Source organism: Martes martes (genome assembly GCF_963455335.1).
Source record: "Martes martes genome assembly, chromosome: 14".
Classification (NCBI taxonomy): Eukaryota; Metazoa; Chordata; class Mammalia; order Carnivora; family Mustelidae; genus Martes; species Martes martes.
This window is the reverse complement of record NC_137902.1, coordinates 10,364,427-10,436,515: the sequence shown is the minus strand read 5'-3', so window position 1 is coordinate 10,436,515 and position 72,089 is coordinate 10,364,427. Positions and strand designations below refer to the sequence as shown.

Genomic DNA, 72,089 nt, shown 5'->3' with positions numbered 1-72,089 from the left:
GGCACTGACAAAAAGCATCGATCCCCTGAAGGGGTCCCTAGTCGCTTCTGCTGCTCAGGATGGCCTCACATAGAAGCATTGTCTGTGTGGCTTTTCCTGCCCACAGAAAACACTGTTCGTGTTCTGATGATCAGAGGGGCTAATTTTCACTTTCTTAAGGCTCACTGTATGCCAGGTGCTGTCAGAAACGCATTCAATCCCTACAACAACAGTGTTTAGTAGGTATTTTTCTCACATTATGAATTAATAAATTAAGGTTCAAAAAGATGATGTGATTTGGTCGAGCAAAGTGGTTAAGACTATGTCTGCCAGGCTCCAAAACCCACATTCTTAACCACTCCACCGTAATCCTGCTAACAGCAAAGTATAAAGCAGATTGCATTAAACTTTACACATTTCATATTCTCCCTCCCTCCCTACCTCGGCACCCCTCCCCCCCCCCGTCCACCCCTTTTCCACTCCTTCTCCTACCTGGCCTTGGAAGTGTTTAGATATGCCCTATGCCCAGACCTTGTTGGTCAACATTATGAGGGGCCAGAGTTTTTTACCAGCACAGTCTTTACCTAAAAGATAGTCAGAAGTTATCTCTAAGGGACGGAGAGTTGATGTAAATGCAGGTAGAGAGGGGGTTTAATCACATCGAATCTTCTGAAAGCTGACTTGGATTTTATGGGCTTTGCTTACTGTGCGCTGTAAAGGAACACCATGAAGTCAGCCGTCTCCCCAAACCAGACTGGTGGAAACAATTCTGTTTTAGATTCAGAGTGTGCTACATCATGCTTGGAAGACTTGAATCGAGAACAAACTTGGCAGACACGCTCCACCTCACCTCTGTTGAGGGTCTCATATTCTGGGTTATGTGAAGATTGGTAAAGAAATAACGGAATGCTAAATATTTGAGCAACTCTGTGTGTGTGCTGCTTGCAAGTTTTGGTTGAGTTTTAGGGTAGAGATCATTGGCATTTCTTTGAGAAGGGAGGCTCTCTTCCAGAACTAGGGATCATGCTTATAAAATCCTAGCACAGGGGTACCTGGGTGGCTCATTAGGTGAAATGTCTTCCTTCTCCTCAGGTCATGATCTCAGGGTCCTGGGATCAAGCCCCCAGTTGGTTTTCTCGCTCAGAGGGGAGTCTGCTTCTCCCTTTCCCTCTGCTCCTCCCCACCCTGCTCGTGTTTTTTCTCTCAAATAAATACATAAAAATCTTTAAAAAACAAAACAAAACAAAACCCTAGCATAGGGCCCCACCTGTGACTGCAATTCAACTAAAAATTCTGCATGCTTCCTCTTCTTCCCGAGCCCCGGGTTCTGCAATTTGCTTTTGTGTTTTGTTTTTAGGAAACTGCACCTGGGGACAACCCAACTCTCTTCCCTCTGGGAAGAAACTGTCCTTTCTTGGAGTCCGGCTACTCCTTAAACATCTGTTTAAAACTCCTTCTCAGCATCTGCTTTAGGAAAACCCAACCAGCAACCAACATCAGCAGAGGCTTCCTGGAGAAATGTCTTTTCAGGTAAACGGTGGCGTGGTGGGGGGGGGGGTGGTGGTGGATAGACTTCAGATCTGGTGTCACGTGGGGCTTCTCTTGCTCTGAGTCAAAAGCTGTCTTGCTAGCATTTGGGAGATGATGTAGTTCCTTCACCCAGATAATGACTATTGAGATGGTGTCACAGGAGGACTGGGGAGAGATATATGGGTACACCCTGTGATCGGACCCAGAATATGAGAGTATTTGTGTCTCGTGAGAGTTATCAAAATTACCCTCTATGATAGAGTCTCTCGATGGTAGGAGGAGATCGTGGGGAAAAGGCCCGAAGGATGTCAGCTGACTTCCTTCTTCAAGGAAGCCCAGAGCTGCTCGTGAAGCAGAGACTCTGATGGGCTCAACATGAACTTCCTCTCTCTGGAGGCGACCCTAACACTGCTATTTCAGCAACCAAATCTAAAGACCCAATAGGGTGAAGTAAGCTGGCAGTAAATTACACCAGACCCATGCCATCGTGGAAGAGCAGAGCTTGTCCCTCACTGGAAGAGGCCTCTTTCTGAATTTCAGTTTGCTTTTCCTGCCCACCAGCTGTCTGCTGGAGCCAACCTCCATCATGGTAGCCCACACCACATCACTCCTGTTCAAGGAACTTCCTTCTCCACGAGAGGAGTGTTCTTGGGAGATACGAGTCTTAGGGTCCATTGTCCCCTCTACAATCCAGAATTCTGCTAGCTTGGAGAAATGAGAGCCTAGCATAATGTCCGTTTGAACCCTATGAAAATGATCATATTTGACCATTTTTTGATGAAGAAAAGTGGCAATTTCACATGATTCAGTCCAGAAACTGGTGAACTGATTCGTTTGGATGAATCCTTCTTCTGAGTGTGCACTGTGGCATTTTGAGGTATAAGAGGGAGTGGACCTGCTTGCCGGGAGCCATTATTTGTAAGTGTACGTGGAGGAAGAAGTGCACATAGGCACCCAGAGGAACAAGGCCATGGTAGATGCTTAGTGTTTTTCACTGTCTAGCAACAGACACTTTTTTAAAATAAAAAATTATGAATCATAAACATAGTGGCACTAAGCCTTGAATCTGGAGATTCTAGAAAGACCTCCCAGAGTAGATACCAGATCTGATTTTTAAGAGCTAGTCAAAGAAAGACAACAGGGTGTCCCAGACAGAAGAAACAGCATAAGAGAATTCCCAGCAGTGGGGAAAAAAGGGGCCATTATCCTGGCGTACAGTGAGATCCACGAAGCCTGCCTCACTGCCGTATCCCCAGTGGTCACGGATGGGTGGATGGTCTCCAGCTGGACCCACAGTACCAGCTCTCACAAGTGCTCTGTGAACATGTGTGACCTTGAATGAGGATGGGTGAGGTAGGGTGGGAGGAGAAGTGCAGTAGGCAGGGGAGGGCACCATTGCCCAGGGGGACAGATTTGATCCAGGAGGGCATTGGGAATGCAGGTTTCAGAGCATAAAGGAAATTTTTACCGTACTTGAAACCCTGTTTTAGAAGAGTAAGTACTGTTCAGGGATGAAGAATTTCCCCAGTTTAAAAATTGATGTTGTGTTATTATCGCTTCCTCGAATCATTACAGTACCTATGAAGGGACCTACTATCTCCTATTGTAGATTAATGAGCCCTAAGGCAAATTCTGTAATACCAATATAACGCCGACATGAATATATTACCGTGTAAAGACTGTTCTTATGGGCTAAATAAAGCAGAGAAGCAGTGGATTCCTCAATCATAAACACCATAAATGTCTTGCATAATGGCCACTCCAACTACCCTTTCTGTTTGGGCTCTCAGCAGTAACTCACATCTCCCACTTCCAGGGCCCCCAGAGAGCGCTCAGCTAGGAAAGGCAAGACTTAAAACGAGAACATTTTAATATTGCTGCCATTTTCCAGATGGCAAGTTACGGTAGGAACTAAAACATTATCAACATTTTTTTATATCCATGATTTTATACATATGCACATACATATAACATATATAGAATCAGAAGCACAAATTTCCATTTACTATACTGCTTCTCAATAAATAGCAGTATGTAGCTCATCAAGTTTTATAAAATGCTCTTTCCACAATTATGCAAGAATCCTAGTGGCTCTCTCTTTTAAAATATCTTAAGTGAAATTTAAGCCTGATCCAACAGAGAATTAGCTTTTATAACAGCTACATTCTGCCACGAGAAGATTAATGGCCATTTTCCTTCTCCACTTTCTGTTGAAACCCTTGCAAATGAGACAAGATGTAGGGAACTTGACACATAGCAAAGTCAGGTGTGACTTTCCCAGTTAACCTGGCTGGAAACCCCCGGGTATTAACTTCACCTTCAAGAGAGCATCCTTCAGAGGTAGGAGCCCACTTGTCATTAATCAGCTTGTTTGGCAGCCATCCGGCTAGGTGGGTCTTGAGGCAGATGCATGGGTCTGGGGGCAGTCTCCCACTGTCTGAACCAGCCTCCCAGGTGTGGGGCTAAATGACTCACAGGCGAGGTGAGTTCCCTGCGGGGTCCACGTAGGCAGTGACTAAAGATTCTGGGATGCAGCTCTTGCTACACCAATGCTCCCATGGGAACTGGAGCAGGCCAGTGAGAGGAGCAGGCTGAGGGGCGGGAGAGGGCTGGTATCTGCTGTAGCTGCCACCTGGGTCATCACCTCAGGGCTTCCAGAATGGCTCCTTTTCATTAACTTCTGTGACTGACTCCTGGTCTAGAGTCAGATTCACTGTGACCGCTACAGAACGCTGTGTTGTCAAATGGCAGTGGGACACTCAAGCAATGACTGTTTTTTCCACTTAAAACATTAAATTCCTGTATTTCAAAAAATTTCACAAAAAAGGGCAGATTAAATTAGGAAAATACTTGCAAATGACAGTATCTTGTTCCCGAGTGGAGTATATTTACAAATAATTACATCGGATTATTGAGTGGGAAAGAGGGGAGTAAAAATAGTGCTTATGGTATGACTTCAATTTTACAAAAAGTAAAACATATATATGCATTTTAAAAGGAAGACACAGTCACTTAAAAGAAGCCCATCTGACCAGTGATCATATAATTAATTTTTTTGTATTTATGCTTTTCTAAAGCTTCCACATTTTCTATGTAAAGCATTCCTACATTTACTTATTTTGTGATTTAGAAAGTTTTAGTAAAACAGAGATCCTTATACTCCCTCCTATGAATTATTTTAGGGAAATAACCCAATAGAATGGAAACCAACTATAGGCATAAAGATATTTACAGCAGCTTTATCTTCATTATTTAAGAAATTGGAAATAACTTAAATATCAGGCAACAGCAGAGTAGGTAAGTAAGTCCACTCTACCAACTACTGTGGAGTCATTCAAATGATAATTATGATGACTACCTACATACTACAAAAATAATTTTGATAGACTGTTCAAAGAAAAAGATTGACAAGATGTGGAGTATTATGCAACTATGTAAAATACATCTTCATTTGAACAACTGGGAGTAAATGTGTCAAGGTGATAATGGAAACACCAGCAAGTGAAGATGACAGACACATTTCTAAAAATTATATTGTTCTTCATATTTCAAAAGAGTGAAACAAGCATTCTGAATAAATGCTTTCAGTATACGTCAGGGTGGTAGGAGCCCCCTTGGTTTTATGTTGGTATCCGAGTCTCCTGATTCAGTCCATCTGCACTCAAGCCTCATCAGAGGGCAGATCTGACTTACAAGTCAGTCAGTCACCTACCCTGGGCAGAAAGACAAGTGCAACACTTAGAGATTCAAAGTTAACAGAGACAAACCGGCATTTATTTTTAATTGCAACAATTAGTGGAGCCTGTGAAAGACCAGACAGCATTATAGAGTCTGTAAACCTGTTAGAGTGGCTCAAAATCTATTTCCATCCAAGTCCAAGCTTGTTAAGAGCAAGAAATCAATGGAATCATTTCCCCCCCCCCCCAGAAATCATGATCATGTACCATATACAATCCTGTTAGGTTAATCTAATTTATGAAATCCTATTCTGTGAATACATTGTTAAAGCACTGTTTACTTGGACTAATAAAATCTGATGAAGAAATCAAAAAAGAAAGTCCTCTAGTTTATTCTTCCTTTAAAAACAGCTAATAACTAGATAAGCGTACACTGACAGAACCCAAGTGGCCCCAAGAATGAGACAGGCTGGCAGGTCAATTTTGTAGACTGGCTGGAAAGAGATAAAGGGCCAGACTGGCATACTGAGAGGCAAAGGGTGACCTGGGTCCTCACCCTTAGTAGCCAGGACAGCCATTACACTGGAGAATCTCACATGCATTTTTATCCCCTAAAATCACCCGAAGTCACAGATCTCATGTCTGTCCGACTGCAAAGCCCTTCCCATTTCAAGCCACACCTTTCTTCCCCTCCTGTGCTAAGGGTCTAAGAGAAGCACATCCCACACGTGACCTACTTGGGAGAAATGCATTTTGCCATGACTGCTTTTCTCCAAAAACATCCTTTAGTCTAATAAACCTCTATTACCATGTCATAAAGTGCAGCGACTAATCCATTGCACTGTCATAAGTACTTGCAGTTTGTTGACATGAGAGGCCATCAGTAATGACAGTGGCCAAATAATAAGTCAGCCTGATGGTCATTCCCAAGGAAGGAAGGGGTGGGCAGAAGGTGTTCAAGGAAAAATCCGAGGAAAGACAAAAGGATGCCAAGTCGAGGCTGTCAGTCCAGTGCTCCCTTTCATGTGGTACCCATGTAACTGGGTGCATTTCCTTTAAAATGTTATGATTGTGCTAAGTATGCTCTCCTGGTACCCATATCATCCCCTGGGAGAATTTCACAGCTATTCCTGTATCTCGTGTGAAGTGGTTCTGTGTCCTGGACAGAACCTTGGCTTTGGAGTGAGAAAAGCTGGTGGACGGAGTTTCGCCACTGCCTCTGGCTAGAAGTGGGATCTTGGATCAGTCACTTAACCTGTCTGAGGTTAAGTTCCTTCATGAGAACATGGAGTTGGTGATACTTACCACTAAGAAAGCAGGTTGGGTTTGGAATTCACAGCTTTTGTTTAAATAATAGAGGACTGCCCGATTGAAAATACGAATGTGTTAAGAAAATAACAAATGCGGTAAATGTCTTGGCACATATTGATGCCATGGTTGGTGGGGAACTGAGCAACCAACGTCCAGAGGTTTTGAGGGAGGATGAAGCCTGAGAAGGGAGGCTCAGAGGACCCAGGTCTGGAAGAGAGATGTGGTAGCATCATCCTAAAGGCACTCAGGCTGTACCTCCTTCCTTTAGAAGCCAATCCCCGCAGCCACCCCAGGTGAGCCCCAAGCAGCGTCTACTATAATAGTAGAGTGTGGTTCTCAGGACAGCCATCCCTGCCCATGGCTCCTGGCAGAGCACCCCGCGGAGCTTGCCTGGCAGCTCTAACAGCCCATGTCTTTGGCTGTGGGAGGACAGCTTCACCTTTTAGAAAGTGCTGATTTGTAACCCCCACCCCAGGCCCACTTCAGCATGGTCTGTCCAGAACTGTGATTTCCAAACGCTACCTGTTGTGTCCACTGTTGGTGACCCCTTAAGCCTTTTTTTTTTTTTTTTAAAGCTGGTCGCCATGGTTTTGGTATCCTTATGACTGATAACAAATTCAATGCCACTTTTACCCAAACCCTTATTAGTACTTTTCTCTCTTTTTTTAAAAAAAGATTTTATTTATTTATTTGACAGACACAGATCACAAGTAGGCAGAGAGGCAGGCGGGGCCATGGCGGGGTGGGGAAGCAGGCTCCCTGCTGAGCAGAGACCCCCCCCCCCCAATGCGGGGCTCAATCCCAGGACCCTGAGATCATGACCTGAGCTGAAGGCAGACTCTTAACCCACTGAACCACCCAGGCACCCCTATTAGTACTTCTCTTGCAGGCTATCCTTTAAAGAGGGAAGATCTTTCTTCACATTCAAGGTGTTATAGCTTAGACAGGCCAGTGCTGTCCAGGAGGTCTAGATTTATTCCCAGCTCTGTCGGTAAACAGGAAGGTGCTTAGGAATCTAAGTGCTACGTTAGCCTTTTAAAATATATTGTCTATTGTAATGCTCTTAATCATCCAAGGATAATTATTCCCCTGCCTCTAAATAATAGAAGAAAAAGAAGAGGTTTATGGAGGTCAAGTAATCTGTCTGTCCAAGGTCACAACAAATGCTTTTCTTTTACTGATGATAACTGTCCATGACTCCCCCAGGAGAGGAGGGCCAGGAGAAGAAAATCCAGAGCAAGGATTAAAAAGCTTAGCTAACTTGGAAAGTCCTTATCTCACTGCCTAACACATGATTAAATCCTCAACAAATGAGACTTTGTATTAGTAATAGAAGGGCATTAAAAAGACCTGTAAAGGATTACATACCATGCTTGGTTTCCACGAACTCGTGCACACAAGAGAGCTAGGAGACATTTGGACAAGTGTGAAGGTCAGAAATTGAGCATGATTACCAACATGTGCCTGAAGGTGTTCATTAACCTGCCATTTCAAGTGAAATAAATTAAAAGAAAAAAAACAAATTAAAGCTGTACAAGTAGTAAAATAAAATTATAAAATAAAATGAAGGAAGTAATAAGTGATCCACAGATTTTTCTCTTCAATCAATTTCATTATTCCTGGGGCGGGGGACACCCTGTTCTCATACACAGTGTTTCAGCACCAGAATTATGTTCCCTTCCCTTTCCACAATTAGGCCAGAACCAGGTCACTGCTATCTTTCTTAGTTTGGGGAATAAGATCTTGACTGCACCACTTAAACTTATTGGCAATATTTGCTCAGCCAAGTGGCTCAAATCTATGTTGTCACTTACAGAATGGGAGAAAGTTTTTCAAGTCTAATTAGAGACTATGTATCTAGAGTATACAAAGAACTTTTACAACTCAGTAGTAAAAGGACAACCAAACTTGAAAATGAGCAAAGGATCTGAATAGACATTTCTTCAAAGAAGATATGTAAACGGGGATTGAGCACATAAAAAGATGCTCAGTATCATTAGCCATCCGGGAAATACAAATCAAATCCACTTCACACCCACTAGAATGACTATAATAATAATAAAAAAAAGAAGAGATAAGTAATGTTGGGATGTGGAGAAATTGGAATTTTTATACTGCTGATGAGAATGTTTCCTCTTTGGAAAACAGTCATGCAGTTCCTCAAGAAGTTAAACATAGAGTTACCATATGAATCAGCAATTCCACTCCTTAATATATACCCAAGAGAAATGAAAAGACATGTTCACACAAAAAAAGTGTACAGGAATGTTCCTGGCAGCGGCGTTTGTTATAACTGGAAAGTAGAAACAACACAAATGCTCATCAACGGGGGAGTGGATAAATAAAAGGTGGTATATCCAAACGGTGAAATGTTATGCAGTAATGAAAAGGAATAAGGTATGGATGCATGCTTCAACATGAACAAATCTTGAAAACATTACACTAAAAGAAAGAAGCCAGGCATAAAGAGCCGCATGGGATATGATTCCATTCATATGAAACGTCTAGAAGAGACATGTTTATGGAGATAGGAGAGCAGTGGCTGCCTAGGGATGGGGAAGGGGCCGGGGAGGTCGGGAAGAAATGGGGAGTGACTGTTAATGGGGACAAGGTTTCTTTATGAAGTGATTAAAAACATCCTAAAACTGATGGAGGTGATGGCTGCAAAACTGTGAACATCGCCAAATTGTGCATGTTTGGTAGATGAATTATAGGGTTTATGAATCCTATCTCTATAAATCTGTGTTGTTGATTAATCCCGTGCTTCCAGGCAGCTGGAATTCACTGCAGGTGGGCTGTGGAGTGGGTTGTGTCATGGAGGGCAGCATGGTGTGGCCGGTAGTTAACAGCATGAGTTTTGGAATCAGACTCACCCGAGTTCCAACGCTGGCTCTGCCTCCTGTTGGCCGCATAACTTCAGACAACTCTATGAATCTTTGTTTTTGTCATCTATAGGACACTTGTGATCATGGTCTTGTGAATCTGAGTCGATTAAGGGAGATGATACAGGTAAAGGGTAGATCATAGCGCCTGACACTTGAGGAGTCTTCAGCAGTATCGACTTCATCGTCTTCATCCTCAACATCTCCATCATGTTCAAATCTATTTACCATCGTTTCTTTCTGACATGACCTTGGAAAGTTAATGAAGTAAGTGCTTTGTTCCGTTATCTATTATTTCCATCTTTATTCCTAAGCAGACTAGCAATCAGAAATATCACCATTGGGGTAGCTCAGTTCCTGGGATCTAACCCCCCACATTGGGCTCCCCACTCAGCAGGGAGTCTGCTTATCCCTCTCCCTCTGCCTCTCCACCTCTCACCCCTGTTCATACTCTCTCTTGCTCATGCTCTCTCTCACTCTCTCTCTCTCTCTCAAATAAATAAATAAAATCTTTTTTTAAAGAAATATCACCATTATACACTCAACACTTGAACAATGAGGGGTTTTGGGGTGCCAACCCCCATGCAGTTGAACTTCTGCATATAAATTTTGGATCCCCCAAAACTTCACTACTAATAGCCCACTGTTGACTAGAAGCCTTACCGATAACATAAATAGATTTTTTGTTTTTTTTAAAGATTTTATTTATTTATTTGACAGGCAGAGATCACAACTAGGCAGAGAGGCAGGCAGAGAGAGAGGAGGAAGCAGGCTCCCTGTTGAGCAGAGAGCCCGATGCGGGGCTCGATCCCAGGACCCCGGGATCATGACCTGAGCCGAAGGCAGAGGCTTTAACCCACTGAGCCACCCAGGAGCCCCTAACACAAATAGCTGATTAACAAATATTTTGTATGTTATATGTTATATACTGTATTCTTACAATAAAGTAAGCTAGAGAAAAGAGAATGTTGTTAAGAAAACCATGAGGAAAAGAAAATACACTTACAGTCCTATATTTACTGAAAAACCTCCGCATATAAGTCGAGTCCAAACTCGTGTTGTTCAAGGGTCATTCATACTCTTTATCTCCACCAATTTTAAAAGAAAGAGAGGAGAAAAAAAAGTTACTCTAATTTATGGATGCAAGTGACATAGCACTGGACAGATGCTCTGGGTCCCCATTACCACGCTTTGGAGTTGATGTCTTCTGGCATGGGCATGAGGCAAAATAGTAGTTTTTCAAGCATGGAAGAGGAGTGTAGGTTCTGTCCTATTAAAGAGATCAGTAGTTCAGCCTGTTCAATAATCTGTCTCCACACCAGCCAAGACAGATGCTTCAGAGAAGGCCATAAATATCCATTAACATATTTAATTCACACTCTTGTACCATGGGAAACATATCCTTGTCCCAGTCCCAGCTGGTTATCCATCCTTGACCTGAGTACTCAACATTCATGTCCTCAAGGTAGCTTGCAGATTTAAACTAATTAATCCCTCTTCCTCCAAGAGGGTTACTTGCTGTTCTTATCCATCTGTGAGCACCATCACTGACTCCTCATTGTCACCTCAAGCCTTGACTGACCTTATGCTTGTGGCCATTTAAAACTCCCGCTCCTGGGGTGCCTGGGTGGCTCAGTGGGTTAAAGCTTCTGCCTTCGGCTCAGGTCGTGATCCCAGGGTCCTGAGATCGAGCCCAGCATCGGGCTTTCTGCTCAGTAGGGAGCCTGCTTCCCTTCCTCTCTCTCTGCCTGCCTCTCTGCCTACCTGTGATCTCTGTCTGTCAAATAAATAAATAAAATCTTTAAAAAAATAAAACTCCTGCTCCTTTAGTCATTTACTGAGGACCAACTGCATATCAGGATGAGTGGTTGGCACTGGGGACAAAGAAAGATTGGGATTTGGTTTCTTTCTGAAAGGAGTTCAAAGTCTAGTAGGGTGTATTTTTTCTCTGTTATTGCAGTTGCCTAAAAATATGTTAGTCTCCCTTTCTAGACATATATATATGCAGATAACAATCAAGTAGGGTATGTATATTGAAATAATACAGTATAGCACAGGAGAGTGATTTCTCAGAGGTCACTATACAATATTTCCACTGATATCACATTGGCCAGAATTTAGTCCTATGGCTTGATCTAGTTGTAAGGGAAGCTGGGATATGTGTTCATTTCATGGAATGACAATGTGCTTAGACACAAATGGTGCTTCTGTCGCTATGAAAGAAGGGACAGTTCATAAATTCTGTCACAGGAAGCATCAAAGAGTTTTAATAAGGGAATGATAATTTAGACCTATGGTTATTGGGATCTCTGGTTGCCACAAAAGCAGTAGGGAAGGATGTGGGGCAGGACGGGAAAGGGAAGCAGCAGCAGTTGCCAGAGAACAATTAAGAGACAAAACACGTTCACTGACTTTAACTACTAAGATGCTTTTGGAGATGATCTTTGAGAAAGCTGTTTTCTCAGAGTGAGAAGGTGCACAAAAAAACCCTGAAGTGACAACATCACCAATTATTTTGTCCCTTGGATCGAACACATTGGAGAAGAAACAGACATCTGCCAAAATTATCGCTGGAAAAAAATCATGGCAAGTGTTAACAGGAAAGGGTATTGTGAAAGATTCAAAACAAAGTATGGATTGTTAAGAGAGTCACTAAACAGAGTGGGATGGATGCTGATGCAGAAGTAGTACGACCTGAGCCCCTCTCCTGCTTCAATCCTCCCAACACCAGGAACTTCTGACTTTTGTCAGTTCCAACTCCATCACCTCCTGGAATGCATCATTCTATTTTGAACCAAAATAAGGAGAATATAACACCTGTTAGCTAGATAGCTAAACATATATCAGATGGTGACTGCAAACTCTGCCAGCACGAATCTTAAATCTTTCCCAACAAGTATGTAACCTTGCGGTTTTTGCCTTTTTCAGACTGAGCTCCCACTCCCTGGCAATTCAGAGAATACATTTGATTTCAGCGAACTCTGTGCTCCATGGATTACAACCCGTAAAACCCCAAATAAATGCTGTAGTTGCTTTACACACCCTTCTTATGGATCAACAGTATAGATGATGCGCTGAGCACAGAGGAGAGAGAGACAGAGGAGAGACTGCGAGCGACAGAGACAGAGGAGAACCTGCAAAATGAAAGTTGACCCCCCACCCCGCCCCCAGCGGCTGGCCTCAGGAGTCATGTATTTTTTCAAGTATTTTCAAGACCAGAAGTGGAGTGATCTCCATATTTAGAAATTGTTTATATTAAAGCCATTCATCTCATTCCTTCTATCCATCTCACCCCGTCATATTCCTCTATTTGTTCTATAAACTTCTTGAGAGCTGAGGTTCTCCGCTTCTCCTCTTCGCCTCACACCCGATGCCTACGACAGTGCCTGGCATTCGGTCGCTGTCCTGAGCTAACAGACCAAAGTCAGAAAGGCTAACTGGGGCTTTCAGCTCTTGCTTTTCACGATTTCCTGCAGGGTACAGAGGCCTCCGCAGTCGCAACGTGAAGAAAACAGTGGAAGGCAGCACAGCCCCTCCGTGCTCGGGCTGGCAGCCCCAGGTGGGCGGGCGGACTTTGAAGGAGGCTGAACCGCTGAGCCCGGAACCTGAAGAAGGCGGAATCCAAGGTGGGGGAAACTTGCACCCGACGGAACCAAACGGCGGGCGCTCACGGAGCCACCCGGACTCTGTTAGGAACGGAAGCGCAGTGGCCGCCGCTTCCTGGTTGCCGGTGGGCGCCGAGGGCCGGCTTGAGCAGAGGCGATGTTGCCCTTCACTGTGAACTTCAAGGTGTCGGCGCGCACCCTCACTGGGGCCCTCAATGCTCACAACAAGGCGGCGGTGGACTGGTGAGGGCGCCGGGCTTCGAGGCCGCCGGGCTGGGCCATGAGTGTGTAGGGGAAGGGGAACAAGAGGTTTCACCCCCGGTTCCTTTGGCCTCGCCAAGCCTGGGTGCTGCCCTCGCGCTAGAGGTTTTCTCTAAATGCGGGGTTTTTGTTGTTACTATGAAAACAGTAAATGCCCCAGGTGTGAACCTTCCCTGCGCGAATATAGTTGCCCGTTTTCTGCCAGATGTGTTTCTCTTTCCCCAAGCCTGCCTTCCCGTCCCATTCGCCCGTCTTCACCTGCCCTCCCAACTCCAGGCTCCTCTCCCTCCACCATCGGCTCCCCTGCTCCCTGTCTCCTCCCCAGTTTATCTTTCTCTTTTCTCTCTTCCATATCCCTGTTTCTTACCTTTAGTCATTCCACAGCTTGCCAGACCCTGTGCCAGGCGCCTGTACCCTCACCTGTCATCTCACCTTGACCTTTTCACTGTAAACTAGCACTGCAACTCTGAACGTTAATGCTTAGATATAAAGCGAAATTCTGCAGGTGGGGCTTCTGGGAATGTTGGCAAGAGGGAGGAAACCTTCTGTCCAGTGGTTGTCTTTTTATCTGGTTGGAAGGACCAGGACTAGTCACAGATGCTTATGGAACATGATCTCAGGGACTTTGTTGGTGAGTGCTCAGGATTCGAAGTTGAATAAGACAAGGTGCATGTCCTTAAAGACAAATAGACGACAGGAGTATGTTTATACATCTTCAGGGGTGTATGTGCATGTCACTTAGAATCTTTTTTTCTCCACGTGAAAAACGAATGTCAGCATTTCTAGGTTAGCTGGATGTTTTATTTAAATGGCATAAGGCAAAAAAACTGGCTTTTATGCATCAATAATGATTTTATTCATGGTAGTACGTATTAGATTTGTGATTGATTTTAGCATGCCTCTTGGCAAGAGAGAAATCTTTGTTTTGTACTTAAATTTTAATATCACTGTTTTGTTAGGGGCTGGCAAGGTTTAATTGCTTATGGATGTCACTCACTTGTGGTAGTGATCGATTCCAATACTGCCCAAACTCTTCAAGTTTTAGAAAAACATAAAGCTGATGTGGTCAAGGTAAGTCAAATCCCACTTTCACCCTATAACATATTGCCTGTTCTGAAGTTTGAAATAGCACTAGATTCTTATTAAGTGATATATGTAAATGTTAAATAGCTTTTAAACATAATAATTCATTTGGGGGTAGCCTCACTTTTCCATATATATGATTTAATGACAATCCAGGATGAACTATTAAATACTAGGTCTTAGGTGATTTTAAAGATGATGGATAACACCTGTTCCGCCATTTACCAGAACACTCATTCATTCATTAGTTTTGAGCACTTAGCATATGCTAAGGATATAGAGACGAAAGCCCTCAAGCAATTCGTTGTCTAGTGAGGAACAATGAAAACGCACACATACAGTATGCTAAGTGAATGCGTAGGGACAAAGGAGGCTACCTAACACCTAGTTGTAGGGATCAGGGCAGGATCACAGCAGTCTTTCCAGTTTAAGGACTGGTAAACAGTAGTTAACCAAGTGAAGAATGAGAGAAGGAGTACTGCAGGTAAAAAGAAGACTATACAAACGGTAAGTAGTGGGGTATAAAGATGGCTAAAAGTTGGGATATGGCTAAAGGGTGTTGGAAGAGGAGGCAGCCAGGGAAATTCATCTGTCCTAAAAGTGTGAGAAGGTTCTGAAGGAATTTGGATTTTTAACTAGGCAATTGATAAGGATGTATTTGTATTCTAGAAAAATTTACTCTGGCAGCAGTGGAGGATTTCTTGGAGAAAGGCAAGATGAGGCAGTGAGATCATTTAGGAGACTTTTGCAGAAATTTTGGCAGGAAATTCTTAGGGCCTAAAATAAAGCTGAGGCAGGAAGGAGTCATATTCAGGAGCTGCTGAAGAAATAAACTTGATAGCTTTTATAGTAATCAGCTTAGGGAGAGTCAGGGACTAGAATGATTCCAAGTTCTCTTTAAATAACTGGATGATAGTGTTGCTATGACAAGGGTTTTATTTTGATAACAGCTTTATTGAGATATAGCATAAAATTTACCACCTTATAGTGTACAATTCCATGGTTTTTAATATAGTCATAGAATTATGTAGCCAGCACTGCAGTTACATCACACTGAGAAGAAATCCTGCATCTTTTAGTAGCTGCTCCCCATCCCTTCATTCTCTTCATCCTTAGGTATCCAGTAAAATACTTTCTGTCTCTAGATTTGTCTATTCTAGACATTTCATATAAATGAAATGACACAATATGTGTCCTTTTGTGCCTAGCTTCTTTCCCCTTCTTTCATTCAAGGTTCATTTGCATTTTAGCATGTGTCAGTACTCTGTACCTTTTTATTGGTGAATAATATTCTACTCTACCAGTATACCACATTCATGTATTGATGGACATTTGGATACTTGTCACCTTTTAGGCATTATGAATAATGTTGATGTGAACTTTAATGTGAAAGCTTTTGTGTGAACATGTGTTTTCATTTCTCTTGGGTATATACAGAGGAGTGGAATTGCTGACTCCTGTGGTAACTTTGTGTTTAACCTTTTGAGGAACTTCCAGACTATTTCCAGACTATACCATTTTACATTCCTATTAGCTGTATATGAGGATTCTAGTTTCTCCGTATCCTCACCAACATTTGTTATTATCTGTCCTTTTGATTCTAGCCATCCTATGGGATGTGAACACTGTGGTTTTGGTTTGCATTTCCCTGGTGGCTAATGATGTTGGGCATCTTTTCATGTGTTAATTGGCCATTTGTATATCTTCTTTGAAAAGTGTCTATTCAGTCCTTGGCACATTTTAAATTGTCTTTTAATTATTGAGCTATTAGAATTCTTTATGTATTCTACATAGAAGTCCCATATGAGATACATGGTTGGTAAATTTTTTCTCTCATTCTGTAAGCTGTCTTATACTTTCTTGATGGTGTCCAGTGAAACCCTAAGGTTTTTAATTTTGATGTCCAATTTATCTATTTTTCTTCTTTTTCTTCCATTGTTAAGATTTACACCTTTGTTTTCTTCTAAGAATTTTATCATTTTAGCTCTTGCATTCAGGTTCTTGATCCATTTTGACTTAATTTTTATATGTAATGTGAAATAGGGAAAAATGCAGCTGTTTTTTGTATATTGACCTATGTCCTGTGGTCTTGCTAAACTGATTAGATCTAGTAACTTTTGAGGGGATTTTTTTACATAGACAATTATGTTATCTGCAGATAATGACAGTTTAGTTTTTTCATTGATAATCTGTGTGTCCTCTATTTTTTTTTCTTGTCATATTGCATTGGCTGGGGTTGATACTATAATGAATAGGAGTAGTAAGATGATACTCTTGTCTTGTTCCTGAGCCTGGGGGGGAAGGCATTCAGTCTCCTACCATTAAGTAGGCATAGGATTTTATTTTGAAAAAATAGGCTCTCCCTCCCCTCCATTTCCTTGATCTTTTTGGCATTTCTGGCATTTTAATTTCTTACTGTAGACCCAAGTTTCAGTCTGGTATTATATTCCCTTTGCCTGAAGAATTTCCTTAAAGTCCTTGAGGTGTTTATCTAATATAGGTTGATTCTCTAGGTTTTTATTTGCCCATGAAGACATCTCACCTGTTTTTGCTCTTGTGATACTTGAAAGATATTCCACTATCTTCCAGCTTGCATAATTTCTGAGAGAAATTCTTATCTTTATTTCTCTACCTGCAGTGTATGTTTTCTTGTCTGACTGCCTTCAGGATTTTCTCTTTATCCTTAGTTTTCAGCAGTTTGTGATATATCCGGATATCTAGGTGATTAAAAAAAAATACACACACACACACTGCTTGGGGTTTACTGAAATGGAATTCAAGCACTTATATACATAGATACAGTCAGTTCTTATCCATGATAGTTTTATTTGGTTAGGTTCCTGTGAGCCTCTTGTCACAACATTTTCATCAACTGAGCGATACATAACTTTGTTTTGTGTTTGTTTTGTTGATTCATTAACACTGAACTCACAGGCAGCAGCACTACAATTCCTGTCTGAACAGAGCTTATCCCCCATGTTTGTTTCACAGTGCACATCACAACTTCTTGTGCTTGGGACCACTAGGCAGCACTTCACCATGTGCTTAGGGACCATTTTGAATTTGAACAGTGAAATCATCAGTAAAGAGCACAGAAATGCTCCCCCCCCCCAAAAAAAAACGTGGTGCTGTATAGACCACAAAAAAGATACTCGTTTGCGTTATGAGAGCTGAAATAAGAACATTTTGTTTGACCTGGGAATACACATGTATGTTGGGTGACTCAAAGTTTTCACCATTCTGCATGTGTCTCATTGACTATGAAAGTGCTGCAAGTATTACTTTTTTAAATAAAATCACAAATTTCAGTGAGTGGGCAAACACATCTGCAAAGAATGCAGATTGAATATACATACACTAAATATAAATGCACACACAAACACACATTCAAACATGTGCATGTGTGCATGTACACACTTTTACACATTTTATTTTAAAAAATTCTGGCCTAAGGAAAAGATGTATTATAACAGAACCTTAAGGCTTATTAACACTGATGTTCAGAAAACTTTTTGTTTCCATCTTTTTAATGAATTCTTTAGGAATACTATAAGAAAGGCACACTTCTCTACCTTGGCATTAGGTAGGAGTGCGTTCACATATATGTACACACGTGTCTGTGTACATATGTTTATATGGCATATATTTGAAGATTCTATGGTGTTTGGGTTCATTTATTAAGCACATGCTCGTTGAGCACTAGCTTTGGTGGTGGATAGATCTGGGGATAGAAATGTGAACAAGGCCTGTGTGATCCTACCCAATGGAGCTTACAGTTCATGGGTTGGTGATGGGTCAAAACGGGGTAAACAAAGCCATTACAAATTGTTTGTTAAGTGCTTTGAAGAAGACAAACTGGATGCTGAGCTAGAACAAAGGGAAGGTTGTGGCCATGGAAGGCCATGGCTTAGGGTGAAATGAAGACGTGTGTTTTATTCATGACTCTGTCAGTATTTAATGCTCAGGATTAACCTGATTTGTGCTGGAATCTTGTGGTTTTTATTGTAAAAACTCCATTCTTAATGATATTGCTAGAGATATGAAGCACTTTTTTTTTTAAGGAAAAAAATTAACATCTTTTTTCCAGTTTCATGAGAAGGACAGCTAAAGGGCTTTTTGCTTGCTTTTGTTTTTTTTCCATTTTTTCCTCTGCAAGGCTTTGGTAGTTCTAAGTTGTGTCCTTTTAATTAGGAGAGCAGAGTACAGAAAACCATTCTACTTAATAATTAAGGTTTTTAGATGTTTTGTCATGATTAGATTTTATAATTGTATTGCAACTTAAAAAAAAATCACAAATAATAGAAGTCTGACTTTTGAGATGGAAAACAGTTTCCTGTTAATTCTTTCTAAATATTTTTGTGACATAAGTGTAGAATGTAGTTTGAGTTCTGGTTGATGTTTTATGAAAGTTGTGTGTAGTTTCATCGAATACAAGTATTTACTTGATATGATTTCTTCTTGATACTAGGTTAAATGGGCCAGGGAAAATTATCACCATAACATTGGCTCACCATATTCCTTGCGCTTAGCTTCTGCTGATGTCAATGGAAAGATCATCGTTTGGGATGTAGCAGCGGGAGTAGCTCAGTGTGAGATCCAAGAGCATGCCAAGCCTATTCAGGGTGAGGAAAGTCTGTGCTCTGCTAAGTGTTCATATTAACACACTTATTCTTGGAGTGGTTTTTTTTCCCTTTTAATTTCATCACTTCCCAGTTAACTCTTGATTGTGTTTAGCGTGTTTTATTGATCTGAATCTAGCTTTCTTCTCCTTATCAATATATTCTATGCATATTTCCTCAAATCTCAGCTGATTTTTGCTTTAATAAATTGCATTAATTTTAGCATTGGCCTCAATCAAGCACGATGAGAAAAATCAAGCTGCTATGAAAATCTTATAATCTAAGCTACGATAAAGTATACTTGGCTGAACTGCTATTTTAAATTAGCCCTCAATGCTTATTTTCCATTAGTAGAGATGATCCAGATTTTATTTACATTTTCATATAGATCATTTGCTTATGTTACTGACTTAAAACCAATAAGTATTCTTTCGACTCAGGGCTTTGACTAAGCGGTTGTCTTGACTGAGTGAATTTTTTAAATGACTATTTAAAAAATATTTGTTGAATACTTTGTACTAGGTACTGAACAAGATATTTATTGTCTTTATTATCATGTAAAAAACATGAAATTCTGCAAAGTTCCATTAAGTAATTTCACAAAGATGTTAGGAGAGTCTGACGTTGATCATGGCCAGCACAGTCTTTGATGCAAAGTTTTAAGTAATGATTAGTGAAAATTGTATTGTATTTTCTTTAAAGTAATTTGAAAATGTTTATCTTGAGATTCTAGTGTCCAGACAGCTCATCTTAATATAAAACTACACTTTTCCTGTGCGTTCTTGACATATATACACATATATGGAACATGGGGAGAGGAGAAGTTAGGGTTTTAAGGACTTTGGGGAAAAAACCAAAAACAAACCCTGAATGTTAAGGGTACATTAACCAAGTGTTCTGAAGTGATTTCTGAATTTTGCCTTCATCTGGTCTTTGCAGATGTTCAGTGGTTATGGAATCAAGACGCTTCCCGAGATTTACTGCTTGCCATCCACCCTCCGAATTATATTGTGCTCTGGAATGCGGATACTGGCACCAAACTGTGGAAGAAGAGCTATGCAGATAACATTCTTTCTTTTTCTTTTGACCCTTTCGATCCCTCCCATTTAACTTGTGAGTAATAGATTACTTGAGGGAAATGAGTTCTTTATAATACAGTTAATGCTCTGTGTGTAAGATACAACCCATGTCATATAGCTGATGTGTTCCAACAACCGAGCAAAGTGGAGAAGTCATATATCTGGAGCATCTAATACAGATACAAAATCATAATCCCATCTCATTTGCAAGTATTTTGATGGCTAGAACTTTAAATCCGCAAGCTGTACCTTCACTGTGTTGAATTTGTAAATAGACTTCAATTAGCTGGGGAGAGAGTTGCTGTGCTGTTCTAATTCGGGCTTAATTAAATTTGTTTTTCTAGGAACATGTAAAGAACTTGAGTCAAAGGTTTCGTTTAGTATGTGGCCAAATTCAGTTCTTCCTTCTAAAAAATCATTTATATTCATGCTTGTGTTTTGAGTGCCGTAAACAGATGCGTGTGTGGCACAGAATAAGCCCAAGGGAATTTTTTCTTGCAGAGGTTATTTTTGCCTGTGTGCTCTTAGTGTTTTTACTGAGCTGCTGATCTAAAAATGTGATTTGTTTTGAGACGCATGTTTTTGTGATTAAATGATTTGGGAAATATTCTTCATCCAATTATCCAACAGGTATTCCTTGAGCTGTTACTATATCCTAGGTATAAAAGGAATGAAGGGGAATGGGAGGGATGGGAATGGGCAGGTTGTTGTATTAGATAAAGCAGTCAGAGTAGGCTTGATTTTGATATTTGATCGAAAATTGGGAAGAGGTAAGGGAATTAGTTGCGGGAGAGAATGTTTCTCCGGAATTTGAATGACTCAGAATTCTAACTTTTATCTACCAGCATTTGTTATTACTGAGTGTATATTTGTGTGCTGAAGAAGGAAGAGAAATGTGTACCTGCAGAAACTAAAATGGGAAACCCGGCTGTGGAGTTACAATGGTGTGTGGTTAGGTGTTGTATCTATATACACATATACGGTCTGTGTATGTGCACGTGTGCATACATGTGCTCACTCCTTAGTGTGCTATGAAATGCAGTACTGTGGGAACACAGAGGAGGGCTGCTTTAGCTGATCCACTGACTGAGGGAGGGCATCACAAAAAAAGAGGAATGAATGAGACCTTGGAAGGGAGTTCTGTCATCTGAAAAGGAGACAAGGCCTCGGGCTAACTTACGGCATCTCTGTAATTTGGTTGATGAAAGCACAGTATATTTCAAAGCGTCAGTTCACCTAACATCTTTGATTTACTCATACCGAATGTGCTAGGGCTGTCATAACTCTTGAATAGTTCCTTGCTCCCTGTGCTTAAAGCAGCCTCAGGAGGCTGGCAGCAGGGAGCCAGGAGAGATGAGGTTTCTGTTATCCTTGTATTAGCCCCAGTTTTGAGGGAGATTATTTTTCAGTCATAAAAAGGCAAAATTTGTATTGCTAAATGTGGTGCTTCCTTCTTGAATACTTCTGTTTCCTGTACACGTAGTAAGCCATTGTTGGCTCTCTATTTTTACTCTGGATATAAAGAGAAAAAGAACACTCTTGTACTTCCTAAGGTTCAGTCTGAGGCTCCAAAAGAAAAAAGGAAATGTATATTTAGACTGAGTAGCTCATGATAATCATAAAAAAATAGTACCACATCAAATATTTGAACTCAGAACTAAGTGTGATATGCAAAGCCTCTTAGTATGGGATTTTTTTTTTTATCTTCTGTGAATTTTATATTCTGAAAAGTCTTGGATTTTGAAGTTACAGGATATAATGAGGAAAGGTTTTTAATGAAAGTCCGTGCACTGAATTTATTTGGAAGAACAAACATTTGTTCTTTCTGCTAGTGACCTTCTGATATCTTTTTAATATAAAACATTAATTTAGAAAGCTGAGCGTGGAGGCCTCTGATGAATTGTAATGGACCACCTGTTTCACTTCAACTTGGAGAACATTTCAGTTACGACTACATTATACTGACAGTTCTATATTATTAAAATTATCATTACCTTGCTCTCAAAATTGTATTGGAATAAAACTCTGTGCTAAACTTGATTAAACTTTAATCAGAGTTTTGCTTCTCTCAATACAGTACTCACCAGCGAGGGTATTGTATTCATCTCAGACTTCTCTCCATCCAAGCCTCCTTCGGGCCCTGGGAAAAAAGTTTATATATCCAGCCCACATTCTAGCCCAGCTCATAATAAGCTGGCTGCAGCCACAGGGGCCAAGAAGGCTCTTAATAAAGTAAAAATCTTAATCACACAGGAGAAACCTAGGTAAGTTACAAGTATAAAACTAACCATTTAGTTCATCTATTTATCATCCATTCAAGAAACGTCATTTTTGAAGATGTACTAATATTGATTTTATTCTTTACCTCACCCTTTCTCGTTTTCAGTTTTGAATTTATATGGAGGAGGAGAATATTCTCTCTGTCTCTTCCCCAAGGAGGAGGTTCCACTTTGATGTGGCTCCTTTGTTTCCAGTCATTGTGCTAACGTCCCCCCCACTGATTTTTAGAGATGACAGTTTCTGACTTCTGATTTTTAAATCTGAAAACGAAAAATGGAGATTCCACAGTTGGCAATTGAATACCTTAAAAAAACTGGGGACAAAAGCTGGATTTTTATTTTAAATACGTTTTCCTGACTTAAGTGCTCCGCAGTGTCATTAGCTAGTAAGATATGGGTGTTTTTCTTATGCATGTAAAGATGTTTCTCATACTGGTTAAGGGCCAGGATTCTAGGGGAAATTATAGCCCTGTGACTCAGAATTCTTTAATCTTGCTCAAATTTCACTCTCCCAATCTCTAAAACAGCATTTTATAGGATTTTATATGGTTGTTGTAAGGATTAACGTACAGTAGCTTAGGTACTTAATGTAGTGGCTAATAATTTTAGTAACCATTTATTTGGTAAATGCTACCTATTATTGTTTATTTCAGAAATGGCAACTGAATAAAATTTTATTTTAAGTAACTAATTTTATGCATTGGAAATAGACTTCAGTTTTCTTTCCTAGAGAGCTATGATTGTTCTTATATTTTTATGGCTTTGGCAGTTTTTTGACATTCATTTAAAAAAGACTCTTATTTTTAATATGCTAAGATTATTCTGTCTAGATTTTGTGGGTAATTACCTGAAAAATATATGGTCAAATACAGATTGTTCTGCAAGTATATTCTGAATTTATATATAAATATCATTTTTATGAATTAAACCATAGGCTCATTAATTTCACCAAATTATCCCCCACCCTGAGCCAAAATATTGGATTGCTCCTTACGTATTTTAAGAGGATTTTCTATTTTTCATTGGTTCTATGTTATAGATAAATCTTTTAGAGTCTGAATTGTTTGAATTGTTTTATATTATGATTTGTATGTATTATATTTTCTCATATGAGTCATGTGTTCATTTTGAGTTTTGGGGAAATGAATTATTAATCCCTTCAAATAGAACTGCTCCAGGTGCTTTTACATTCATTATTACATGGGATCCTGCTGTAGTTCTGGGCAGTAATACTGTGTCTATTTTATAAGTGAGGAAATTGAGCTGCGCATTGTTTTAAATATGTTCCTCAAGCTTACCCAACTAGGAAGTGGCAGAGCCAAGATTTTAATGCAATCCATGTTCCTCTTTTTAGTCCTCTAATCTAACTTTATTTTATTTTATCTTATTTTTGGCACAAAGAGGTGGTTTTATTAAAGCCTGGGGACAGGACGCATGGGCAGAAAAGAGCTGCCTAACTTTATTCCTATTGAAATAGGTTTAAGAAGGTTATGATTGAATAAATGCAAGTCACAAATGGCTGAAATGATTCTTGAGACCCTTGAACTATCTACAATCTTTATAAAGTTTTATCAATTTTATTTACATAGAAGAAAATGCTGTGATAAGTGAATAAAATACCCCATTTTGTTTCAAAAAAGATTTAAGGTGGCTTAGAAGTGAATGAAGGCAGAGGGGAGGAAGTGACATGCCCAAGGTCATACACATAATCCATTGACTCCTGGTCCAAGGGCCCTAATTGCCCAGATTGCTTTGTTTTGATGCTGAGTCTTGATTTCAGCAATCTGTTTGGTACTTCTAATTGCAAAATAAAAATAAAACTACTGGTTTTGTCACTTACCATCTTATAGACTTACTACTTAAATTTTTCCAAAATTTAGAAATGTATCTCTATCCGGTCTATGCATTACCGTTTATCATAATTTGGGTTTTGGCACATAGTAGAGATCTTAGTTTTAGATGCTAGTCCCTGTTGGTCATTTCAGGAAACAATTGTATCTTCTCATTGACAGTTACGTGGAAAGGACAAAATTCAGTCCTTTTTTAGCTTTTTCTGATATGAATAAAGTCTTTGACTTATTTCTTGATGCCTAAAGTATGTTTACTTTTTTCAGTGCTGAATTTATAACTCTAAATGATTGCCTTCAGTTGGCATATCTGCCTTCCAAGAGAAATCACATGTTGTTACTCTATCCTCGGGAGATTTTAATCCTTGACCTCGAGGTGAATCAAACAGTGGGTGTGATTGCAATAGAACGAACAGGAGTTCCATTTCTGCAGGTATGTATGATCTAAAAGTTATATCCCTCCAAGTTGGTTACGAATATTATAGAGAGTAAAAACATAATCTTGCAGAAGTCCTTAGTTCCACTTTCTCTTTTCTATTTATTTAAAAATTAACAATGTTGCCTGGGTGGCTCAGTTGGTTAAGTGCCTGCCTTTGGCTCAGGTCATGATTCCAGGGTCCTGGGATCAGGCCTGGCATTGAGCTCCCTGCTCAGCAGGGAGTCTGCTTCTCCCTCTCCCCTTTACCCCTGCTCATGCTCACTCTTTCTCTCAAATAAATAAAATCTTAAAAAAAAAAAATTAACCATGTTATTGTGTATTCCTGTTTTTCTGCACTTTTGATTCATTTGATTTACCTTAGAAATTCTTCTGACTGATCTGGAGATATTTATTGAACTATTTAAGTTACCTGGATAAAGTCAAATTTTTATGATTTTGAATGGATGGTTTTTCTTTGTTTTTTAGAGATTTATTTATTACAGAGAGAGAGAGCATGCACATGCACATGAGTGTGAATACCAGCAAGCCAGGGGTGGGGGTTGGAGGGTACAGAGGCAGAGAGAATCCTGAAGCAGACTCCCTGCTGAGTGTGGAGCCTGATGGCAGGGCTTGATCCCAGGACCCTGAGATCATGATCTGAGCTGAAATCAAGAGTTGGCTGCTCAAGGGACTGAACACTCCCCAGGTGTGCCATAAGTGGAGTTTTTGAATAATTCATTTAGTTTTCAAGCTTGGGGATTATGTGTATATTTTTGTTTTTCTTTTTTTTTTTTTCTGTCCATATTCTCTAAATATGAGTTTATGAGCTTCCCGGCATATACTCTTTAATCTATTGTGTTTTTTAAAATGAATACATTATCTGTTTAAAGGTAATACCCTGCTTTCAACGTGATGGTTTATTTTGCCTGCATGAAAATGGTTGTATAACTTTACGTGTTCGAAGATCTTATAATAGTAGTTTTACCACTTCAAATGAGGAACCGGGTGAGTTTATATCTTAGAATAATATTAGAATATTTTTCTCCAGAATTTCATGAGCCTTCATGTGGCGGATACCAGCCAAAGCATAGAGTTGATGGTAATCCTGGCCTTGGGGAAGTAGAATATGATTGTAAAATGGGGCATAAAAAAGCATAAAGCCATGGTTAATTTCATGGTTTTATAATAATGCCCCTCCTATATGCAGCAAAGAAAGTAGTATTTTGTAATTCCTTAATTGTATCCATGAGCCAAGTAGATATTATCTTTGTGCCTTTTTCTTCAGCACAAGTGGAGCCTTTTAAAATACCTTTATTATTACACCCTTGACTTCTCTACTTTAGGAACGTCCAATGTAAAATGACATAGGTTAGTAAGTCTCCAGGATATTGTCAGTTTCAGTCTTATCCTGGAGAATGAAAGCACTGTGTTGTAAAATGATGTACTTCTAAAAGCAAAAGTGACTTTCACGTCTTTTGTAGAGTACCATTATTTTCAGGCTTACTGAGGCCACTATAAATTATGATGCCCTCTAGTGTACTGTACATTATTTAGTCATATCACTGTTGATCCTTTTTCAAAGTTATTTTCTTTGTTTTAATAATATTAAAAAACAAACTATATTGATTGTAGTTTTTATTTTGGAAACTGAACTTGGTATAGACAGCCCTTAAATGAATCATATTTATATTCTGAAGAAATTAGTAATACTTGTAAAAGGAGAAGGCATTTTTGACAAACTGTGTGCTAGTGAAGGAATGATGTTCTTTTTAGTTGAGGTTTTATTTAAATTAAAGCAAATAGTAGTGATATTGCTGTGTTGCTTTCTGATATTTAAAAGAAAACAATAATACTATGTTAAGATCCAGATCCTGTCCAGGAGCTTACCTATGATTTACGAAGCCAGTGCGATGCAATCAGAGTGACAAAAACTGTCCGTCCCTTCAGTATGGTGTGTTGTCCTGTCAATGAGAATGCAGCTGCCCTCATTGTGAGTGATGGCAGGGTCATGATATGGGAACTCAAGTCTGCCGTTTGTAATCGGAATTCACGGAGCAGGTAAGTGAGTCAATAGGATTGTTTTCTGGTTTGCTTTGTTACCTCTTTTTAGAAAATTACTAGAATCAGGGGCGCCTGGGTGGCTCAGTCGCCTTCTGCTCAGGTCATGATCTCAGGGTCCTGGGATCAAGCCCCATGTCAGGCACCCTGCTCGGTGGGGAGCCTGCTTCCGCCTTTCCTTCTGCTCCTCTCCCCTGATGGTGCACGCTCGCTCGCTCGCTCGCTCGCTTTCTCAAATAAATAAATAAATAAATAAATCTTTTAAAAAATTGCCAGAATCATGAAAATAGCAGGGCGTTTAAAAAAATTTTTTTTAAGTGAGAATTTAGACTTTAGATTATTAGGGAATTATGTAAACCTGCTGGAAATATTTCACTGTGGGCAAGATTAATAAATACTATAAAATGGATAGAATGCTATGATCTGAAACTAGTAATTTGAGTTACTAAAATGCGACAGAGGTTTTAAATATGTAAAAACATCTCATTATTATGTCTTTGCAGTAGTTCTGGTGTATCACCTTTGTATTCACCCGTGTCTTTCTGTGGAATTCCTGTAGGAGTGCTACAGAATAAGCTCCCAGACCTCTCCTTAGATAACATGATTGGTAAGCTATTTTTTCCCTCTAACACTTACGTTAGGTATTTTTCTTGAAGGGCAAAATTAATAGTCACTGATTTGCAATTATTATAAAGTCAAAGTTAATATCAGAATACTGGAATGTGGGGTCATTTTTTTCCTCAATAAATCAGAGGATATGAAATATTTAAGCCGAAAAGCATATATTGGCATTACAGTTATTGGAATTAGAAAATGTTCATTCATGAGAGACTCTTGATTTAAATGAAGGAGATGACATTAGGCCTTTGAATACTAGATCTGTGCTGTGTCGAGCTACACCCCACTCCTCAGGGCCTTCATGCGGTCTGGTCCCCTGGCTCGGAACTGAATATGTACTCCTCTTTCTCCCTTTCTGCTACTCCTAATTTAAAATTCAACTCAAGTGTTGCTTTCTTTAGTCTTGTAGCCTGACTTAAATGTTCTTCATTTGCAGTCCCTGATAGTTATCTGTTGTTGGAATGGTGATTCTGTTTGTTTCCTCCAGTGTATTATAAACTGTGTTAAGTGTGGGACAGTGTTTGATTCCACTTTGTATCCCTAGCACCCAGCAAAGAGTCTTGTATAGTCAAGATGTGCAATGAACATTTATTGAAGGAATAAAGTGAGCAGCATTAGAAAAGTAATTTTAACGTCATGATGTACATTTTTAAACTTTCGTGTTGGGGATTCAGCAAATTTATTTACAGGTAAAATATTGTTTCAGAGAGGTACCTGAGTGGCTCAGTGGGTTAAAGCCTCTGCCTTCAGCTCGGGTCGTGATCGGGGTCCTGAGATTGAGCCCCGTATGGGGCTTTCTGCTCGGCAGGGAGCCTGCTTCCCTTCCTCTCTCTCTGCCTGCCTCTCTGCCTACTTGTGATCTCTGCCTGTCAAATAAATAAATAAAATCTTTAAAAAAAATTCATATATAAAAAATATATATGTATTAAAGGAAGAATGTAGATTTGTGATTTCAGATATTGTACAACTAGAAGTTGTAAATATGCCAAACAATTTTGAAGTCTTAATTCTTTTAAAATTGTGGCCATGGCTTATAAAGGATTTTCTTTGCCATTATTTGTTCTTTCATAATGTAATTGAAGATCAGTATTATTTTGTTTAAATGCTAGATACATGATAATACTAGGAAGGGCATTACCTTATTTAATCTTAATCATAAATGGCATTTATTGGGTACTTAGTACTGTGTTAAATACTGTGCTACATGCCCTATGTATTACCTTAATAACCCTGCGAAGTAGGTATATTATTATTTCTGTTTTATAAAGTGGAAACTGAGATCCAGAGAGATTTAAAAAAACTTGCCCCATACCACAGAGCCAAGGAAAGGTCGCCCTAATCTTGACCCTCCTTGGCCATGGCCTCTAGTCCTGGCTACTCCACTGTGATCTTAGGCAAGACCTGACCTCTCCCAGGCCTTGGTTTTCTTGTGGTTCTTGCCGTTTGTAAAATCCTTCTGTTCAGTGACACTAACTCGTTTATTTAAAATTCTTTCTCTTCACCTTCCAGACATAAATCTACATGAGGAAGTTTAGACACGTACTTGTTTTGCAAAATTCATTTTATCAGTAATACAGTTTTCTGAGTTAATTGACCTTGTCTCCACTTAATATAAAATATGAAAGTGAAAAGAGTTATAAACACTCATGCACAGAACTAATCAGTAATACAGAGCCCCTGGGAGTTTGAAATTTCATGCGGTCTAGGTGTCTAAATGATATAAATTACATTTTTTAAAAGACAAAAGGATACAGATTGTATACAGTTCCTGACAATGTAGTTGATTGGAAAGCATTAAATAAGTAAAGCTCTGTTACTCAAAAACATTTTAATTAAAACTTTTAATTAAACTTTTAATTTGATATTCACGATGTCCTTAGTGATAGTTGAAAGCGAGTCAGCTAAATATAGAGGCCTGATTTATATTCATTGGGTACAGCCTGCTGCTTTTTAAGGCCTAATCTGCCCTACCTTGTGAATTGCCTCTTATGGAAGAAGTTCGAAGAAAAATGTTGGCCATTCCCGGGAGTCCATTCCACGCTGTGGAGGGTTTGTAAACGTGGTACCTCTCTGTTGAACTCCATGTTCCTTTAGACTCCCATCTTCTGTTATCAAAGATTGACACCAATCATATGATATCATGGGACCTTCTTATTTGGATTAAATTGATGGCCATTTTTTCTGTACATCTTATGAATTTTAAAATAACATTGTTATTAAAACAACTTTATAGCCTCAGAAGGTTACAGTATTCACAATCCCATCACCTGCTTATGGTAATTATTTACATTTTTCTCTTTCACGTGTGTGTGTGTGTTGTGGGTACATACACACTCAGGTATCCTTTATTATGTATTTTTGATGACTATATCCCAGTATTCAAGAATTGTTTATAGTCGGAAAATTTGTATACCCTTTTTAGTGAACGGTCTGGGTTTTGTTGTACTCATCATGTTCATGTTTTGTTACAATGGTTTTACTGAAGCCTTTTAGTTTGAAACTTAATAACCTGAGTATAATCGTTATATCTGAAAATAATGCCTATTTAAGATTTAACTATCAACAGTGAACTTATATGTTCTTTGTATTATGTATTTGTATATTCTTATTTATGTATAATTTATTACATGTAATTTATGTTATATGTATTATTTATTTGACATATTTATATATAAAGTATTTAATTATAAAGCTTAGATTTTTGTAATTACATTGACACATTGAAAAGATTTCTGATTAGAAATCTAAATGAGTTCCTTGAACCTACAGTTGGTGATCACCAGTGTTATGTATGGTTTAGAAAATGCATTAGATTGAAAAACAACCCTTTAGAAAGGCAGGTGTTAAGGTGGGAATGTGCTGCAGCGCCCCACTCCCCAGAAGCTGCTCTCTGACCGGGGTCCCCTGATGTGCCTTGTTTGGTGCCTCATACTGGGAACATTGGCTGACAAAAGTCCCTGAATCCTGGACAGCAGTCCTCCAGAGTAATCTGTCGTTTGAGGTGGCAGACAGTGCAGTTTCCGTCCCAGAGCCAAGTACAGAGCCATTCTTCAGCTGCGGCCCCTGGAGAGCCACTGATACCTTGTAGACCTGAAGAGGATTGCCGTTGCAATTTTCTTTAAATTTCAGAATACATTGTAATGAGTGTATCTGTACTTTTGCTCACCCATCAGGACAAAGTGCCATTGCTGGGGAGGAGCAGCCCAAAGGCTCCATTCTGCAGGAGGTGCACCTCCGCTTCCTGCTGACGGGACTGCTTTCAGGGCTGCCCTCCCCGCAGTTTGCCATCCGTATGTGCCCACCACTGACCACCAAAAACATCAAGGTGTATCAGCCACTGCTCGCCGTTGGTGAGTATTGGATCTATTCTTTTCGTAATCCTTCGTGCCTGTTTTATGTTTTATAAGACATTTAAGTTTGGCAGTTATTAGAAAATCCTTTATTTGAGGATAAGGAGGAAGAGGCCCCATGAAATCATGTATATACTCATCTGAAAATATTTTTCTTCTTTTGTTTTTCTGTCCTTTTAATCCACCCATCTTTTTATTTATTTTTTAAATTTCTTAAAAATTTAATTTAATTTAATCTTCTTGTGTGTGTTCCAAAATTCATTATTTATGCATCACACCTGGTGCTCCATGCAATACGTGCCCTCCTTAATCCCCACCACCGGGCTCACCCAACCCCCCACCCCCCCTCCCCTCTAAAACCCTCAGTTTGTTTCTCAGAGTCCACAGTCTCTCATGTTTCGTCTCCCCCTCCGATTTCCCCCAACTCACTTCTCCTCTTCATCTTCCCATGTCCTCTGTGTTATTCCTTATGCTCCACAAGTAAGTGAAACCGTATGATAATTGACTCTCTCTGCTTGATTGACTTCACTCATCACACTATTAACTCATCGACCTGACACTGGGTGATAGAGACCCTGACCATGATGGGTACCTTTCTGAAATGTTAGGAGAATAATCTCTGCGTGATGCTAAATCCAGATTCCTTGTGTTTTTTAGTCCTAGTTAGTAGTTTAGTAATAGCAATGTTCTTTATTTGCCAAGAATTGTATATTAAACATTGTTTAAAATGGCTATGGTCTCTTTAAGATTTGCCTTTTGGGTTGAAATTGCATAGTTTTATATTATTGATAGAAAATTGGTCTTGGTTTCAACCTCCTGTCACATTAATTTCATAATAATGTGAGTAATCTAATCTCCTTCATAGATAAAAAACAAATTTTATTTGCTATTATGTACAGAAGATTAAAATGGATTTCTCAAAAATTTCAAAAAGTAGTATATTCATTTGAAATTGTCAACATTTTTTCTTAAGATGCTGTTCGTTGGCTTCTGGCTTTCTCTCTAGGTCTATAACATGATTTGTGTTTTTTTTCTAAAATGAAAGCCTCACCCACATTTATTTTGTTGCTAGTAGGTCTCAGTTAGCTAACATCCTACTCATGAGTACTAAAGGCTCACTTGAGTAACTGGTTTTGGCAGTATTCTGATTTTCCCAGTTTTTCCATTACTGTCTTCTGAAAGTGGTTTGCATTTTAAAGTTTGGTAGTCTGTGTGTACATGTGTCCAGATTTATATAAATACAGATAAATCTTTAGTTTTTGCTTTAGAAACTATTGACTTATATTAAACCTTTTACAGAAATTTTAATTGAAATTTGCTAATGTACATTATAGTACATGTATATACAGTGTCAGTATGCCTAAATTGTCAGTTAGGATTTTGTCAATTTCTTGGAGAAAAATACTTCTTGCCATAGCTAGATAATTGGGAGCTAAGTCAGGGTCCGAGATTTCTGTTGTAGAATAAGCTGTATTTTACTTGTATAGTGTGATGATCAAGTCATTTGTTGAATTTAGTATAATCACAAAGTAAAAATAAAAAATAAAAAATAAGTTCCTAAATTTTTGTAGTCACTAGGGCAAAGAGTCAGAGCTTCACTATGGAATTACTGCTCCTTGTGGAGCCCTTAGAATATTAGATCATAGGTTCAGCATCGTTAAAACTTACAGAATGTAGGGGCACCTGGGTGGCTCAGTCGTTTAAGCATCTGACTCTTGATTTTGGGTTAAGTCATGATCTCACTGTCATAGCAGGGCTCTGTGCTATTCATAGAACCTGCTTAAGATTCTTTCTACTTGGGGTGCCTGGGTGGCTCAGTTGGTTAAGCATCTGCCTTCAGCTGGGGTCTTGGTTCCTGAGATCGAGCCTGCATTGGGATCCCTGCTCAGTGGGGAGCCTACTTCTCCCTCTCCCTCTGCTTGTGCTCTCTCACTCTCTCTGTCAAATAATAAAATGTTTAAAAAGAAATTCTCTCTCCTTATCCCTCTGCCCCTCTCTCACGCCCCCCAGTTGTGTAAGTGTGCGAGCATGCACGCATACTGTCTCTCTCTCAAAAAAACCCCCAAAAAACCAACCCCCCCAAAAAACAAAAAGCTTGCAGAATGCAAAAATCATTTTATTATGATGATGATCTGTTAATTGAAAATTTTTAGTAATTCTTTAGATATTGTCTCAGTAATAGAAGATATTACTGTGGAATAGATGATAAATGTAAACAAATATAATATTAAATTTTTCTAGAATAGTTTTGTAAAATATTTAATGAAGTTTTTATCAGCAGGTATGCTAAAATTGAAACTTGCCTAGTGTTTTTATTTCTATTACTATTCTGTCATTTCTACATTCTGTCACTCTGCATGAATCCATTCATTTTTTTGAAGTCAAGTGCAGTGAGAAAGTGATTGTCCAAGCAATTATACTGTTCACTTTCTTGCTTAACTTATAAAAACATTTTAAGGACTAAAACATTACTTTTCCAAGAATGGCCATGTTCCTCCAGATTAAATTATAGACACACACTCTACCTGAGGCCACGAAAAGCTTTAGGCGTAAAATAACTACAAACGATAATAGAAATAGTAATAAACATGTGCTTAGTTTGTGCCATGTACTATAGTAAGTGTTTGAACTATGTCTTCTCATTTACTCTTCAGCCATTAGATTTTCTATTATTCCCATGTTAAAGGAATTAAAAACACAAATTTAGTGCGGGCAAGTAATTTGTAAGAGTGTAAGACAGAGCCAGAGCTTGAATGCAGGCTAGTTTAACTGCAAAATCCACAGTTAACTGCCACACTTGACCATCTCTATGATTTCTAGAATATGAAGACAAAACAAAACAAAAATCTTTGTAAAGAAAAATAGAAAAGATCTGGTTTCTGAGTTCTGCTGAGGACTGAGGACTGACTATTTTAAACATTCCAAATCTGAAAAAGTAGGAGTTCCCATGTGTGAAAAAGCTTAGCAAAGTGCTTCTTCAAATTTTATGTGTATTGAGTTAGATGTTGAAGTCTTTCGTGAAAATCTATCCCTGGATTTAGGAAGATCTCAGAGCATATGAGATTAGGCCCATTTTTGAAAAGAGAGTAGACAGAGAAATTCACTCTTAACACATAGCTTGAGTCCCTTTTATGAAAGATAAATTTATAAAATTATTAAAACCTTGAGAAAAGACTTTTTGGAAAGATCTGGAACTACGGCTTGAGTAATTCTATTCTCTTACATCGTTTCGATAGGTACAAGTAACGGTTCTGTCCTGGTGTACCACCTCACCAGTGGGCTGCTGCATAAGGAGTTAAGCGTCCACTCCTGTGAAGTCAAGTGAGTATGCATTGTGACGTTGAGATCACAAACAAAGCATACTGGAAAGAAGTTCCCGGGACTCTTTTCTACATTGAATATTCTGCAGTGGTGATTATTTGCCTGAGAGTTTTGAATAATAAATACTCATATTTAAGTAATGGTTATGTTAATCAAGGCTGAACGTTAATTGTTTGCTTCGTAAAAGGATATTACGCAGTGGAAAATTTTGTCTAACTTCTATTGTGGCATCTGATTGTCGAGGATATTTTCTCACTGACTGTCACTGTGTTCCTTTGTTCAGATGGATATAGTTTGTTTTTCATTTCTATAAAGATCCATTGGTAGGACTATTCCTGACAAATTTGAATGAATTCATGTTAATTATTAACTAATCTCATTGGGTTTTTTGTTTAAACACCATGAGAAAAGGACCCAACTGTATAGCATTTCTAGTTTCATTTTGAGAAGTGTTATGTTTGATGAGTGCTGTGCCTTCAGAGGGAGCTGAGGGAAGAAGGTTGCTTGGTTTTGAAGCACATGCGTCTCCATAGCATTACTTGGTTGATGGCAGGGCTGCTCCCCTTCCTTTGCCCTAGCTATGATGGATTGTGAAGTTTCATGTGTATAACATAAATTTATTACATCTCCCGTATTTTTGGATGATCTTTTAACAAACATACAAGAAAGGCCATTTTCTCTCCTCTGTACGTTATATAATCACAGGTCTATGCGTATGTTAAAATTCGTAGTTAATCCTTCCTCAATACTTTATTCTGAGTAATTGTATTTTCTGGATGGGGAAAGGTTAACCCTTTAAGTATGACAACTGATTGTGATGGAATTTCCAGAAGAGTCTACATTGCCTTATTCCTTCAAGTACGTTGTTTGTGGTGCAGCCCAGGTAGCTATTGGTCTCCACCTCCTGCTGTGCCCTACAGTAGCTCCCTGAGTACTTCTGTGTGGTGTCCTAATGTCTTCAGAGTCACTAGTCCCTGGGTACAGTGACACAGGTCTGTGTTTGGACCATGTCAGACTGTTCATCTTCCTCTTCCTCCATGAGACCCTTCTGCCACTGCTGCTACCTGCTGTCTCCCTTTCTTTCCTGTCTACATTGCTTTTCTTAACGTTTCCTTTCACCCTTGGCTTGGTGTATAGTGTTTCCTTTTGTGGCTAACACCCACCAGTCAAATTCTCCTTTTAGTCAGTACTTGTCCTGGGGACGTGTTAAGTATTAATACTTTGCATGACCATTTCTTTGACTCTCCCCTCCTCTATGTGGTAGGCACTATTTTTATTCCCAATTTATAGAAGAAACTCAGTATTGTAATCTATGAAATTTGATCTGGGCCCTTCAGGCTTCAGAACTGACCTTTCTACTTAAAGTGCCTATGCTCTATCTCCAGCTAAAAAAAATGCACGTCAGGCATGTTTTGGCAATAAAATGAAAATGTTGATTGAGCCAGGATTCATGCTAGAAATTTATACCTACTTTTGGAAAATCAAGTACATTTTCATTTTTTTCCTGAACACTGAAGTCTTTAATAAAGACTTAATAGCCAGTTTATCAGCAAGCTTTTAGTTTTAAATTTTTTTTTTTAAAGATTTTATTTATTCATTTGACAGAGATCACAAGTAGGCAGAGAAGCAGGCAGAGAGAGGAGGAAGCAGGCTCCCTGCTGAGCAGAGAGCCCGATGTGGGGCACGATCCCAGGACCCCGGGATCATGACCTGAGCCGAAGGCAGAGGCTTTAACCCACTGAGCCACCCAGGCGCCCCAAGCTTTTAGTTTTAAATAAGGTTTTCCTGGAACATTCAGATGGTAGGTGTCACTAAATACATGACTTACACATGCTGTGATAATATTTGTTATTGAGTAATACTTGAAATTATAATGTTACTTGGGATAGCAAATAATGGATATGCTACAAAGGCTGATGTTGTGAATGATCACACAAATGTGCTCTATTTTTTTATGTGAATTTTCCCTCTTAATTGCCATTTTGAAGATGATTCACATTTTATATTCAGCGATGATGCCCAAGAGGATGCTAAAATCCTGCTGTCTTTGTGTTTCAATTAATGTGATTATAATATTACAATTAAAAGCCATTATGAAAATTTCACAGATGTGTCATAAAGATTGCGGAACTTATTAGCAATAAACCCGACATATTCTAGATATTCATACAAATTTAAGGTCAACTTTTTAAAAAGTTGCTTTTACTTTGTACTAAACGTGTTTTTTAAAAATCACTTATATACTTGAATCTTATGCATATACATGGGTAGGGACTGTCTAACTGCAGGTAGTTTTGCTGTGGGTTGTTTTCAAAATCATGGTGCTTTAGCCAGTTTTATGTTACAAATACATATTGATCAGCTTCTGTATTCCTGTAAACAAAACCTTTGATGCTTATAATTCAATGGAAGATACCAAGGAATAAATAAATGGTACGTGGAGGTTTTCTTAGATTATTAGATTTTTTTAGATTATTAGTTTGTGTCTTTGTCCAGTAGGCTAAATTTACAATAATATAGCACAATGCTCTTTTCAGTGTCAAACTTACTAAAATAGCAGTTTACAGGGCTATCAGAGCATTGACTGACTCAGTATTGCTTTTAGTAAATTGATTTGTGCAAAGTACAATAATCTCTGTTTTGTCTATAAATTTGCAGAGGTTAGTTTCATAGAATTATAGAACTTCAAGGCGTTCCAGAGGGGGGTGCTCCCCGCAGTCCCCCAGGGTGGAGAAGTAGCATCTACAGCAGCCCCAGGAGAAATCAGCAGGGCCAGCCTGGGAACTTGTAGGAGTCAGAACCACAAATGCCTGCTGACAGTCTGCGCTTATGGTTGTTCACTAGTTAAGAATCCAACAGAGCGATCCTAGATCCAGTCCTAAAATGAGCTGCTGTGCTCATGAGTTTTTTGATAGATCTCAGTGTGTAGGTAAATCCAGACAATAGCTTTCTAATTCTGAGAGCCCTGGGTTCGTGCTGTGTTTGACAAGACTTTTCATTCTTTTCTATAGAGGGATAATCCCACCCTTATCTAATCTTCTTTGAAGTCCAGCTTGACTTTTATTTTCTTCAAGTCTATCAGTAGGACTCAGATAGGGAAGCTGCTGCTGGAATCTGCATGCTAATAGTGCCGCATTACAAATTAAAGCCACTCCACATTCTGTTCTGTCCTTAGCGTGGGGGTGTTTTTGTCTTACAGGCAGCGGGGAAAGCAGGCTGAGTATGTGTGACACTAAAAATCATAAGGAGGAGTGCAAGGCTTTCCTCGGACGTCATTCATTAAATCCGACAGAGTTTACTAAGTGCCTTTCACGTGCTGGAGAAGCATGATGTGGTACCTCCCTTCAAAGAGAACGCAGCCCAGTGCAGTGTTTTTCAGCCACACTATTTCCGCATGCTTTTCAGGCAACACCCTACTTGCCCTTTGGGTCTCAGCGGGCCCCCGAGGCCGGATTCTGTGCTACTCTTACAAGCCCTGATTGAACTCTGTACCAGTTCTTTTGTAATAGGGAGTCCAGGACACACTGGTGTAATGTCTTTTTTCTGCTAGATCATAAGCTGCAGAAGGATAGCAGTCAAATCGTTCACAGTGGTAGTCCTGGAGCCTCGCACAGTCATGGGTATACACTAGGTACTTCCCAGACAGATTTTTTTTTTTTTTTAAGATTTTATTCATCTGTTTGACAGAGATCACAAGTAGGCAGAGAGGCAGGCAGAGAGAGAGGAGGAAGCAGGCTCCCTGTGGAGCAGAGAGCCCGGTGCGGAACTCGATCCCAGGACCCCGAGACCATGACCTGAGCCGAAGGCAGAGGCTTAACCCACTGAGCCACCCAGGTGCCCCCCAGATAGATTTTTAAAAATAATGAAGAATGGGTGGCGGGGATTCTTAGTGTCCAGAGATCATGGCGTCACTGTATAGAGCATAGGTGTGCAGATTGGCAGCTACTGGTCTTGGAGAGCATGTCTTAGGTTTCTGTGGGTACACAGATCTGACTGACGCTGCCAGACTTACATAGAGAGCACAGTAAGTTCAGAATGATTTTGTACAGTGTTCTCCTTTTTGTTATGACTCTGATGGTCAGTTTATCCTGTGTCTCCTTCCCTGCCCCCCCACCACCCCCGGCCTCCATTCTCCACAAGCCATGGTGGTAACACTGTAGTTAGTGTCAGTGGGAGAAACTGCAGACTCAACTTGCTGTCAGTCCTCATGAAGGAGACTCCCAGGCATCTGGCTGATAGGTTGCTTGCTGTCTTGTCATCATTTCTTTGAGATTTTTCTTTTGTGCTTTTCTCTAATTAAGACACCATTTGAAATTGTCAGCCACTTCCAGATCTTATCACTCAGTTTGAATTGTTTACTTCAGGAATTTCTCCCTCCTAACCAAATAGGAAATTTGATAAATTCCTCAGTGTACCCAGCTTTAAGCAGTCGAGCTCAGAATATTTTAATACCACTCTTTCTTAAGGAGTGGAATTCTTGAACACTACTGTGATGTGTGACTCTCTTTTATGCCAGATTTTGATAGTCATGTTAATGCTGCTGTGAATCCTGGCAACTAAACTCTCTCGCCTCCCATTACATTTGGAGATAAAGTTTTAATTAGAAATAATTTCATGTATATATTGGAAACATATGGTAATTTAGTCTCAAATGAAAGGTCATATTAATATTCTTAATTAACTTGTATAATAGAATTTAGGTCGTGGGAAAAACTTATTTTTCAAATAAGTTGCTCAGAAAAAAAGGGTATCTGACGGAACTTTATTTAATTTCTCACTTTAGGGGTATCGAATGGACAAGTTTGACTGGTTTTCTTTCCTTTGCTACTTCAACCCCGAACAATATGGGATTAGTGAGAAATGAACTTCAGCTGGTGGATCTTCCGACAGGTTTGTGTATTTAGGCTACTAAAAGATTGGAAAGGGTTTGTCATATTGATCAAAGATGTTGCTATTTATAGAACATATTCCAGAAAACTTTCTTTCAACTTGGAAGGTTTTTTTTAGATCCTCTTTGTATATTCATTTGGTTGTTATTTTTCTGTAATAATTGCCCTGAAAAAGCTCCTGGTTGTTGTTTGTATGCAAATTGTGTAAACCCGAGTGCTTGGCAAATGGAGTACCATTAGCCTGAACAGACAGATTCATAAGTACGTAGGGTATCACTTCTACTTTTAAGTACATTGTCATAGATAACCAGAAGCATGGTTTTAAAATAAATCTTTGTGGTAGGCTTTATTAGATTCTCTTCTAAAACTTTTGGCCTTTGTTAGGAAAACCTTTATAAATTTTTAAGTAAGGATTGTCTTTAAGAGCTCAAATTTAAAACTTTTGATAGTCTCTGTCTAAAGAGGGAAAGAGCTTAGAGACTTTCCAGGAGGAGGCATTCCAGTAAAGTAACTTGTTCAGAATTGTTTAAAAACCTACAACTCAATGAATTTCAAAATGAACTTTGAGATAGAATAAGGTGAGAGTTTCAAATCATTTTATGACACCTGCATGACTTCAAATAGAATTCATAACAAAATTGTAGTGAGTTTCTTTAAAATGGTGTAGCAATAAGAATATATGTAGATAGTTTGAATCCTAGGATATATGTGTGTGTGCACGTATGTGTAGTAAATCAAGTTATTTTCTCAATACGTATTTCCAATATATGATTGTTCTTACTTACTGAGTATGTTACAAGCCTCAAGGAATTAACCCCACTGAAATCAGTCCAGTGTTGGAAGTGACCTGCCCTGTATTGGGGTCTCTCTGATGACATGGTAGCCCAGGGGCGAACTGCTGTTTTCTAGTATCATTCACTTAAAAAAAAAAAAATCCTTTTTATTTTTTCCAATCAGCTCAGACCTTTTAGATAACTAAAAATTTTTCTTTCACAGATTTATTTTTGAGCAACAAATTTGTAAGTCATAGTTATTAACTTGCTTAAGTGGGATATTTGAGTTCATAGATTATAGACTTTTCTAGCCTGTCTTACAAGGATGTTCAGGAAAGGATGCGGGTGTTTGGCAAGTAAGAACAGGGGCCCCATTTGACAGCACTCAGGAGTGGGGAGGCGTGCAGGCACTCAACTGTCACTGAATTGAACGTGCTTTCTTTTGCTTAATGTAAATAAAAATGCGGGAAAAGTTACAAAAATGTATTTGTTCAGATGTAAAGTAGAATTTGCCTTTTTTAATTAGAGAAGACCGTTTAGCTTCTTTGGTATTTAACTAATTCTTATCATTCCCTAGTTTCAGTGTGTAGAGACCTTTTGATAGCAACAGGTCAAAAGTATTTCAGTTGAGCAATTTGTACCTGGAACAGAAAATCTTAAATATCTGTTTAAAGAGTGTTTTCCCTGCTGGTTAGTATTTATGAGCATGGGAGTGTTTCTGTAACTTTAAATATACCAGTCGTTTCCCAGTAGACCATTTCTTTACCATAGATGCATTGAAACTCTGGAAATTGGTATTTTTGAATTTCTAAAATACAACTATTTGAAAGAAACCACTGAAAATATTCAAGAAACTCTGTAACAAAGGAAAATATCATTTTATAAGAGATATTTGAATACAAGTAGTATATTATTGGTCTTCAAGGGTGATACCTTTGAGAATACATTTTGAATTTAGATTACTTGAAAGAGCTTAGAAGCAAGTAGAAGAATGAATGGGAGAGTAGAGGCAATACTGAGCAGATTCCTTTGGTGTGTATAGCTTTTTGTGTCTTAGATGTTTCATCTGATATTTTACATTTTCTTTAATATTTGCAATTAAAGGTAGGAGCATTGCTTTTCGCGGTGAACGAGGCAATGATGAATCACCCATCGAAATGATTAAAGTATCTCATTTGAAGTAAGTGTGAACCGAAAAGAAATCTGTGGTGTTACCACAATAGAACCTTAAGGATATTTTTTAATCTTTAAGAAAGTGAGACTGTGCTAAAATGCATAGAATTTCTTAGTTACAGTAAGTGGTGCTTTGCAGCCATTCCCAAGAAAATACTTTGATCACAAAATTAAACTTCTATTGGTTTTAATTACTACTTTTTAGAAAGATGAGATAACTTTCGTATGAATCTTAATATTTCATTATACTGGGCGTGGTGCATAAACAGTGAATTTTGGAACACTTGAAAAGAAATAAAATGAAAAAAAATTTCATTATATTGGTAAAACCAGTAATGCTATTTCGTTCTGCTATAGCTATATGGGTGTAAATGCCTGTCACCCTCGGAGATTTGTTATCTAGTGAAATTCATATGCATTTCTATCTCAACATGGGTTTGTTGAATCAAGGAACTGATTTTCTTTGTTTATAATTTAGAACTATTTTAATTTCAGTAAGTTTTTGAGTTTTTCATTCCAAGGGAAAATACATGTAAAGCAAGATTATTAAACAGAGACTGGATGAAAACCAATTGGAAGAACAAAGAAAGAAGGAGTAAGCTCTCTAAAATGGTTTTCAAAATTGCTTTAGCTTTTCTAGGATCTTTGCATTTTCATATAAATTTTAGAATCAGCTGATCAGTTTTACCAAAAAAGCTTCCTGGGGTTTTGAATCCATAGACCAATGTGGGAAAGAATTGACATCTTAACAAGTTTTGTGATTTGTGCACATGGTGTATTGTTCACTTATTTAGGGATTTAATGCCTTTCAGTAATTATTTCTTCATTGTCATTTGGTAATTATTTTTTTTTTTTCTTCAATGCTATTATACATGTATTTTTTCCTTTTTTAAATTTCAGTTACCAATTATTCATTACTGGTATACTGAAATAGTTAATTTTTTGGTATTGACCTCGTGACCATGCTAACTTAATTATTATTTCTAGTTGCATTTTTCTTGATTTTTAAGTATTTTCTCTATAGACATACCATGTTGTTGGCCAGTAAAGACTCTTCTACATCTCTGTTTTCTAGATAGTAGGCCTTTTTTTCCCCTTGCTGTGCTATACTGAGTAGGACCGCCAGTACCATGTTGAATAGAACTGATGAGAACTGACATCTTTGTTCTATTCCTGGATCTTACTGCAAAAGTGTTGAGTCTTTGAACATTAAATATGTCTGTAGATTTTTTTGTAGGTGACTTTTATTACGTTGAGGAAGTTTTCTATACCTAGTTCACTGAAACTTTGTATCTTTGAATAGCGGATGGATTTTGTCAGATGCTTTGTCTGCATTTAGGGACATCCTCATAATGACGGATTTTTGTTTTAGGTTGCCTAATGGGGTGAATTACATTGACCGATTTTTTGTATGTTAAACCAGCTTTCCATCCCTCGCATAAGTTCTTCTTGGTGATGATATATTACTAGATTTGTTTTGCTGATATTTTATTACCTCTGTGCTCACAAAGCATATTGATCCAGTTTTCATGTAATATCCTTGTCTGGTTTTGGAATCAGAGTAATGTTGACCTTGTAAAATGAGTTATGAAATATTCCCTCCTCTTCTTTTTTTTTTTTCTGGATGAGTGTGTGTAGAATTGGTATTATACCTTATTGAAATAGGAAGAATTCACCAGTGAACCTACCTGGGGGTAGAACTTGCTTTGTGGAACAGTTTTTAAGGGCGTACTCAGTTCTTTCATAGCTGCAGGACTATTAAGGGTTGGTTGGTTGGTTTCTTCACTGAGTTTTGTTAGTGTCTTTCAAGTAATCTGTCCATTTCATCAGAATTGTTGAATTTATTGATTAAAAACTTGTTCATGGTATTCTCTTAATCTTTTAAGGTCAGTTTCATCTGATTGATGGCTCTTTTATTCCTCATATCAGTAAATTATGTTGGTCAGTTTTGTTGATCTTTTCAAAGAAACTCTTTTAGTTTCTCTCATTTTTCTCTGTGGTTTTCTATTTTCTTTTCATTGAATGCCATAGGTATCTTTTTTTTTTTTCTTGCTTACTTCTGGTTTAATATGTTTTTCTTTTTCTAGTTTCTTAAGATAGAACTTTAGATGATTGAATTAAGGCTTTTCTTTAAAATTTAATATAAGCACTTAATGTCACATAAGCACTACTCTTTGTACCTACATGTTTTGATATGGTGAGTTTTCATTTTAATTCACTTTATAATATTTTTAAATTTCCATGAAATATTTATAGATACATTGTTTAATTTCAAAATGTTTAGGGGTTTTTCAGATACCTTACTGTTAATTTATGGTTTCCATTAGAGTCAGAGAGCATATTTTATGTTATTTTTGTCCTTTTTAATTTAAAGTGATTATTATATGGCCCAGACTGTGGTCTTAGTGAATGTTCCATATGCACTGGAAAAGATTGTGTATTCTGCTGTTACTGATTAGAATATTTCATAAATATTGGTAGTTATTCAGGCCTCAGATTCATACTGATTTTCTGCTTGCTTTCCTGTCCTGTCTTACTGAGAGATGAGTATTGAAATGAACTTTATTCTGGGCTTTATTTGAAGAGCTCATGTTCTTGCTTTGGATATTTTAAAGCTTTTTTATTAGGTATATACATATCTGGTATTGTTTGTTATGTCCTTTTGATTGACTTCTTTATCATTGTGAAATATCCTCTTTATTTTTGGTACTGTTCTTTATTCAGAAGTAAGTTGGATTTGTCTAATTTGTATAGGCACTTCAGCTTTCCTTTGATTAGTGTTTGCATAGTGTTTCTTACCTTTTACTTGTGTCTGATCTATGTCTTCACATTTAAAGTTGGTATCTTCTAGAAGGCATGTAGTTGGGGCTTGTTTTCCTATTTGGTCATCTGTGTTTCAAATTGCAGTCTTTAAATTATTCGTAGTGAGTATAATTATCAATGTGGCTTATATTTAAATCTACCATCTTGCTAGTTATTTTATTTTGAATTTAAAATGAATTAATAAGGATAGTTTTTAATTTATTAGACTTAATTTCTAATATGCAAAATGTCAGTTGTTACAAACCACATAAACAAAAGTTCTTTGGGGGAGGTCCTCAGTAATTTTTAAAAATGTGAAAGAGTCCTAAGATTACAGGGTTTGAGAATTGCTCAAATTATTTGGATTCCAGTCTCTTCTGTTTCCAGTCAGTCTTGACTCTACATATACCTGCTACGTTAATAACTCTAAAACAACTGAGCACTTTATCCCACATACTTTAAAACCTTCAGTGATCCACTGTTCTCTGCAGAGTGAATCTCTGTACAACCTAGCGTGGCATATTCATAATGCGATCCAAAATTCACACTTCTATCTTCTTTCTCATGGTGAATGCTCTTACGTGCTCTACATTTTCAGGTAGCACGTTCCCCCATTCTGTGTCCTTTCTTGTCTTGGCCATTTGTCACATTTGTTACTCTGCCTAGAATGCCATTGCCCAGTTGTCAAAATAAATCTCCTCTTTCGTAGTGAATCTTTGTAGCATTTACCGGATTCTATCTTACATTAGTTTTTTACATATAAGCCATTAGATGCCTTTATGTTAGATATAATAAAAAATGTAACATACTGCCTTCGTATAATCCATAATGATATATAAAATTCTTTCATGTGTGCTATTCCCTCCTCCCTTTTTTATTCTTAGAGCATTTAGTGAGGGAGTAAGACAAATGTTAGGAACACCATTATAAAGATAAGTAGAATAAAATTCAAAAAGATTACATGGTTTATCTGAGGCCACATAATTATCAAGTGGCAGACTTTGTCCTGAGCAAGAGAAACTAAGGCCTTTGGTACACTGAGTACATAGGATCTTCCTGCTCGGTCACATTTCCTCAGTGTCAGCATGATAGAAACTTTGTGAAAACCTTTATCTTTTCGTTTAATTTTTACCATAACCTGCACACCAATCCATTGGGATAGGTAGTGGTGTTCTCATGTCATGTATGAGAAAATGAAGCCTCGGGACGGTTACCGTAAATTGATAAATTGGTGAAATGTGGACTTGTGCCTTTTTTCATTCCTTCTTCTGACCTGGGCTCCTTGCTTAATTGTGGCTCTATGGCCCTCAAGGTCATCTTAGGGCGTTACCTTCTTAATGACTATTAATCATGAGAACTAAATGTTAATTTATGTGGTCTGTGTTTAGAATAAATCATGTGACTTTTCTGATTTACTTAACTGTTTATTTGTATTACTTATGGCAAAAATTTTGCAAAAGGGGGCTTATTTAATAATGTTGTTTATTTTAGGCAGTATTTGGCAGTTGTATTCAAAGATAAACCCCTGGAGTTATGGGATGTGAGGACTTGTACCATTCTTAGAGAAATGTCCAAAAACTTCCCTGCAGTAACTGCTTTGGTAAGTTACAACTGAACAACTAGTGTATCTAGGCATGTTCAGTATGTGGTGAATATTTTTCTTTAGCTTGAGTCAAAATCATTACTGTCATTTATTTCCTTGCTAAAAATGTGTGTTGAGAGAAAGAAGATGATCTAAGTACCTGGCGATAACTCTTATTTTCTTGGATGGGTTAAGCAAATACTGCGTTAGTGCAATTCCAGTTAAGATTTTACTTCGCTATTTTAAGGAACATGATGAACATATTCATGTTTAAACATGATAAACATAAAAAGATTTTTGAAAGAATAAAGGTCATAAGAGCTACCTCAACCTTAAAAAAAAGGAGAGGACAGTACTGAGAAAATGGTCTCACTTTATGGAGAAAAATACTGGATCTCTACCTAATACCATATTCAGAAGTGGGCTCCATGGGATTAAAGACCTAAATGTAAAAATAGAAAGCTATATAATTAATATAGTAAAAAATAGAAGATATTTTTCTGTTCTGGAGTAGGAAAGGACATCAGAAGCTCAAACCAAATGGCAAAAAAAGAAAAAATGTATTTAATTAATCAAGATTGATGCTTTCTATTTAATGAAGGACCCCAGTGTCAAAGTTAAATAGAGAAGACAAGTTGGGGACACCTGGGTGACTGAGTCAGTTAAGCGCCTGCCTTTGGCTCAGGTCATGATGCCAGAGTCATGGGATCAAGTCCCACAGCAGGGATCTTGCTTCTCCTTCTTCCACTGCCTGCTGTTCTGCCTACTTGTGTACGCTATCAAATTAATTAATTAATTAATTCAGTCTCTTTTTAAAAAAAGAGAGAGAGAAGACAAGTTGGAAAAAGAAATTTGCCAATGTCTGAAACCAGCGAAGGGCTAATCCCTATAGGGAGTTAGGATTATGGGAACTCCTGCACATACACAGTGAAAAGACTAACCCCAGTAGAAGGAGGGCCCAAGTACATGAACAGTTCACGAATGGTGGAGAAACCTAAAAGACCAACAACATATGAAGAAATAGTCAAACTCAGCAATTTTTAGAGATGGGCAAAATAAAATAACCATCAAATAACCAGGATGTAACTTTGAAACTAACAAAAACTGGGAAGACAGATGGCATCAGATGAGGGTGTAGTGCAGGTTGCAGGAATCCTTATGCACTGTGGGGAGGAATGTAGACCGGTGAGACACTCTGCAGAACAGACTGACAGCGCCCGGGCAAACAGACATCCCCTGGGCGCCAGCTCTTTAGCCCCTGGTCACAAAGGAGCTTCCATGGGGCTCTTGACTGCGGTGTTGTTTGTCCGAGAGTTTGGAGGCGATCAAGGTGTTCTCTGCTGGGAGAACAGCTAGACTGCGGGCTGGCGGATGTACTCGCGGAATGTTCGGTAGCAGGCAGAAGCAACAGAGATGGGTGTGCCCCTGTGCTGAATGAAAAGAGTTAGAAACAGGGTGGGATATGATGAAGCCCTATTTATGTAAGTTACCAATACAGGCATGTAAAATAACTACTGGGAAGAGTTGATGCCTATGAGAGGATATTAGATTGAATGCATTAGAATAGGAGGGAAGATAAAAGAGTAAATAAATCAAATGAGAGATTTGAGGTGGCTCTGTGGAGGACAGTGAGCCGTGGCTAGAGGAATGTGATCATCTCACCCTGTGCACCTATGGGGGAGGGCTAGAGGTAGGGAAGTGAAGATACCATAATTGCATTTATTATTTTCGTTTTGTAAAAAAGAAACCCAAAAACAAGGCATCAAAAAGTTAGAGCTTTTGAAAGTTTGTCATTAAACTCTTCTACCTTAAGCTCTCATTAAAGATTAGAAGTAGAAGGAGGTGGAGGGTAGAGTATTAAAATCTGCCTTAAGCACTAATTAAAATGCATTTGTTCAGCCTTTCTATAAATAGATAAAACCTAAGAACAAATTATGAATTCTTGTGCAGTAGTAATAAGTGATGCCGGGCAGTGGCGAGAATGCCCAGCTGTTCTGGAAAGATTGTTGGACAGAAGTAAACTGAGCACTTGTAGGTGTGCCTGTCTTTGCTTCTCAGGAGTGGTCCCCATCTCACAACTTGAAGAGCCTGAGAAAGAAACAATTGGCCACCCGAGAGGCCATGGCCCGCCAGACTGTGGTCTCAGACACAGAGCTGAGCATCGTGGAGTCCTCCGTAATCAGGTGCAGTGTGCTGTTTCCTGCCTCTCTCATTCGTGATACCAGTGTCCTTGTGGGGAACTTGCCAAGTGCCATCCAAAGGCATCAGTAGTACCTTGTTGTATTTCAGTCCATACCTGGACAACTGAAGAGCTAATTTTATTATTTCATTGCTTAGTGCAGTCAGTAATGCGTACAGTAATAACCTCATGTCAGCATCCATTAGCAAGCATGACCATTCTCACTACCCTTCTGTTCCCTAAACTTCGGCTTCTGGAATTCAAATGAATGTCACGTGAACATCCAGGTAGATCATCTTGTCATTTATACACAAAAGCAAATATGTAGCAAAAGCTAGATTTATATGGATTGTCCCCATTTCTATCCCCACCAGTTTTACAAATAAAAAAACCTCCGTGAGAATGAAGGGTGAAGGTAAGGCCTCTCTTTCTGCAGCAGAAACAGCGAACAAGTTTCTTGTGTGATGTCTAGATGACTACATTTCTCTGTATGGGGTAACTGACCTGTTGGGTGTAGTTTGTGCTTTCCTATTATTATTTGGGCAAAGATTAGTGTCAGTGCTTTTTTTTTTTTTCTTTTTAGGTAAATAGTTTTGGACCTCTTGTTAATGCATCTGTATTTTGGGCAAGTTAATTAATGTGTGTGTCACTCTAGGGGAAAGAAATATCTTTATCTTATTCCTCTCTATTCCAAAGCTTGTTGCAGGAGGCAGAAAGTAAATCTGAACTCAGTCAGAACATCTCTGCCCGGGAGCATTTTGTGTTTACTGATAATGACGGCCAAGTTTATCATCTCACAGTGGAAGGAAACTCAGTGAAAGATAGTGCTCGGATTCCACCAGATGTGAGTCCAACTCTTGATTACATCTTCATGAAGGGTTCTTATCAAAGATTTTGTTGATTCCATTTCCAGTGAAGCCATAGTTAAGTTGTGAAGCTATTCCAGGAAGGTTTAATGTAAATAATAAGCTTGATTATTTAAGGAGATATTACCATTGATTAAACTATTAGAGAATAACATTGTAACTCCTTAGATTAAATACTTTCCGTGTGCTACTTATTTTTTTATCCCCTTAATAATCCATGAGGAATCCTTTCCATTTTAACTCTGAGAGAATCAAGGGAGGATAAGTAACTTTCTCAGTGTTACCCAGCTTAGTGACATGGCAGTTTTAAACTGAGGTCTGTCTGTTTGATTCCATTATCTCTCCTCTTTCCACTTCAGGCATTACCTTGGAGGATTTGACTTACAGTCTAGCGTCATTTTGGGGTAATAGTAATCAGGTTGTAGGTGCAATAGCATTATTAATATTTACTAACTTATATCTGTCCTTCTAGGACCTTGTGAAATCCTCTGATTGAGGTTCTCTAGTTCGTAATTTGTGTCCACATGTATCTTATAGGTTGTTTCTAATGGATAGATAAGAAGATGTTTTTGTTAACTAGTACTGTTATAATGGTTAAGTGGAGGCATGAGATGATCTCATAAATGTATTTATTTAAAATTGTCATCTAAAAATAAACAGTTTTAGTTAAATGCCAACCCCTATATCTTGCAGGTGGCTCAGGATGGTGGCTGGGGTGGGAGGGTCCACTTCCAGGGCGGCTGACTCACCTGGCCATAAGTAATGCTGGCTCTTGGTGAGTGGCCTCAGTTCTTCCTCGCAGGGACAGTCTCCATAGGGCTGTCTGAGTGTCGTCGCCACATGGCAGCTGGCTTCCCCCACAGTGAGTCATCCTGGAGAACACAGAGAAAGCTGCAGTGTCTTTTAGAACCTAGTCTGAGAAATCACACTCTGTCGTTCCCTCAGTGCTGCTGGTTCACGGGTCAGTCCTGTTCATTTGGGAGGTGACTGCCAAGGGACATGAATATCACAAGGCAGGTTCAGTGGGGGGTCTGTTAGAGGCTGCTGCCACATCGTCCTTAAAAACAACATGAGAAGAGTTGAGGCCATGCAAACCACCTTCTCTACTAAAAATGGAAACTAACATGTGAAAGTTTCATTTTTACTATTTTTTTTTTTTTACTATTATATAGAACAAGTCATACCTGAGACTTAGTAATGTCTGTTTTGAACTTTCTCTAATGTCACTAGTTTGAAAGGTGAAAGTAGTAATGCAAATATGAAAGGTTGGTGTTTGGTCATAATAGGAAAAGGAAGTTACTTTACGTATATCGGAAGAAAATCTGCTAAGGAGAGCAGACCTAAGAGTTGCAATGTTAGTGTGGCTGTCCTTTGAAATATCAATTTGCCGTCTTAGGAATATAGAGAGTTCCTGCTCTAGAACCGCGGAGAAGGCCGCACCTGAAGTCTGCCAGTGCCTCTCACAGGCAGCTCCGTCTGCTTCTGATCACTTCACACTTGCGATTAGGATGTAGAAACAATCCAGTAATTTTTTGAGATGCCAGTTCCTCCTTACCCCAGAAAAAGTTTAAAGCTTTTAGACAGTAGACCCTACTTTTCCTTTTTATAGAAGTTTCTTTCGGGATGGTAATTGTGCCTCACAGCCTTTAAGGTTTTGTCTCTTTTTGTGGAGGTCCAAAGTCAGGGTATGGCAGGTCTCTAGCTGCCTGCCAGAGCCTTTTATTCCACAGCTAGAAGCAGCTTTCTCAGGGAATGAGCAGCCTAGTACAGATGCAGCCTCCAGTGAAATTAGTGCATATTTAGGGAAAATACCTTCCCCTAAAACCAGCTAGGTTGCTTTTAGGGAAAGGTGTTTGAGCAGCTACTGAATAATACACGAGAAATTGGCTTTGGTTCATTATTTTTATTTTCTGAAATTTAAATATTTCCTAGGGACTGTCCTATAGAATTTAGGCAGAGGTTTTGTTTGATCGTTTTAATCTAGTATTTATCTTACTCTCCTCCCAAACGTAAAGTATTAAACATTTGCTTTGAGTTGACTCCCTCTGCATTATGGCCCCAGAGCTATAGAGTATATAAAAATGGTAAAAAGAAGAGGAAAACTTGGCATATTTTAAATTTTGGAGCATCTGTAGTTGACTGTCTTTATTCAGAAAACTGGAACAGTGGGAGGGAATGAGTATCTCGATGTTGCTGTCAGCCTTCTGATCTTTTGAACATCACATTTTATATACAGAAACATAACAGTGTCAACTAATAATACTCTGTTGAGTTTTAATCTTAAATTGATTCTCTTGAGAGTATTTGGAGCCACAAAGCAACTTTATGCCACATCCTCTGAAAGCTCCTTGGTATCTGCATATGGTTTGTATCCTATCAACAAGCCCTCAGGTAGAAAAGTCTGGATTGTTTAATTATATAGTCATATTAATAGGTCACTTACAAGCTGACTTCTGAGCTTATTTGAGCTTTAATATTTTAGTTTTAGAGGTTAGAAAGTAAGATTATAAAATGTGGAAGTTTTCAAGGCTAGAAAAGTAAACTGAAAGGGAAATTCTGAATTAAACATTCTGTTAATGTGGTCAGGAAAATGGAAATAAGATCTTGAAATGTGGCTTCATATTATACAGAATTCTATTTAACATAATTTTCTAAGTTTTTTATTATTGAATTCTTTAAAATACTCATTTTTAATCCAGGTTTTTTCTTTTATTTCTTGACTACCAGTAGGATTTGTGTAGTTATTGATGCATGGGCCAGTCTATTAATAGTCTGTTTGGCCATCCTGGAGCTTTCCCACTATGAACTAAGCATGCGAGTTTTTATCTTTATTTTGTTTTATAAAGGCAAAAAACAAGATTTCTGTTAATAAGTAAAAAAGTAATTGAGCAGTATTATTTAATAATGAGCTATTTATTGACTGCTGTGTAGCAGGCGTTGTTTTGAGCCCTTTCCTATATAAATGTAATAATACCAATAGGAACTCCTCAAGTTTCATGAGCTTAACTTTCTTTATTGATGACAAGTCTAAGACTCAGAAAGATTAAGTAAATGTGCCCCAAGCCACACAACAAATACACGGGATGAAGCCCAGATCTGAGCCCCAGTAGCTGACTATAGAGCCCAGGCTCTTAAGGTCTTTGTCACACTACCTCTGTGCATTTGTTAGATAGAGCTGCAAGCTCCTTTCTCCCCTCTCTCCCCCTCACCTCCCCTTGGACTTACTGCAGTACTGTTGAATTCTTATACTTGGGTTTCCGTATGTCTTTGCAGCATCTTCTGTGAATTCAGATTGTGCAGATGCCTTTAATCTACAGTATCTCTTTACTGTCATTATTCCAGAAGGTATCAGGGAAGCTCTGGATCCTCTTTTCAGTAGAAAAGCTGCTGCACAGTTAATTATGAAACAGCTCTGAATTCTTCTGGAACAGACTGATTTATCCTTTTGCAGTGAGTGAGAAGTTGGAGACAAGGGCCCTTTGCAAAGGGTTTTCTTTTCTTCTCTTTATTGCTTTTAATTTGCTTTCTTTAAGGTATTTCTTCCTCAAAAAGCACTTCTTCTCTACAAATTTAGTTCAGATAACTTAATGGCCATCAAACTGAAATCTCCGGTTTCTTTATGGTTGAAATTGATAAGCTAGGTAGCTCTTTTAGTGTCCCAAGTCTGTTAGTATTTTATGGCATACATACCAAAGCAAAACCATTTATAATTAAGTTTTATTAAAATATCTTTATTATTTTATCACATTTATTAAGTAAAAACATTACTCTGCTATGATGGCTTATAAGTAGTGAAAACTATGTGTATCTATTGCTTTTGTTTTCTAGGGAAGTATGGGTAGTATTACCTGCATTGCTTGGAAAGGTGACACATTAGTTCTTGGAGATATGGATGGAAATTTAAATTTTTGGGATTTGAAAGGCAGAGTATCCAGGTATGAATTAAGAATTCAGTATTATTTGGGGGCACCTGGGTGGCTCAGCGAGTTAAACCTCTGCCTTCTGCTCAGGTCATGATCTCAGGGTCCTGGGATAGAGCCTCACATCGGGCTCTCTGCTCTCAGTGGGGAGCCTGCTTCCCCCTCTCTCTCTGCAGGCTTCTCTGCCTACTTGTAATCTCTCTCTGTCAAATAAATAAAATCTTAAAAAAAAAAAATTGCAGTATTATTTGGGGCACCTGGGTGTCTCAGTTGTTTAAGCGTCTGACTCTTGGTTTTAGCTCAGGTCATGATCTCAGGGTCCTGAAATCAAGCTCCTTGTCAGGCTCTCTGCTCAGCGAAGTGTCTGCTTCTCTCCCTCTCCCTCTGCTCCTACCCGTGCTCCTGCTTGTTCTCTCTCTCTCAGTCTCTAAATAAAATAAATAAAATCTTTAAAAAGATGCAATATTATTTGTTTAAAAAAAATAACTTCTTGATATGGTTTCATTGGAGGCTCATGACCTGCTAAGTAGGATCATTAAACATGACCAAGTATAGCTTGGACCCTTGGGTCTCTTGTCGCTCAACTTGGGAGGAAGAGCCTTGAGCCAAGCTCTGGGTCATTCATAGGAGACACTTACCTGCAGTTGGCCCATGCAGAAGTGTTGGAGCATTATTCCATCATCATTAAAGGGCTGACACTTTCTGTCATATTGGACCCCTGTCCCTGAAAGCAAAATGGATCTCACGTCACCAGACCTTGTCAAAAGCAAACCTAGAAAAGTCATCGGACATCGTTTCCAGTGACAAGGTATTACGCTACGTCATATTGGCATCTTGTTTTTGTTTGTTTTCAGAGGAATACCTACACACCGAAGCTGGGTGAGGAAGATTCGTTTTGCTCCTGGTAAAGGAAACCAGAAATTAATAGCAATGTACAATGATGGTGCTGAAGTGTGGGATACTAAAGAGGTAGGCCCAGCTCCATGAGGGGACACTCAAACCAAGCTGCTGGTCACAGGAGCTGTAATTTTTTTCTTCCTTCTAATTTAGAAATGAAGCCTATGAAATGGGTTTGTCAAACTTCTTAAAATGATTTTCTGGCTTTCAATGGTCTCACTGTCTTTGGGATCTTCAAAATGCAGTCTGCATGTGGAAGAGAGATTGCCAAAGGCTGTTCAGTTTTAACTTGCACTGGGTCTTTGCCACTGGCATTGTCTGTGATAAACATCTTCCTTTTCTTTCTGAAAATGACCACCAAATTCACTCTTGAAGGTTCAGATGGTGAGCAGTTTAAGAAGTGGAAGAAATGTGACCTTTCGGATATTGGATGTGGACTGGTGTACATCAGATAAAGTGATCTTGGCATCAGATGATGGGTGTATCAGAGTCCTGGAGATGTCTATGAAGTCCACTTGTTTTAGAATGGATGAACAAGAGTTAACCGGTATGGAGTGCCAATGAAAGGCTCAGTGACACCTTCTTTATTTTGCACAGGCTGCTCTCTTCTGTTTCATTTTAGTCTTACTTTCTAACAATCTGAGTTTAAGGAAATAGATGAACTTCAAGCTTGAGGGTTTTTACCGCTGAGATGCTGGACTCCGTAACTGCAGATGTCTGTCATTCTCCGTCTCCAGGTTGGCAAGTGCTCCTTGAGGAGTGCTTTGTCAAAGATCAGAGGTGTTTACATAAAAATGATTCACTTAGAACTTAAGGAGAACTCAGGGCTGCCTGGGTGGCTCAGTTGGTTAAGTGCCTGCCTTCAGCTCAGGTTATGATCCCAGGGTCCTGGATCAAGGCCCACATTGGGCTCCTTGCACAGCAGGGAGTCTGCTTCTCAACCTTCCTCTGCCCCTCCCCCCTCCAGCTCATGCACACTCTCTGTCTCTCAAATAAATAAAATCTTTTTTTTTTTTTTTTAATTTTTAAAAACAGAATTTAGGAGAACTCATCAGAGGACATGAATCTAGTGATAAGGTGCCACTGGTTTTTTAATAATGAGCTTTCTATCTTTTGCAAACATATATCGCTAGGGGCACGTGGCTGGCTCAGTCAGAAAAGTGTGCAACTCTTCCTCTCAGGGCTGTGTGTTGGAGCCCCACATTGTCAGTAGGATTACTTAAATTAAAAAAAGAAAAGGGCAAGCATCTGTTACTGAAAAGTCACTTTGGAAAGTGTTCTCAGTGTCATGAATTTTGATGCCTATCTTAAGACTTGTTAAATGGCCCGTCAAAATAAAATTAGATGATTGTGCTATTGTACCTTTTTTGTAAGGTTGTTTTGAGATTATTTTTTACCAGAATGAAGAACATTTTAGTAAATGTAACCTCATATGTGACTTAAAAAAAAAAAAAAAGAATAGGATTGTGAATGCACCCATCAGTCATTTTGAAAGTCAGCTTTTGTCTGATGAAATGCAGTGTTCATCCTTGCAAGATACTTTTGGGTAGAGACAGACGTTCTGACCCTCATGGCAGTGAAGCCGGAAACTTCCTACATTAAGTATTCTCCAGGCATCCCTTTGGGCTACACACCAGCCTGCTGAAAAATTTCAGAAGAAACTTGTTTAGTCATAGAGCTTTCCTCTCTGGGAACTGTGTGTACCTTTGTCGGATCGGTCTTTGGCACCTTCAGGGCAGTAACATTTTAGAAACCTGTGCTTTCCCCTTGTGTTTGTACTCATAGAGCTTTCCTCTCTGGGAACTGTGTGCACCTTTGTCGGATCAGTCTTTGGCACCTTCAGGGGCAGTAACACTTTAGAAACCTGTGCTTTCCCCTTGTGTTTGTACTCAAGGCACTCCCAAGTCGCTACCAATGCTGGCTGGGCCCCCTTGAAGTTGTGTTAGGTATGCTTTTGTTTTTGTCGTTGTCCCAGCTCTGCTAGCAGCTTTGGGACCACCACTTCCCCCTTTGTGACCTTGACCACCACTCGCCGAAGCCAGAAGCTGTGTGATGCTCTCCTGTATCTGTGCCTGAGATGCTCAACAGTGCTGCGGAAGTGGCCGCATCTCCTCCTCCTCCTGAAGCAAACTTAGTTATTAAGGAAATGGAGGGAACTTCAAGGGTGGTTTTCCTTTTAAATTAGCTACTGGTTCGAGGTTAAAGAGGTGTGTGAATGTAATCAAAATGTTTGGAAAGCTTTTCTACTCCTTTTAATTTAAAATTTCAATCTACCAAGGCCAGGGTAGCTTTTTCTTAAAGTGACTACAGAATTGGAGCCCATCACTAACACCATACTTGAACATCTGACCTGCAGATAGATTTTAGATTACATTTTCTTTTCAAGTTTTCAAAAAAAAAAAAACAAAATCATTCCTTCCCAGTCTGTAGTGCTGCAGCCTCAGCCAGAAAGGGAAAATTTTTGAAATAGTAACAGGGAAGTTCAATATTGACCTTTAAACTCAGAACAACATTTGATACATATTAAAGAATAAAAACTGGTGGTGTGTATAACTCCGGAGTTAGCATACAGATGTCTCTGTGTTCAGTTACATGCTGACTTGATCTTAGAAAGATATGTTCAATATATTTTTATTCTGGGGAATTAGAAATAGAGTTTAAACTTATTGATATGGGATAAAAATCATTTTAGGTCATATGCAGTGATACATTTAATAAATTTTCTTTAATTCTCCTTAATAACAAGTAGGAAATATCCTAAAATACTGGGTCAAGTCTGTCAGTTTTCTTAGAACAGCTTAGATGGCCTGTTCCTCCCCCTCTGTCCTGTGTTGACATCTGTCTCAACCCTCCTCCAGCTCTAGTAACCGGGAAGGTCAGACACACGTAGATGAGGATCCCTGTTTTTGAGTTGGAGAACCCTTCTTGTCTGCTGCCTTATTTATCAGGGTCCTAAAACAGCATAAAAAAATCACAATACTTTTTTTTTTAGCAGCCTCTGGAAGGAATCTGAGAGGGTGAGACTTGTTTAATAGCGTTCAAGTTGCGGTTTCCACACACTTCCACATAGCATCCACAGGGTGTTAGAGACTGTCCAGTGCAACTTCCTTGCAGCTGCTCAGGCCAGTGTCTAACAACACGCCCCCATAGAAAGAAGCTTTCTACAGTCGGATTTATACACACAGCTTGCCTCTTCATCTGCCTCTGCTTTCCACTGGTTTTCATCTGGGCTGTCTGGAAATGTGTCAGGATGTACAGGTGTTGGGGCGGGGGGACATCTGGGGTTACTAAGCAGCATGCAGTGCAGGGAACAGCCTGGACAATGAGAAATGGTCTTGCCCAAAACGTCAGGTGTGTCCCTTATCTCCCCTCTTCCCTCCCGCCACCCGCATTGTATCACAGGGACGAAATTACCCACGCAGGGTCCTCTCCTTCCCAGACTGCCCACTTACTGTGCCGTGGGCCACCTGCAGGTAGGTGCTGGAGGAGCAGTTTTCCTACTGTTCTTCTTGGCTCTTCGGTTCCTGATTTTCTGCATGGCTGTCACGTAGGCAGCCAACAGTCTGGGTGTGTTTCTGTCTAACACCTCAGATAGCTGTAGCCCAGACTAAGCAGAACCTGTGGGAGAGAAGTAACAGTGATGCCAGCTGCCTTTTTATTCTAATTGTAATGTCCAGAAGTGAATGAGCGTTTGTAGGTGAGTTTCTCCAGCTGGGAGACGATCACCTGTTATTTTTTCATGGCTGATCTTTGCCTTTGAGGAGAAAGATCTAAATTCATTTGAAGCTAGGAGGGAATAGAGTTCACTCTCAGTTTGTTCATGCTCATTGGGATGCTATCAGCAATGTTTTGTTTTGGAGAAATAACATATTTGTTTTTAAAGATCAGATGTTTCCTTCAGTGCTCTGGCTTGGTCATTGCTGTCTTGCTCACGTTATGTAAAAACTCTGGAGGGCTGCTTTTTAAGAACATTCTCTTGTGTCTTTTCACTGTCCATTGATTAAGAAACTACACATAGCACAGAAACTTTCTCTATTTCCAAGTTTAATTTGTACCATTAAGTTTTTGTCCCTGCACACTATTTCCAAACATTTTGTAAGCTAACGCTAGCAGCCACTGTCATCTTGAGAGCTGGAGAGCTCCTTGGTTCTCATCTAGTAAGGATGAGTAGAGAGAAAGTGCTAAGTAAACCTGCCTTTATCCTTTCCAGTGCTGGTTTTAATGGTTCTGTAGGTATGTAGGTGAGTCTCATTCTTACCAGGTATATTCTTCCCTTTATAACCTGAATGTAAAAGATAAATTTGACTGAATAGAAAATGGAAAAAACAAACAAACAAACCAAGAAACGTTTCATAGCGCAGAAACTATAAGCAAAGCAAAATACATATGATAACCTGGGAGAAGGTATTTGCAAGTCTTTAGTAGACTGTCCACAGAGAAGAAAAAAATATATACAAATGGCCCTTAAACATATGAAAAGATGCTCAACTTTATTCATAATAAGAAAAATACAAATTAAAACTACACTAGGAAACTGCTTCTCAACTATCAGATTAATAAAAATTTAAGAGCTTGAAAACATGCTCTTACAAGTCTAAGAAAACAAGTATTGTCATTCAGTGTTCATGGAGCAGTTCCTGTAGGAAGGAATCTGGCAGTACTTAACAAAGCTGCCTGTGTATTTACCTTTTATATTCGTCGATTCCAATACCAAGAGTTTATGTTAACTTGGGCATCCATATATGTGACCATAGCAAAATTGGGGAAAGAATAAATTTGGAAACATCCACATAATGGAGTAGTCTGCAGCACTTAAATAGAATGAGGAATGTCTCTGTGAACCGTGGAGTGATAGGGAATGATTAGGTGAGAAATGCAAGTGTCCAAGTGTGTATAGTCTGCAAAGGTGTTTGCTTATTTTACAAAACAAGACAAAATTTTAAAAACCCAGAATAATCCAAGAACTAAAGAAAATGATTATTGATAAACAGTAGACAGATTAAAAGAATGGGGGTGGGGTGAAACTTCAATGAATATACTAATATTATATAGTTTCAGCTTTTGAGTCATTTAAATGTTGTACATATTCAAAAAATACAGTCTTGAACAACATGGGGGTTACGGCTGATGAGGTTACATCAGGTTACTCCTCCTGATGGCCTACCATTGCCAGAAGCCTTACCGATGACGTAAATAGCCAACGAATACATATTTTGTATGTTACATGTATTACATGCTGTATTCTTATAAAGTAAGGTAGAGAAAAGAGAATGTTATTCAAATCATAAGAGGTTTTCATAAAACATCATAGTTTGAAATCATAACAGAAAATACATTTATAGTACTGTGCTGTATTTATTGAAAAAAAATAGTGTCTAAGTAGACCTGCATAGTTCAAACCCATATTGTTCAAGGGTCAACTGTATAATGAAAACAAGAAGGACGAAAGAAAAAACAAACCCTAAAATTGGACAAAGAGACTGTTGAACCTAACCGTATTAACAAATTGGTAAGAATAGTTCTCATACCTGAAATGCAGAATTCTCACAGTGCCCCTTAGTGGTTCGTACTCTGAGGACGAAAAGAGCTGTCTGGGGTTTTCAGCTTCAGTAGTTGGCAGTAGTCGTTGTGAAACGGATTTGTGCATATTATTGACTGGAACAAACTAGTAAATAAATTGCAATTTAGGGGAACCAGAGTTCCTGCTGAGGGAAGAAGGAGACACAGACGTGGGGGGTGGTGAGGAGGAAGAGCCCTTCAGGGTGGGTCTGAATTTGATTTTAAATGTTATTTCTTTATTTCCTGGCTGTGTGTACTAATTTCAGGCATAGAAGCAATGACATTGCAGTGGCAGGGAACTCTCTTAGCAACCAGATTTGGTTTGTAAATTCTGTTTCTTGACCTAAAAGAACCAGGGCTCCTTGGGCAGTTTGCTCCAGGACAGAGGCGAGAAAGCCGCAAGATGAGTCTGGGACATTTTGTGGTGCCAGCAACTAAGGAAGGAATTGAAAAACCAGGAGGACCCGTCACAAACATACAGAAACGAGCATTTAGAGACTTCTGCTGCCAAAGCTGGGGCAGCCTGAGCATCGTAAAGAATAACATTTGTATTGATAGCAGTGCCGGGCTTCTTTTTTTTTTTAATCCGTTACTCCATGGTAATATTCCCAGCGATAGAGGAAGGGGCCTGGGCCAGGAAGGGAAAGCTCGTGTTTACAGAAGAATGCCAATTGATAAATGTAGACAGAGTGATAGAATTAGAGAATCACCAATTCCCACTCGTAATGTAAGAGTTGGTTCAAGCCAGGATTACTGGTGGGTGTTAGATCACTGGGTGGAAGGGCGTTGAGGGATAGGAAATTCGGTCTCACAGTATCTCGCCATAATTGTGAAGGGGAGAAAGGTGCCTTGACTTCGAGAGAGCCCATGAGTTCACCTTAACCAGATGACCACATTTAGTGTCACCCGGTGGCTAGCTAACATGCCCCCTCTGCCGGGATGCAGTAGGAAGTACACAACGTCCCTTGTGTCTGCTTCTTGCCCAGAATGTTTAGCCTGAGTCTGATGCTCAGTGGAGATCATTTCCTATGACACTGAACAGACCAGACTTTTCAAAAATGACAACATTGTGTAAGACCAAAGACAAAAAGATGAGAGGACTGTTCTAAATTAAGGGAGACTCAGGAGACATGAGAAGCCAGTGCAGGCAGAATATAGCCCTCAGGATTAGGGAGTAACAGAGGACCTCTGAATGTGGACTGCAGTTTAAATGATTTTAATGAATCAGTATTAAAACTCTTGGGTGCAAAAAAAATAGTATTAGAAATATTTCTGGCCATTTTATGCCTGAAAAGTCCACATAAGATATTTTATCTAAGATGTAATACTTAGCTAACTAACTACATACAACGATGTTTTCTAAAGCAGTAATCTCTAACAGAAACGTAATGTGAGCCACATATGTTTACATTTTCTGGTACTCAGTGTTAAAAAGTGAAAAACGGATGAAATTAATTTTAATAAAAATTTTATTTAAACCAGTATATCCAGAGTTTTATCATTTCAACCTATAGTCGGTATTAAACATTACTGATGAGATATTTCAGTTTTGCATGCTCAGTTTGCAAAACCCAGGGTGTACTTAACATTTGAACATGGATCATGGGGCGCCTGGGTGGCTCAGTTGTTAGGTGGCTTCCTTCAGCTGGGGTCATGATCCCAGGATCCTGGAATCGACCCCTGCGTCGGGCGTCCTGCTCGATGGGGAGCCTGCTTCCCCCTCTCCGTCTGCCTGCTGCTTCCCCTGCTGGTGCGCTCTCGCTCTCTCTCTCTCTCTCTCTGTCTGTCAAATAAATAAATGAAATCTTTAAAAAAAAAAAAAAGGATCAATTTAGGGGACACATTTTTTCAGCAGAAATACTTAAGCTGCATTTAGATTTTATAAAATTGACAACTGAAAAAGTAATTATGTATCCCTGAGTAGACGTAAAAGTTATCCAATGATTGAATCAAGTATTAATTTTTAAATTTGAGTTAGTTAAAATTAATTAAGGTTAATTAGTTAAAATTAATTAATGAAGTCCTGAAGAACTCTTAACTGGTTGAGCGTCTGACCGAGTGGGGCTTTGTTAGGTAGCCACAACATGGTTGCCTGGGCACTGGGACCTTTGGGCCTTTGGCTTCCTTGAATTAGAATATGTTAAAAAAAAGAAGCAAATCTTGTTTATTATGTCCTAAGTAAGCCCACTGTTGCATGTAGGGGATGCTAGGGCCCATGGTCTAGGGGGATAGGAGCTGCCCCTATAAGTAAGGCCTGAGGATGCCTTTGATGAGCGGTGACCTGATACCTTTAGTGACAAGCTCAGGGTTGATGGGCTGTGTTAGTTGAATAGTCTCAGAAAAGCAAAGACAGCAAATGGTATAAGATGACACAAGTAAATATTATTATTAGTATTTTAAAATAATCTTTATTAATATCTGTTGAGTTGTTGCAGTAAAGCTTTTCATGTAGGATCAGTGTTTTTATACGATACAGGATGCTTAAATTTTAAAAAGGGGAAGAAAGAGCTATTTATCAGTTTGAATGAAGAGACTCTCTGCACTCTTAGCCCATTTGTCTTTAAGCAGCGATGACATTGAATATACTCTCTGCTGCCACCAGATTTATGCGTCGTTCTCTGTTGACTTTTCCGTAAACTGCTGTAGCTGAAACTTCACAGCAAAACTATAAAATTCTGTTTTATTAAAAGAAAGAACTTACTTAATTTTTTTTGTTTTTATCTAGAGCCTGTGTGGTGCCCCTATCTCCTTGTTCCAAGGGCCTCCCTTGCCTTGAAAGCTTTCTTACTACACCAGCCATGGAATGGACAGTATTCTTTGGACATTTCTCAGGTGTAAGTTTTTACCATTTTTATTTTCCTTTCTTAATTTGCTTGGGGTTAAAGGGCACCCACGAAAACCAGCAGGCACCTGTACTCTGGGATTTAAAAGGATTGGGAAAAAACAAGCTGAGGCAGAAATAGTAGATGCACTGAAAGATCCTTCATCCTGCCTCGCTAGGGTCTTCGGGAGCGGGCAGGCGTGGGGCGCTGGGGTTCGTGAGCTGTTCTCGGCAGTTGTAGTCAGAACACGGGGATGGCACAGTGAGTGCGAAGAGAGCCAGTTAGGCCAAGAGGAATTTGAGGCCAGGCTTCAAATTCTTTTTAAAAGCAGTAAGAGGGGTATCCAGATGGCTCAGTCGGTTAAGAGACCAGCTCTTGATTTTAGCTCAAGCCATGATCTCCGGGTCCTGGGATGGAGCCCCACTTCCGGCTCCACAGAGTCTGCTTGTCCCTCTACCTCTGTGCCCTCCTCCCACGCTCTCTCTCTCAAATAAATAAAATATTTAAAAGAAAAAAGCAGCAAGAATGAGCTTATTACAGAGATATTTTCTGTTTTATGAATCTTACTGCCTGCCTCATTACAAAAATATATTCACAGTAACTATTATTAGTAGTTGTTAGTTAAACCGACAAGCGTTGCTGAACTTAGGCCATGTGGAGAGCACAGATACAACAAATAAAGGGATAAGGTATCTGGATACTTCAGGAAGTATCTACTTAGAGAAAGGAATGTCCATTTTGCAGAGAGAAGAACACATCCCTTCAGTCATTGCTGGGTTTCTTATTAACGTGAATCTAAGCATGATAGTTTTTAGAGCCCGCTGATAAATTTTCTGGTTTCTTGAAAGCCAGAGAGACATTCATTACTCATTCCTTTGTTTTACCTAAGTGAGACGAAAGCAGACATGAAAGGTGGTTTCTGGGTTCTTGAGTAATTGCTGTTTGGTCTATAACCAGCTTTTTAAACCAGGGACTGTGGAGAGGTTATTTCTATATCGGTACAGCTTTTTTTCTGGTGAAGAAATGTGTGGTTGTAAGTGAAAGAGAATGAGCTTATTCAAAATCTTTTCTGCACAGTGATTATCCAGAAAATGAAGAAATAAAGAATCTCCTTCAAGAGCAGCTGAATTCATTATCAAAGTAAGCATCCCAGCTATGTTTTACTAGAGGGTACGACGATGAGAAAGAAAATACAGTCATTTAGGCTTTTTGAAAGTAGAGTAGGTTTTGTTTTAGAAAATGTTAGTAGCCCAAGGAGAAAGGTTCTATTCAGAACCATTCTGTTCGGAAGCTTACTTCCCTTGAGAATCTTTGTGTTGTAGAAAACATAATTATTTAGTAGTTATGGTGACAGCATCTACCTTCACCAAGATCCTAAGTGTTAGATGGCTGTGGTCCCGTATCAGTGCAGGAATGGAAGCTGTGGTGTGAGCGTCGTCGTAGCTCAGCCTGCCTCGACCACAGATGCCCCACAAAGCTCCTCGGGTTAGAGGCTCTGCACAGCGCGGTTCTTCTGTGGCAGCTGCCTTTTCTAAAATAAATTCTCCACATCAGGTGCTATGTGTGCACAGTTCTAAGAAATTAATATGTTCCCTAGAGCCAAGAGCATTTAAAAGGATGTATTGGGAATAATATTGCAAAGGAGGTAGAAAAATATGGGTCCATCAGTTCTTGGTTAAATAGAATACATTTTTGCAACCTTAGAATATCACATGTAATCAAAATATTTAATACATTTTCTGTGTTTTATTGACGCCACATTCAAAATAATTATTGTTTTCTGTATGCAAAAGGTAACATTTGTGTTTAAGTAGAAAAGATTTAAAGAGCATCTTTCCCCCTCCCGATATATGAATATTCTTGTATGTGGCTATTTTTAGGAATATCAATTTATATAAACGTGTCTTTCTTCCTTAAATATTTCTTGGAATAGTTTCTGAATCTCTCCTCTTTTCTAAAGTACATACTGTTTCTGACGAGTAGCAAAGTCATTTTGCCAACAGTGGACATTCTTATTCCTATAGTGAGATAGCTGTTCATGTTTTCAAAACCATGAGTTGAACTCTTGCAGGACTGTAAGCCAGAATCAGAGCCTCACCCCCTGTGATGGTTGACAGGTACCAGTTCTCCAGGCCTAGACACACTGTGAGCCTTTTAAAGCATTTGTCATTTCAGGGTCACGGCAAAGTAACTTCCTTTGTCTGTTCTAAGCATACTAACTAGTTCAAAAAGAACAAAACATTTCAGGAATAGCAAAACTTGGGCACCTGGGTGGCTCAGTTGTTAAGCCACCTTCGGCTTGGTCATGAACCTTCGGCTCAGGTCATGATCCCAGGGTCCTGGGATTGAGCCCCGCATCAGGCTCCCTCCTCCTTGCTCCGCAGGAAGCCTGCTTCTCCCTTACCCATTCTCCCCTGCTTGTGTTCCCTCCATCTGTGTCTGTGTCTCTGTCAAATAAAGAAATAAAATCTTAAAAAAAAAAAAAAAGGAATAGCAAAACTTTAAGTAGATTAACAATTTTGAGTGGATTTCCCCTTTCAAGAGTGTATTGATTTATCTCCTTTATTGTTTGATTAAAAATTTTGCCTTCCCTTTGTCTGGATTCCTGTTTTCAGTGACATCAAGAAGCTCTTGCTTGATCCAGAATTCACTCTCCTGCAGAGATGTCTCCTTGTTTCAAGGTAACAGTCAGTGTTCTGTGCAAGAGACAGAATTTCAGATGAACTCATTTCTCTTATTAAGTGTTTTTAGTTAAGACCAAACAAACCCTTTTAGATTTTAGAACAACGTATCAGTTCATCCTTTATATTTGCTTTACAGTTAATTTTGAAACTAGCAATGCAAATAGGGGAAAAAATTCACATTTTTAATGTGAGATCTAGGCCTTCTCTACTGAAAAGGCTGCCTCCTACAGACAGCTTTTTAAAATTTGTGTTTTAAAATATCAGTTACAAAGAGCATGTCCTTAGTTATACCAGTAAATTATATTTAGAGGCAATAATCTGTACTTCCTCTTTGAATGGTCAAGTTGTCACTTACCAAAAAGACATTTCCATCCATTATGCCCCAAAGAATAAATTGCAGATATTTCTATACCTTATTTAGCCAATTTTCCCAGAGGAACTTCTTCCTTAATGTGAAGCTGTGGTCCAGATTGAAAGGTGTGTGTGCTTCTGACAAAGCCGGTGAATCAGTGCCCAGGCCTTGGAACCATCATGTTGCTCTTAACACGCACAGGGGGGTTTGGGTGTGAAGGGGCTGTGCTCTCAGGCTCTTGGGTTGTCTGAGACCAGTAATAGGGCTGGAGAACGGGCTCCTTCCTCTGTCACCCTGCCAGGCACAGGCCAGCGTCCCAGATGGTCTTTCATGGGACAGTGCTGTGCTCCTGGTCCCTGAGGCTTCTATAGAGAGCCCCTGTCCACGCCCAAGTCTGCTGTATGCGCTCAGTGGGACTTTGGTGTCACCCTTCTCAGGCTTTATGGCGATGAGTCGGAGCTACACTTCTGGACCGTTGCTGCCCACTACCTGCACAGCTTGTCCCACGAAAAGCCAGCAGGCTCCCCAGCCTCTAAAGAAACTGTGCCTCGGGACAAAGTGAACAACCCGCTGGATATATGTTATGATATCCTCTGTGAAAATGCCTATTTTCAGGTACTGTGTTGCATATATTAAACTCTTTAAAGCTCCCATCTTGTTGACGTACGTCTTTGTAAGACGTATCTTAAATTTGGGAAACTTTCCAGCTAAGTGAAGGTGCACATAATAGAAATAAGTCTGGGGGCACCTGGGTGGCTCAGTGGGTTAAGCCTCTGCCTTCAGCTCAGGTCATGATCTCGGAGTCCTGGGATCAAGCCCCGAATCAGGCTCTCTGCTCAGCAGGGAGCCTGCTTCCCTCTCTCTCTCTCTGCCTGCCTCTCTGGCTACTTGTGATCTCTGTCTGTCAAACAAATAAATAAAATTAAAAAAAAAAAAAAAAAGTCTGTTGGCGCCACTGCATTAAAAAAAGGCCTGACTTGGGACTTGAAAAGCTCATAAATGCTCATTGAGTTTTTTAATACACATTAGAATTTTACTATTAAGTCCTTATTTTTTTCTTTGTCTTAATAAAATTGTTAACTTAGAAGATTCACTATTATTCTCTAGTTTTATTTTCTATAAATAACAAACATTTCTTTCACTCAACTTGAATTTGTTATTCTGAAAAGGTACCTTCACTGTGTTTTCGCTGCAGGAGAGTCCTTCAGTATGTGGACGGCCGGCTTCTGTAAGCGGGCAAACTCGCACACAGATGAGAGTTCATTTCAACATTTCTCTAATCAAACTCTTACTATGTTGCGAAGTTGATTAGCTAATAACTTCAGAAGGCAAAATAATATTTATAAAAGGATTTTATTACAGTAAAATTTAACTCAAGTCTTAGATTGACTCAATTTTTTCTTTTTTTTTTTCCTACCCTAGAAATTTCAGCTGGAAAGGGTGAATCTACAGGAAGTAAAGCGGTCAACTTATGATCACACAAGGAAATGCACAGACCAGCTACTTCTCTTGGGTCAAGTATGCCAGTCTTTACAATTCCGTTCATGTTTCCCGGAATTGCTACCCGATGAGTGTTTCAGAGCATCATGTACATTATGCACACGCACACACATGCACACACATACACACACATGCTCACACAGATAGTAGATCATAGTATTTCCCTGAACGAATACATGTAAATTTTGGCTTTATTTCAAAAGACCAACAAACCTTGTGAGAAAACAAAAATCTATGGTTGACTAGCTTAGAGTTTTGGCTTGCGTAATGTCAGATGAGACCGGACTGGTTTGGTTTGTTTTGGTTTTGTGTCTCTGAATTGAGGCAGAGCTAGAGTAAGCAGTTTCTTGAGCGTCTGTGTTAACCAGACTGTGGTTTTACCTTTGTTCCAAAGAAGTAGGCAGACACACTGTGGTCACTATATATAAACAAAGCATTGGCAAGCAAATTTTGAAAGTGAAAGTCTTCTCTAAGCTATTAAGTTCAGTGTTCAAATTATAAATTCACTAAGATTATGTTGGAAGAAAATGGTCTCATAATTAGAAAAACTCTTTCTCATTAGACAGACAGAGCTGTGCAGTTGCTGTTGGAAACAAGTGCGGATAACCAGCATTATTATTGTGACTCCCTGAAAGCCTGTTTGGTCACAACTGTCACCTCCTCGGGCCCCTCCCAGAGCACCATTAAGCTGGTAGCAACTAACATGATCGCCAATGGCAAGCTGGCAGGTAAGTCACGCTTTGTGATGTGTTTGCCGGTCCTCTGGACAATCAGGCCCGTTCCCAGCAAAGCGTTTGATTATGTAGATAGTTCTTTCCTTTCTTCTGTGTGAACCCGTGTCTCGTGTGAAAGGGGCAGTAGTCACACTGTCCAAGAGCACAGGCCCGAGGGGACGAAGCCGGGCCAGCTGACACGGCGAGAGCACTGATGAGCCTGCGCTTTCCCGCTTTGCTGTCGGGACTGTGGCAGTGCCGCCTCCACTCCTGACTCCACGGGGCCGCGGTGTCACCTGAGGGGCTACCGTTCTGTCTTCCAGAGGGGGTGCAGCTGCTCTGCCTGATAGACAAGGCTGCAGACGCCTGCCGCTACCTGCAGACGTACGGCGAGTGGAACCGGGCCGCTTGGCTGGCGAAGGTAGGTGACTTCCTGAGGTGCCTTGAGCATGTGGGGTAGAGTTCATTCTTGAACTTGGACTGGTGATTGAGAAGAGGCGTTTTGGCTGCAAAGCTGCTATGCAGATACTTTCTTGCAACTCTAAGGCTCCTGTTCTTTATGAAGAAATTACATTTCTTCTTATGGAGCAATCGATGTCTTTGGTAACAAATAAGTGAAAGCAGCTGGCCCCTTTCCCTTCTGGGGTGCTGGGGTGTGAGCCCAGACTCTGGCCCTGAGGTGTTGCCAGGGCTCCGGCTCCATAGGCCTGGATTGGTACCGCTGCCCCCCACAGTGAGCGGCCAGATCCGGGCATGTGCGGTCCGGGCATGTGCTTGCAAAGCCACGCCTGGCGCCGGTCTCACAGGCACAGATCCCGTGTTGATTCCGTTACGGTTTTCTTTACGTAGGGCAGGACGTCTTTGTTTTTGACGTGCGCATCTTTCTCAGGTCCGTTTAAGCTCTGAGGAGTGCGCCGATGTTTTAAAGCGCTGGGTGGACCACCTTTGCTCTCCACAAGTCAACCAGAAGTCAAAGGCCCTCCTGGTCCTCCTCTCCCTGGGCTGCTTTTTCACTGTGGCCGAGACACTTCACAGGTACACCCAGAGTGCTCCGCGCCTAGGTCAGGGTGACGATTGCTTCGTGCTCTCTGGAGTAGTCTCTGCTGGATGGGTGGAGAACTCACTGTGCAGAGTGAACAGAGAAACTTACCTTTTAGGGTTATTTAAAAACAAAACAAAACCTCTACAGAGGATGGAACCGTCATAGTCCATGTTAAGTCGTCTTCATTTGGCCCAGGAGCTCTATTTTCGTACCAGTATATTCACCAAACCTAACAGGTGTCTATTTAAAAAGAATGTAAAAGAAGTCTTCAGGAGCAGTTGAGAGGAAGGGTAGGGAGCAGTCGGAAGGATGACAGAGGGTGTTGCCAGTGGGAGATGTCCCCTCTGAAAATAATACCTATTACTGAGGGGACATTTTATTTTATTTATTTAAAACTAAGAGATGTTGAGGCAAATATGGCAAAAGACTCCGTGTTAAATCTGGACAGTGGGTATGTGGGTACTTGTCCTATCTCTATGGATTTGTGTATATTTCAACTACGTTACAGTTTTTGTAAATATTAGTTAGAAAGAGCCTGGGGCTGGGATGCCAGGTGGCTCAGTTGATTAAGCATCTGACTCTTAATTTCAGCTCAGGTCATGGTCTCAGGGTGGTGAGATCGAGCCCTGCATCAGGCTCTGCACTCAGCATGGAGTCTGGTTGTCCCTCTCCCTCTGCTCCTTCCCCTGCTCTCTCTCAAATAAATAAAAAATAAAATCTTTTGAAAAGAAGAAAGATCCTGGGATTAGGGACATGAGTATTGTCCCCTGCTTTCTTCTGTGAGCCAGGGCTTGGAATGTAACTTACTGGCACTCAGGTTTCCAGGGAGAATGGGTACAACTCTTTATTTGGAGAAGTGCCCTCGGGTGGGTCTTCCCCCAAATGCGGTAAATCACGAAGCCTGACTCCCTGTGTTCTCTTGAGCAGCATGAGATACTTCGATAGAGCTGCCTTGTTTGTGGAGGCCTGTCTCAAGTACGGCGCGGTCGGGGTCACTGAGGACACAGATATCCTTTGTTGGGATGATTATGCCAAGGAGGAGACAGATGGCACATGTGGGTTCCTCTTAGTCGTACTGCCTGGGCAAGAACTGTGTCATATTAGGGACGAGCCATACTGAGATTTGCCAAAGTCACAGAAGAGCGAGAAATGACTGAGAATCAGGAAGAAAATGGTGCGTTGCTGGCCTCTGCTCTAAGACGGATGGGGAGGCAGCAGGGGCTGTAAAGGGCTGGGACTCCGGATTTTGTGAAGGTTTGTTTGAACGTAAAAAAAGATAAAGGAAATAATTTAGGAAAGGTGTAGGAGCCTGATACTTTAAAACAGTAGTATTTAAGAGAATGCACTCCATGGAATAAAAAATATATAAAATATATATAAATATATATAAAATATATAACACAATATATAAAAATTTATATATTTATCTGGAATATACATTCTGAAATAGATAAAAAAGCCATTGTTATCCACAGTGACAGTCTAATGCGGAACCAGATGCAGCACTTCAAAGATCCGTGTCACACAGGCAGGTCCCAGTGGCCCGCTGCCAGCGTCCCTTGAGTCCCACATTTCTCTTTGAAAGGGCCGGGCTTGAGGACACAGCCCCCAGTCGCTGGAGTTTGCCGAGCCTCGCTTGTTCTCAGCACATCTTCATTTCTACGCGTCACATACCTGCTCTTCTGTGTGTATGTTGTTTTGCTTGTTACAGAAAATGAAACTGAACTTGAATTTCGTCAGTGTCCTATACGCGGGCGCTGGTGGAACTGCGTCGAGTTGGAAGGGGCTGTTTGGAACGTCAGGGAAACAGGGCTGCCCGAAACCCAACACCTCCAGGCAGGCTTTGTCCTCAGAGCCTCTCACTGAGCGGTGTCTGCCCCCCAGACCACCCACTGCTCAGCCTTTCCGATGCCAGACGGTGTGCACATGAGTCCTCTTTCTCTGTGTAGTCTTTAGTTGTGTTAGGCTTTGAGGTAGTCTAGGAGGATGTTAGCTGGATTTTCTAGAAAGAGGGGCTTTGTACTCAGCTCCTGCAAAGTGTCGTGGGTGACATTGCAGACTGAGACCTCGCCTCCCCCAGCCAGGAATCCCCCTCCCCCAGGAAGGGTGCCCATGCTCGGCTGTGTTGTGCTCGTCTCCTGCTGCCCTCCTGTGGGTCCCCTTGTCCCTCTGAGTAGCCCCACAGAGCTGGTCTTTTCCTGCCTGTGGGAGCGTGGTGGAGTGTAATCACATCTCTCTCTGGCCTTCTTTTCCTTAACTGCGGCTTACAGAAACTCATCTCTGCTATATACGCAGATTATGCCCGAAGTTTGAAGAACCTCGGTTTTAAACAGGGAGCGGTTCTTTTTGCTTCGAAAGCTGGAGCAGCCGGCAGAGATTTATTGAGTGAGCTGGAGTCCCCCAAGCAAGAGCGGCCCGAAGAGTGACAGGTCAATATGTGCTGGGGAGCCTGGCCTTGCAAGCGGGACGGGGGCCGGTCTGGCGGTGGTCAAGGTCATGGTCTGGGCTGCTGAAGATGCCGTCCCTGCCAGGGTCCCTGTGAGCTGCTCCCCACTTTTCTGAGGCTGCCATGGACAGCAGCAAGTGAGCATTTACAGAGTTAGGAGCAAGTCCCACGTCCTGTGTTTATCTCCGAAAAAAACACGAATGTTTCCGATTTTGAAAGGGTAGAACATTTTATACTTTTAGAGACAGCTTTAGGAGTCCCTGGAAATACTTTTAATTTTTTTAAACTTAAAATTCAGGTGACTGAATTGTTTTTCTCATTGACTGAATGGCAAGATATTTGAAAAATCTAATAGTGAGAGAAGTTTGTGAGACTCTCTCAAATCTGTGCTGTGCCTGTGTTATATACAATCATTCAAAAGGCGGCAGACGTATTTCAGTAGTAAAGATGATTTACCAAAGCATTCCTTGTTTCTTACCTTGAGAACATAGAACTCATGATTCTCTGTTTTAGGCAGTTGCTAAATTTTGTAATTTCAGGCTCATAGGCTCAGAGGGAAATTTTAAACTTTATGTTTTGTTCTAATATGTGGGGTCTTGGGTATTTTGAATTTTAACTCTTGATGTATTATAGTAACCTCCTTTTTGAATTCTCTGTGCTTTAATTTTCTGTCTTTGTGTTTGTCCAACAACTGAAGTATCTGAGATGTGACTATTATAAATTATTCCTGTCTATAACTTACCAAAATGATAAATAAAAAGGAAATTCCAGCCAGGCATTTGTGTTCCCCAAGCTGCTGTGCAGGAGGTCAGGGGCCATGCTGGCTTCTCAGGAGTCATTCCAGCTTCTTACCCTCCAAGAAGGAGTCCCAGGATTGGACCAAACGCCCCCACCGTGGGCAGATCTGCCTCAGTTCCCAAGGGAGCAGGGCTCTTGGAGGGAGGTGAGGGAGTGGCATTCCTGTCTCCCTTCCTGGATGTCCAGGGTGGCGCATCTCCTCACACCCACCAGGAGCTAGGATTTTTAAATAGAGTCATTGCCTCTGCCCTTAGGCATCAACCATCCACTCTGACAAGGAACCGAGATCCACGGAGAGGATGAGCTTACTGTAGGAATGCCTGTTCCCAGGCTGGCACTTTGGCTATAGTTGTAGAAGAAATCCAGGATGCATTCATTAGTCCTGTAACTGGCTCACTTTCCTTGTCCTTTCTGTGCCTGGGCGGATTACCTTGGAATTCCTAAGGGCCACGAGCAAACACAGCCCTCTCTGTATTGCCTGTGGCTAAATGACTGCCCATGTATATTTTGTTTATGCAACCATCAGCTACCTAAAGGGAAGAAGAATGCTGGCCGTAGTAAGCAGAGAGGAAAAAAGGAATCTTACTCTAGAGTGGGGCATTTTGAAAATTAAATATGTTTGGATTTGAGGCCAACAGCTAAGTAGTGAGGCACCGCCTGCTGGGGTTGGAGGTGGGGTTGGAGGCGGGAACCTGCTGCGTGCCTGACGCCAAGGCCCTGAAGTATGTCACAGCCCAGCTGGGTAGGATGGCGGGCACTGCTCGTCACCACTCGTCACCACAAGACGGAGACCTGGTCTGTCAAAGTACAACTGGAAGTCCCATCCAGACAACCTGGGAGCCCCTCTCCCTGGTGACCTTGTGGACTGGAAGCTGAGCGTGCAGGGGCAGAGGCTGACGAGGATGAATCACGTTCCCAGCTGCACCTCGGCCTGTCTTTTCATGAAGGATCGTTAGGAACCTCATGTTACTAGTGCGTGAGCAAAGGAGGCTTCCCAGGGTGAAACCCACAGCCAGAACTGGGATGAGAGGGACAGTGACTTTGGAGCAACATGGCCCTCTCTGTGGCCGTACCCACGGGAGTGCCGTCAGGGTCCGGGGCCCTCCCTTGGCGGCCAGTCTAGTGGATCTCGAAGACCTGGTGTGGAGGGGGGTTGCTGGGTGACCCCCTCCTCC

The 72,089-nt window shown here is 39.9% G+C and overlaps 1 protein-coding gene across 1 annotated transcript; it reads left to right on the top strand.

Annotated features, from left to right (window-relative positions):
* Positions 1 to 13,091: 13,091 nt before the first annotated feature.
* On the top strand, positions 13,092 to 70,887 carry WDR11 (WD repeat domain 11). Its single transcript, XM_080823093.1, has 29 exons — positions 13,092 to 13,227; positions 14,205 to 14,316; positions 18,797 to 18,950; positions 19,887 to 20,060; positions 22,104 to 22,290; positions 24,420 to 24,585; positions 25,461 to 25,575; positions 26,433 to 26,628; positions 27,132 to 27,235; positions 30,420 to 30,596; positions 33,833 to 33,917; positions 38,701 to 38,807; positions 40,684 to 40,759; positions 45,046 to 45,154; positions 47,195 to 47,319; positions 48,012 to 48,159; positions 52,010 to 52,116; positions 52,956 to 53,070; positions 53,374 to 53,545; positions 61,283 to 61,391; positions 62,457 to 62,519; positions 63,995 to 64,060; positions 64,853 to 65,030; positions 65,838 to 65,933; positions 66,478 to 66,643; positions 66,952 to 67,049; positions 67,518 to 67,663; positions 68,598 to 68,678; positions 69,940 to 70,887. The coding sequence occupies exons 1-29, from the start codon at positions 13,142 to 13,144 to the stop codon at positions 70,094 to 70,096; spliced, it is 3,675 nt and encodes a 1,224-aa protein (XP_080679219.1). The 5' UTR covers positions 13,092 to 13,141; the 3' UTR covers positions 70,097 to 70,887.
* Positions 70,888 to 72,089: the final 1,202 nt, after the last annotated feature.

Coding starts and splice junctions, on each gene's coding strand:
- WDR11 (XM_080823093.1), top strand. CDS start 13,142: ATGTTGCCCTTCACTGTGAACTTCAAGGTGTCGGCGCGCACCCTCACT. Junction 18,951..19,886: donor GCATGCCAAGCCTATTCAGG/GTGAGGAAAGTC, acceptor TGGTCTTTGCAG/ATGTTCAGTGGTTATGGAAT. Junction 48,160..52,009: donor GTGCTCGGATTCCACCAGAT/GTGAGTCCAACT, acceptor TTTGTTTTCTAG/GGAAGTATGGGTAGTATTAC.